The sequence below is a fragment of the Brassica napus genome, chromosome C9, assembly GCF_020379485.1.
Source record: "Brassica napus cultivar Da-Ae chromosome C9, Da-Ae, whole genome shotgun sequence".
NCBI lineage: Eukaryota > Viridiplantae > Streptophyta > Magnoliopsida > Brassicales > Brassicaceae > Brassica > Brassica napus.
In genome coordinates, this window is record NC_063452.1 from 25,368,822 (window position 1) to 25,440,910 (window position 72,089).

Here is a 72,089-nt window from a genome sequence, read left to right on the forward strand (position 1 = left end):
AGTGAGTGGGCATTTGTTGTGCTTTGCGAGTATCCAGAGCTCCAGATCTCCATCCCAGTATCGGAGTCTTGATCTTTGCAAGCTTCGATATTATTCTTTCCTTCTGCTTATTGCATGTACTCCACTTGATTAGGCGGCCTCAGTTCAGTCCGGTCCTTGTTTGGTGTTGGGTGAACTTGTCTTGGCGTTTGATCCAGTTACATGTATGAATCTTTTGGATCTTGTTCACCCAGATTTACGCTTAAACATCAGTGGAGATTGCGAGCGTAAGGAGATCATCATGAATCATGTTGATGGCATAAGATATACCGGGTGAACGCCACCTTTGAAGTGATTATTGTCAATGACTAAGAACGGGGAATGAAAATCTTAGGATATTGTAACTACCTAGCGGAATGCGCCGATGTAGTGGTGTAGGGATAATACGATAGATTTAGATAAGTGTTTTTGAATCAAGTTTGTAACCAAAGATTGAATTTCCGATTTAAAAAAAAAATTAATAAAAATTAATATTTTTTAGAAAAAAAAGGATTTGGTCCGAAGACAATATTTAAGTTTACGACATTTTGGCCAACTCTCTTCATGTTACCTAGTTAACTCGTATTATGGACTAAGTTTAAGTTCTTCTTCTAGCAACTGCCTCCCTCGTTTTGAGCATTGAACATAAATTTATATTATTAAAAACACAAACCCGACTGAAATATAGCATAAGTCCTTAACTACTTAAGATAACAATAAGATACATCTGTTTTCAATTTTATTTGATAAAAAAAAAAACAATAAGATACATCATAATATCATATCCTCAATAAATCATTTGAAAATTTGTAATTTTTTTATTGAAACCATAAAATAGCTTTTAGTTAACCTTGTATATTTTTTGTCACTTTAAGTTTTTTACTTAACCTTATACATTTGCTAAATGACATAATAATATTGTGTTTTATGCACAAAGCATCATAAAGAGAATCGTGTTTTTAATACATTTATTTAAGTTTTTCTAGTAGTCATAATAATATAATTCAACAGTTCTTCTATTTCTTTTTCTTAACTGGTAAATGATAATGTAATGAAATTTTCGATCTTCGAACCAGTAACGAGAATTAAAATATTTAATTATACATTAAAACAATTTTGCAACAGCGTATCTAATTTGTGGTGATTTACTATAAAATGATAACCAATTAATGATGACTATTTTACTATAGATTAATTTTTCTAAATATTTAAAGTCTCTGAATTATCTACTTAACTTATCCATATAAAAAGTTGGAATATATATATCAAATTGCAGTATTATCTGGTATTTGTTCCTGTTCTCGATGTTAACTGAAGCATTTATCTATGTTACATGTTGTAAAGGTGACCACTAGGAATCATAAACAAATGGTGGAGAATAGCGAGTACGTCGAAGATAAAAATCTAATTTATGCATTTAAGAGATGCATGTACATCAAGTTTCCATCAAGAAGATTAATAGAGATCACAAACAAACATATCATTTTTTTAAACATATCATTTAGCTATCACAGAAGGACAAATTGTATAGGTTGAACAACTAAGATACGAAGTGAAATATGAGTCGGCAAGCAAAGTTAAAAAGTTGTGTGAGACATATCACATGAGTAACTTAACAAACATCATCATCAATCCTCGTGAATAAAGCTATATTTTATAAGATGTCATGAGAAGAATTGAGGAAAACAAATTAGCCATGAAAAATAGTCACATGACCTTTTCTCTAAGTGAGATTTTATTTTTATTAACCTGACAAGAAGAGCATTCAACGAAAAAGCTGAATAATCTTAGGAATTGAGAGCTAAACTGTTCATAAGAGATTCTCTTTTGTTTTTCTTTCCTTCCAAAATTAGTCAGAATAAATTTTGTGCAATTATTATTTCAAGCATCTATGAGCCACATATATAGCTATATGAATTTATCTTGAAATCTATCTTAATTATATTCTACCATATTTATGAAAATCGATTAACAACTTTGATTGGATATAATCGAATAAGTCGACCTCGTTTCAGAAGGGAACCACACACAAAATCTTAGATAACATATATATCTTAATCAAAAACTCATTCCTAAATTTGAAAAGAGTTATTCGACCCGAAGAAGTTTACAAGGGAAAAATAAAGCAGCTTTGGCTAAGGAATCTGCAACGATATTACCCAAACAAGGGATGAACTGAAAGAGATAGGGTCACTCACACTCAGAGGTCGTAGAGTTCATCATGTTCGACATTCAAGTTCTGAGTAAAAAAATAACATGTATTCTTATAAATATATATCATGCTGACAATACGTATATAGATAAAATAGTGACTAATAAAATTCGGAAACACTAAAAACAAACCAAAATTTATAAATGTTTTTGTAATACTTGAAACCCTCAAAATAGTAGAAAACTAAATTAAACATTATTTTTTTATATTAAAAATTACAATATCATCACTTTCATTTTATTGATGAAAGTACTATCTATATCAGTTTTATTTTATTAATGAATCCGTCTTATGCATTTAAACGATCGTGAAATAGCTGTCATACGAAAGAACCTGTCGGCAAGAGAAGCAAAGCAAAAAAAAACATATCTTAGAAGCCTATCATTTTCTTACTTTCATTCATATAAACACACAAATCATATACATTAGTGTTCTCGTCAGAATCTAAACGTGTCAATGCCTGAAAAAACGATAATTTTATTTCTCTCTTTCATTTTGTGAAAAATATGCAGATCATGAAATACTAATAGACATCACTTGGACTTGTGAATATGCTTTATTTAAGGCATATTTTGTAGGTTATATATAGAATCTTTTTCTTATTTCTTTTTTTGAGCATATTGATAAACTTGGAACAAGATCTGATGAAATAAAGCATACATATATGGCAGAAATTTTATTTATCTTAAAATTCAATTAATGGAGGAGGGTGAAAGAGAAAAGTTAGAGCATTTTGGTTGGACAAGATTAACAACCAAAAGTGTCAAGATAGAGGATATAGATATCTTAACTCTCCTTGGAAAAGTACTAGGTTCTAGGTATCAATTTACTTTTCTTAAAAAATAATGTAGAAATAATATTAATACACTGTATAAATGTATTCCCGGATGATGTATGAATAACATAATGTGGTATATATAACTAGTCCCAGTTCCCACTATTTATACACGAAATATTTTTAGAACATAGTATTATTTTATTTTTAAAAAGGAAAGTTTATGAGCGTAGATATAAGTTATGTAAGCTTTTATTTGGCCAAGAATGGCTTAGCACCTGTAAAAATCAAACACAAGGCTGTTCTCTTACAACATTCCAACAAAAGAAGAACCGACAAGGTGGCCCACCACTACAACCAACACCTCATCGTCCACCACCCAGTCACCACCACAATTCATGCCCTAGATTCAGAACCATAATCCTTTTGAGTCAAGATCTACACTCTCCACATTTCACTTATATATACAATTCATGCCCAAAAGGAGTTGTGTTGGTATTAGCATATAGAGTTATATATTAACTCTTGGGTAAGTTTCCTTTAGCTAACCGACAGGTTTAGTGGTTTAATTTCCCTTTGCTTAAACCACTCATGTATATATATTAAACCAATGTACATTTTGAGAAATTAATCAGAAATCTTTTATCATATCATCTTCTTCAATATGGTATCAGAGCTCAAAACGTTCCTCTGATTCTATTACTCGAGATTCTTTTTCGTCATGAGTGTTTCGATTTCGCTGTATCTGTTCGATCTCTGTACTCACTTCGTGATCACTTTCCTCGAGTTTCTTGGATTCGTTTTGCTCGTTCTTTGCTCACTTTCGTTTCGTTTCGTTTCTTTGATTGAGCTGATTCAAGTTCATCGGAGCTCGTTCTGAGCTATTTGGAGTTCGTTTTTGCGTTGATTCTTCCTTCTTTCTTGTTTGATTGGCTCGGCGATTCATTATTCTTTGGATTTGTTCCGGCGATTGCGGCGGTTATGGCGAATGCGACGGATCTTGATGGTAATCACACCTCTCGGGATCATTACGAGAATCCGTACTTTCTCCATTCTTCGGACCATGCTGGATTGGTACTTGTTTATGATCAATTGACTTATGGATCTGAGTTTCATTCTTGGAGACGCTCGATACGTATGGCATTGAATGTTCGTAACAAGCTTGGCTTCATTGACGGCACGATTCCTCAACTTCCATCGAGTGATCGTCATGCTGGTTCTTGGTCAAGGTGTAACGATATGGTGGCGACTTGGCTTATCAATTCTGTTTCCAAGAAGATTGGACAAAGTCTTTTATTCATGCCTACGGCTGCAGCTATTTGGACGAACCTTATGTCTCGCTTTAAGCAAGATGACGCTCCTCGGGTGTATGAGATAGAGCAGCGTCTTAGCTCGATTCAGCAAGGTTCGATGGATGTGAGTACTTACTACACTGAGCTTGTTACACTATGGGAAGAACATAAGAACAATGTGGACTTGCCAGTTTGTACTTGTGGCCATTGTGAATGTGATGCAGCTATGCTTTGGGAGAGATTGCAACAACGAAGCCGTGTTACCAAGTTTCTTATGGGACTGAATGAAGCTTATGAACCAACGCGCCGTCATATCCTTATGTTGAAGCCAATTCCGATGATTGATGATGTGTTCAGCATGGTATCTCAAGATGAAAGGCAGAAGAATCTAAATCCTTCTATCAAGACAGATGCAGTTGTGTTTCAGACTTCGGCTCCTCCTGATGCAGCTCCTATTGGTTTCTATAATGGCCAACTTGACAACGCTGCTTATGCTGCTCAGTATCGTCCTTATAATAAGATGGTTTGCACACACTGTGGTCGCACTGGTCATACTATTCAGAAATGCTACAAATTGAATGGTTATCCTCCAGGACACAAACTGCATAACCGTTCTTTTGGTCAAGCTCCTGCTCGCAGCAATCTTCAGAATGGTCAGCGTAGCTCTCCTTAGACTCAAGGCTCTCAGCAGACAGCTAATGTGCCTAATGCAGTTGCTTTTTCTGGTGCCACTAGCTTGGACTTGAGTAAGTTTAGCTCGGAACAGGTGCAGTCTCTGATTAATCAGCTCCCCTCTCATGTTCCTCCGACACCAACAACGTCTACTTCTTCGAGTTCTGTTTCGCCTCTCCTCACAGCAACTATAACTTCACAGGGCTATATGGATCCTCAATCATCATCTGGTACTGTCTCAATACCTTTCCCCTCTACTAGCCTTCGCTATAATCACAAAGCTTTGACTTTCCAACATAATTGCCTTTCCACACTTTCTTCTCTTCCACTTGATAGTTGGATTATAGATAGCGGGGCCACTACTCATGTTTGCTCTCAATTGACAATGTTTAGTGAGACTTTTCCTGTGCAGGGTGTGACAATATCCTTTCGTGATGGTACTAGTGTTCCTATTACACATACAGGAACCATTCATATCAATGCATCATTAACGTTGCATAATATTCTACATGTTTCATCTTTCCGTTTCAATTTGATTAGTGTGAGTTCACTTTTGCAACATGAAAATTGTTCTGCTCATTTTTATCCTCGTGAATGCTTTATACATGACCATAATCGGGACTTGATGATTGGTAAAGGAAATCTTTTCAACAACTTGTACATCCTTGCACCGATCATCACTTCTCTTGCAACAAATTGATGTGGCTCTTTGATTGATGGAAACATATGACATCAACGTTTAGGGCATCCATCCCTCACGAAGTTGCAAAACATTCCTCATATTACTGTGTCTAAATCGAGTCTAGGTCATTGTTCAGTTTGTCCATTAGCTAAGCAGAAGAACTTGCCTTATGTTTCTCACAATAATATGTCATCTTCACCATTTGATTTGATTCATTTAGATACTTGGGGTCCATTCTCAGTTGAGTCTGCTGACGGTTATAGGTATTTCTTAATGATTGTAGATGATTGTACTCGTGTCACTTGGATCTATATGATGAGAAATAAAAGTGATGTTCATTATATATTTCTTGCTTTTATCAAGTATGTTCAAACTCAATATCAGTCTGTGATTAAAAAGATTCGAAGTGATAATGCCCCTGAACTAGCATTCTCTCAATTAATAACATATCTTGGTATTGTTCATCAATTTTCTTGTGCATATACACCTCAACAATATTCAGTAGTAGAACGCAAACACCTACATCTATTGAATGTGGCTCATGCTTTACTTTTTCAATCTCAAGTTCCTCTTGCTTATTGGAGTGATTGTGTTCTCACGGCTGTTTTTCTGATCAATCGAACACCATCTTTGCTTTTGAACAAACGTTCTCCTTATGAGGTTTTGTGTAAGAAAGTTCCTGATTACGATTTTTTACGCACGTTTGGTTGTTTATGTTATGCTTCGACTTATCCTAAGGATCGAACAAAATTTACACCTCGTGCTAGTTCTTGTGTGTTTCTTGGTTATGCTTCTGGTTACAAGGGTTAAAAGGTTCTAGACTTAGATACTATCAAGTTTTTGTTACCTGTAATGTTACATTTCAAGAAACTATATTCCCTTTTAAAACTCAATCTGCAAGTGCTTGTGATGATTATTTGTTTACAGAATCCATTTTGCCTTTGTCTACTCCTGTTTCTTTGGATTGTAGTGCATCTTTACCTGTTCATCCTGCAGTCATTCCATCAAATATGGTTCCTGATTCTATTGAACCTAGTGCTATCAATGGATCAAGGACGACTGCCATACCTGCTGCAGGATCAGTTTCACTTCCTAACACTCGATCGAGACGACAAGGTAAGGCTCCAAGCTATCTTGCTGACTATCATTGTTTTCTTACTCAAATTTCTTCTTCTACTTCTTCTTCTTTTGATTCACCATCCTCCTCAATCACCCCTTATCCTCTTTCTTCTGTTGTTAACTACTGTTGAGATAAGCTTGAGTTAGCTTAAGATGCAAGTTACCTAATTCTATTGAGTTATAGAATATGAAAATATCTATTTGTGATTCCTAATGAGTTTAGGAAATATTGAGTTATATATAAAGAGATGCAAGGGTGTTTGCATATCTTATGAGTTGAGAGATTTAGGTTTTGAGTGAGTTTCCTAAAGGTTTGAGAGATTAATAAAGAGTGATTTGTGATTTGAGATTTGAGATTTGTGTTTCTTTGATTCAATAATTGGTATCAGAGCATACTATTGAATTGAAGCAAACATGGAAGATATCATTGCACTGACTAGCAACTTGAAGAACGGTGGTTCTTCGTCAATTCAGTGTCCGATGCTCAACGACACTAATTATACCGTATGGACAATGAGAATGCAAGCAGCATTGAAAGTTCACAAGGTCTGGGAGGCCATTGATACAGGAGAGAAGAGTGGGGATAAGAATGATGTCGCAAGAGCTCTACTATTCCAGTCGATACCGGAATCTTTACTTCTTCAAGTAGGGAACCTTGATGCCGCAAAAGAGATTTGGGAGGCAATAAAGACGAGGCATATGGGAGCTGACCGTGTGCATGAAGCCCGCTTACAAACCCTAACAGCAGACTTCAATCGACTAAAGATGAAGGAGACTGATAAGAATGATAGTTTTGTTGGGAAAATCTCTGAATTATCAACAAAATCGGCAGCACTAGGGGAGGTCATTGAGGAGCCAAAGGTTGCTAAGAAATTTCTTCATAGCTTGCCAAGAAAGAAATACACAAACATATCATAGCTGCCTTAAAACAAGTTCTTGACCTTAACAAGACAAGCTTTGAAGATATCGTAGGACGGCTAAAGGCATATGAAGAGAGAATCAATGATGAAGAAGAATAAAAACAAGAAGATCAGGGGCAAAGCAAACTAATGTATGCTAATAACGACTCACAGCAGCAACCTTACCAAGAAAAATATGACTACACGAGAGGTAGAGGCAGAGGTGGTCGTTATGGCTATCGAGGAAGAGGCCGTGGATGATATGGAAATCAAAGGAATGGAGGATACTACTGCCACGAACGAGATGCATCACGGGTGGTATATTATAGATGTGATAAGATAGGGCACTTCGTCCAGAACTGTCCCGATCTCTTACTTAAGCTGCAAGAAACACAAGAAAGTGAAGTGGATACTACACATGAAGCTGATGAATTGATGGTCAATGAGATAGTGTATCTCAATGAGCGGAAGGTCATACCAAACAAACTCGATGCAACTACAGCTAGTGAGAACTTGTGGTACTTGGATAATGGAGCCAGTAACCACATGACTGGAAATCTCGAGTATTTTTCAAGGATTGATCGAAGCTCAATTAACTTGGTCACAAAGAACATGAAAGAAAGACGATCTCTGATGTGTACTATATTCCCAAACTACGAAGCAATATAATAAGCCTTGGACAGGCTATCGAATCCGGCTATGAAGTAACAAAGAAGGGAGACTTGCTATTCTTATATGAGCGTGACAGCAAACTTATTGTAAGGGCAAAACGTGCACCAAATCGTCTATACAAAGTAGAGATGGAGATAGAGAATATAAGGTGATTACAGCTGGTTCATCACAAAGAATCATCGAAGTGGCATTCATGTTTGGGTCATGTTGGTTTAACCAATCTGAAACTAATGATAGACAAGGAGCTAGTAACTGGTATGCCTCGTTTCGCAGTGGAGAAGGAGACATGCGAAGCCTGTCTGCGAGAGAAACAAATACGAACTTCCTTCCCTCAGACAAGCTCGTACCGTGCAGCACAAGTCTTGGAATTAGTACATGGAGATCTTTGTGGTCCGATATCACCACCTACCGCTGGACGAAACAGATATGTCTTTGTCCTAATCGACGACTATTCTAGATATATGTGGACCATTCTCATGAAGGAGAAGAGCGAAGCCTTCACTAAGTTCAAATTTTTTAAAGCTACAGTTGAAGCTGAGATAGGAACGACGATCAAAATACTTAGAACCGACAGAGGAGGAGAATTTACTTCGCTAGAGTTTAGAGAGTTTTGTGAGAGCTCAGGAATTAAGCGACACCTAATAGCTCCATACGCCCCACAGAAAAACGGAGTCGTGGAAAGAAGAAACATAACATTACTAGAGATGACCAGAAGTATCCTAAAACATATGGACGTTCCAAACTACTTGTGGGGAGAAGCAGTCAGACACGCAACCTACCTCATTAACAGGTTGGCAACGAGAACCCTGGTGTTACAGACTCCGTACGAGAGTTTTAAAGGGAACAAACCGAATGTTGGACACATAAGAGTCTTCGGGTGTGTTGGTTATACGAAGATTGACACACCACATCTAAAGAAACTAGACGACATATCAAGATCTTTGGTTCATCTTGGAACCGAACCGGGGAAAAAGGCGTATCGACTGCTTGATCCATCAACACGAAGAATAGTGGTTAGCAGGGATGTAGTATTTGAAGAGGAACAGAAGTGGAAGTGGCTTCAAACCGAGAAAGAAACCAATGATAACTTGAGCATGATCAACTTCGGTTTTAGAGAAGTTGGAGAAGAAGATACTCCACGTGTGGTGGAAGAGGTAAACAACGAAGAAGAAGGACTCGATGACAATGGTAGACAAGAGGAAGCACTTGTGGCTCTTAGACGCTCGTCTCGTACGATCGTCAAACCAGCGTATCTTGATGACTACGAACTGCTATGTGAAGAAGACGAGATGTATGAGACGTTTTGTGAGATAGAATGTGAACATCTTTTGATGCTTGTCAATGAGGAGCCACGGAACTAAAAAGAGGCAAAGGAACTAAAAGTGTGGAGAGATGCATGCGAAGATGAAATAAAATCCATTGTGAAGAACGACACTTGGAGTCTCGTTGATCTCCCATCACATTGCAAAGCAATAGGATTGAAGTGGATATTTAAAGTTAAGAGGAACTCCGATGGGAGTATCAGCAAGTACAAGGCACACCTTGTTGCCAAAGGATACATTCAGAAGCATGGGATAGATTTTGAGGAAGTTTTTGCGCCTGTGGCAAGGATAGAGACGATTCGTCTCATCATTGGAATAGCTGCTTCACGCAGTTGGGAGCTGTATCACTTAGATGTTAAGACCGCCTTCCTTCACGGTTATCTAAAAGAAGAGGTTTATGTATCGCAACCGGAGGGGTTTGTTATCAAAGGGAAGGAGAGCAAGGTCTATAAGCTAAAGAAGGCGCTTTACGGACTGCGACAAGCCCCGAGGGCGTGGAATGAGAAGCTTAATGCAGTACTGCACGAGCTGAAGTTCCATCGCTGCCTTAAAGAACCTTCCCTGTATCAGAAACGGGAGCAAGGACATCTATTGGTGGTTTCAGTTTATGTCGATGATCTACTTATTACAGGGTCTAGCTTGAACATGATAGTAGATTTCAAGAGAGATATGGCAGCAAAGTTTGATATGACAGATCTTGGAATGTTAAGCTATTACCTTGGAATAGAAGTCATACAAAGGAAGGGAAGCAGTGTGTTATTAGCATTCTGAGACGGTATATGCACAGTCCAAAGGAGTCCCATAAAGCCGCGTTGAAACAAGTTCTGAGGTACGTGCAAGGTACTCTATCATACGGATTGGTCTTCGAGGCAAAACCACAAGAAGGCTTAATTGGTTATAGTGATAGTAGCTACAATGTCAATCCCGACGATGGTAAGAGTACAACCGGCCATATATTTTACTTTGGTGGCAATCAAATCACATGGTGTTCACATAAGCAAGAGATAGTCGCTCTATCGTCATGCGAAGCGGAGTTAATGGCTGCAACAGAAACATCTAAGCAAGCAATATGGTTACAAGACCTTATTGGTGAGATATTCAGCGATCCAAGCAAGAAAGTTGTGATACAAATTGATAACAAATCCACAATCGCACTGTGTAAAAATCCAGTGTTCCATGGGCGCAGTAAACATATCCACACAAGGTTCCATTTCATCAGAGAGTGCGTCGAAAAGGGTCTAGTAAGCGTAGAGCATGTCGCTGGGGTGAAACAAAAGGCTGACATACTAACTAAAGCACTTGGAAGAATCAAATTCAAAGAAATTAGAAACCTCATTGGTGTTCAAGATGTGAAGAATGAAGAGATCAAGCTTAAGGGGGAGAATGTTGAGATAAGCTTGACTTAGCTTAAGATGCAAGTTACCTAATTCTATTGAGTTATAGAATAGGAAAATATCTATTTGTGATTCCTAATGAGTTTAGGAAATATTGAGTTATATATAAAGAGATGCAAGGGTGTTTGCATATCTTATGAGTTGAGAGCTTTAGGTTTTGAGTGAGTTTCCTAAAGGTTTGAGAGATTAATAAAGAGTGATTTGAGATTTGTGTTTCTTTGATTCAATAACTACTCCCTCCTAAAACCCACCTATCAGTCTTTTATCCTCTCTTGTACTATTGAGACAGAACCGCATAATAGTCAAGAGGCCTTGGCTGATCCTATCTGGAATAATGCTGTGGGATTGGAGATAACAGCTCTTGAAACGAAGGAGACTTGGACAGTTGTTTCTTTACCTCCGGGGAAACATGTCATTGGTTGTCGATGGGTGTTTACGATTATGTACAATGCTGATGGTACTGTGGATCGTCCAAAGGTGCGTTTGGTGGCCAAAGGATACACTCAGCTTGAAGGTGTTGACTACATTGACACGTTTTCTCCAGTTGTGAAGCTTGCTAGTGTCAAACTTCTGCTTGGATTAGCATCGGCTTTTGGTTGGACTTTGACACAAATGGACGTGTCTAACGCCTTTCATCACGGTGATTTAGATGAGGAAATCTACAAGAGTTTACCTCAGGGTTATACACCTACTGGAGAGCTTCCTCCGAATCTGGTTTGTCGACTTAACAAGTCCTTATACGGTTTAAAACAAGCGTCGAGACAGTGGTATTTGTGTTTCTCTCGTGTGATTCTCTCAGCTGGTTTCACACAGTCCCCTGGAGATAACACTTTGTTCATCAAGCAATCTGGCTCTTCTTTCATTGCCTTACTGGTTTATGTGGATGATATCCTAATTGCATCCAGTGATCTTCAAGCTCTTAAGACCGTTTTGCACAAGGCTTTTGTTATTAAAGACTTGGGGCAACATAAGTTCTTCTTAGGCTTGGAGATTGCTCGGAATGCTTCTGGAATCTCCGTCTATCAGCGCAAGTATGCCTTGGATATTTTGGAAGCAACAGGCATGCTTGCTTGTAAACCAAGCTCCATCCATATGGATCCTACTGTCAAGCTGACTCGAACAACTGGTACGCCCTTGGTGAACATCACTCAGTACAGAGAGCTCATTGGAAGACTTCTATATCTTACCATCACGCGACCAGATATCACCTTTGCGGTGAATAATTTGAGTCAGTTCCTCTCATGTCCTACTGAAGTTCATCTACAAGCGGCTCATAAGGTTTTACGTTACATCAAAGGTAATCCTGGACAAGGCCTTTATTACTCTGCTTTTACAGAGCTATGTCTCAATGCCTTCAGTGATGCTGACTGGGCTACATGTCCTGAGACTCGCCGCTCAATATCAGGTTACTGTGTTTATCTTGGTTCTTCCCTTCTCACTTGGAAGTCTAAGAAACAACAGACCGTGAGTAGGAGTAGTACTGAAGCAAAGTACATGAGCATGGCTTTGGCGACTTGTGAGCTTCTCTAGTTGGCTCAGTTGTTGCGTGATTTTAAAGTGCAGGTTACGGCTCATGCGAAGCTTTTCTGCGACAACAAATCAGCAATGCGCATTGCTTCAAACCCTATCTTTCACGAGCGCACGAAGCACGTTGAGATCGACTGTCATACTGTGCGTGATCAACTCAAGCGTGGCTTCTTGAAGCTGTTTCACGTCCCTTCTTCGAATTAGCATGCTGAAATACTCAACCGCTACATCCGGGAGTGTTTCATTCTATACTCCGACTAATGTCCATTTCAAACTTATTTCAGCCTTGACTTCTTAAATTGGTTTGAGGGGGGGGGGGGGGGGGGGGGGGGTATTAGCATATAGAGTTATATATTAACTCTGTAGCTAACCAACTGGTTTAGTGGTTTAGTTTCCCTTTGCTTAAACCACTCACGTATATATATTGAACCAATTTACATTTTGAGAAATTAATCGGAAATCTTTTATCATATCATCTTTTTCAATAGTTGGTCTATTTGACTATTGGTGAGAGGGAAATAGAAAAGAGAGAATATTAGGATGGGAAGAGGGAAAGTGGAGCTGAAGAGGATAGAGAACAAGATCAACAGGCAAGTTACTTTTGCAAAGAGAAGGAACGGTTTACTTAAGAAGGCTTATGAGCTTTCTGTACTTTGTGATGCTGAGATTGCTCTTCTCATTTTCTCTAACCGTGGCAAGCTCTACGAATTTTGCAGCAGCCCTAGGTAATATTATCTCTGATTCTTATAGCTCTCCTTATAGTTTCTATTTTTATCCTCTCATTTTCAAAATTTAGGGTTTTGGTTCTTTAGGATTCTGGAGGATATATATATGAAAGTTTAGGTATTTCTTGATTATGTTAGAATTAAACTGTTAGTATTTAATTCCATTTTTTTATTTATCGGTTGTATTATGTACAAATCTGGTTTCTAGAGTGAGATTAAGTTAACAAAAAGATGACCATATAATAAGGGTCTTAGATTATCTAGATGATGATTACAGTTAGAGACTTTGAATAGAAAAGTACATAAAGTTTGTTTATAGAAGCTAGATATACTATATTAATAATAGTGAAAGCTTTACAAACGAGATTAGTCTTGAAGGGGTTGATCCAAATTTCCAAAGAGACAAAGGATTGACCTCTGGATATACAAACAATATACACAAAGCTGTAAAGAACACACAAACATACTTCTAATCTCGCAAGTACTTCTAATCTTATTAAAGTTAAAGAGACAACTGTAATTATACTCATCACAAAGATTTTTTGTTACTTTTTTTCTTTCTTTGTGAACAATTAAAAAACTTCTTTTCTTGAAAGCCCATCATGAGACTGATGCCGATCTTGATGTTCTTGGTTTTGTAACATAAACATTTGACAATGCTTTAAAAGGGTTTTTGTATGCCCTTTTGATATATTCTAAAACTTCAAAGTTTGATTGATCCATATATGATGAAATTCAGTTATCATATTGTTGTATACATTAGTGGTATGGCCAAGACGATTGAGAAGTATAGAAAACATAGTTATGCAACAATGGATCCAAATCAATCAGCTGAAGACTTGCAGGTACATCTTCATTTTCTCTCTATGAATTGTCAAAGACTGGCCTCAAAGTTGTGAAGTTGTCCTTAGTTAGATTATATCTTTAATGCAGGAAAAGTACCAAGACTACTTGAACCTCAAATCAAGAGTTGAGATCCTTCAACATTCACAAAGGTACATAGCTTGCCTCATAGCAGATCTTGAAAAAGAAATGCTTACTCCAACTACTTAACTCTTCTGAAATTTTGCTCTCTCTAGGCATTTGCTAGGTGAAGAGATAGCCGGGATGGGAGTGAATGAGCTTGAGCAGCTAGAACGCCAAGTAGATACATCACTAAGACAAATAAGATCCACAAAGGTATATACAATCTCAAGAAATAGACAAGTTTATATTGGATTCTTTGGTCCAAAGAGCATTTAGAGAAGTACTAACTATTGTTCTTTTCATTGCCAGGCTCGGTTTATGCTTGATCAATTATCTGACCTCAAAACAAAGGTACATAATGAGTCACAGTGTTCCAGTAATCTCAATACAACACACCCTCATATTCATAAATTTACAGGAGGAAATGCTATTGGAAACCAATAGAGATCTTAAGAGAAAGGTAGTGCCATCAAAATCTTCTAACACAAGAAGTATAATTCATTTGAGATCTCTGATAACATTTTTCTTTCACTTTCTCTTTCTATTGTCAGTTGGAGGAAGACAATGCTTACTCAATCGCTATGGGGAGCTTCTTCTTCTGCAGAACATTCCCAACAACAACAGCAACAACAAGGCATGAGCTCTTATCAAACAAACCTTCCAACTCAAGAAGCAGGTTCTTCAATCCTTTACAAGGCAATGTAGCATGGCAGATGAGGTATCCATCATAGAAAAAATAGTTAAAACCCATTGACTTGATTTACCTTCTGATCAGCAAGGTTTATCCTACAATTTGTGTTTCTTTATATCAAACAGTCATTACAATCCTGGTGTGACAAATGCAAGCGACTCTGCAACAACATCCCAGAATGTTATTAATGGATTCTTCCCTGGGTGGATGGTCTGAAGCAATAATACATATGTATGTATACATGTGTGTTTTATAGATCAAAAATCATTGCTTGTGTAATTTAATTATTGCAAGGGCCGGAAACATAGTTCTTGATTACAAACTATGTTATAGAATCAAGAGCTGAATGTCAGACTCTCAGATTATTACCTTTTTGAATATATATATAACAATGTTTTTGAGCTTTTTACAAACAAAAATTGTGCGAGGCTTCTTTTTTTTTTTGGAACCATCATAGAAATTATGTCGGATTATGACAAAACTATCTGGATTATAGAATATGATTCTTTTAATGAGTTACGTGCCAAGAGATTTGGATTCTGAAACAAGTAGTGCTCTGCATTTGTATCTAGATTGTGATGTGGAGGATTATTAAAATGACTAAATAATTGTATTTCTTTTTTTTTGTAAAACCTGAGACTTTCATTAAACTTAAACATTGTTTAGAGCCCATAGGACTTGTATTAATAAATCCATAATCTCTATAAATATAAAATTATGAGAACAAGTCCAAAGGGGGTTGTTAATTATTTTCATGGCAAGCACGTTCAAGAAATGGCTCCAACCAAAACCAAACAAGCAACATAGTATATATAAAACAAACCAGGACATATATATAAAACACAACTAAAAACTGAACGAACAGAGCAGAAAACAAAGAGAATAGAGAGAAGGACTTCAAAATGGGAAAGCCAGCTGGGTATTGGGTGAATAAGATTAGGACATCCTTCAAAGGAGGATCATCATCGAGCAAATCATCAGAAGATGGAAGTGCTTCTGGTTCTAGAAAGAGCGATTCGAAACATAGGAAGAATCAGAGAACAGAGGAAGGTAATAAGAATGGTGAAGCGGGAAGAGCTCAATCTGAGAGTGGGAGGAAAGTGATGGTTGTCGTGGACACAACTTCACAATCAAAGAATGCTCTTCAATGGGCATTAACACATTGTGTTCAAGATGAAGACAATATTACTCTCCTTCATGTCACAAAAACACCTGTAGGACAAGGTATATTTACATAACATAGTTTAGATATATACTTAGTTGTATTTACTACTAGAATCTTTAAATTAGAGAACACTTAGAGCCAAATCTGGAAAATATATTTATCCTGTGAGGAATGATTCTCTTGGGTTTTGTTTAAGCTTATTGGGTCTCAGATATTGTTGGGCTTAACTTGGGCCTAATGTATGTTTTTTGTCAATTTATTCCTTGTTTCAGAATAAACAAACACTTGTCTTTTGTCAAGTGTTTTCATGTTTTGTTTAGAAAGAATATTGTTAGTTGACCTATATTGTTAGAATTTTGATGTAGCTCTAGAAATAAATAATTATGGATTTATTAATACATTTAAATTTTTCTTAATAATATTGTATGAAATTTGTCATAACTACGTTAAATTTGTATGTGTATATGGTTTTTTTTTTGGGAACAAATGTGTATATAGAACACTGAACTAGAGGTATTAACAAAAGACAAGAACACAAATCTAAATAATGTATGTCCTGAACATATAGAGAGAAATCAAAACCGTTTAAAATCGGTTTAGGTCTTTCCTGAACAGAAATGATCTTTTGTTTGGTTTAGAGATTTTTTTTCCTCTATAATTTTTGTTCGAAATTTTTTGACTCGATTCAGCTCGAAATCATATTGACCAGGCTGGCAAAGTTGACATCTCGACATTGTTGAGTTTCTCAAATTGACTTTACGTTTTATTATGTTCATAGGTGTAGATAAGACACAAAGGGAGAGAAACTCAAGGGCTCATGAACAAGTACATCCACTGAAGAACCTTTGCCAACTCAAGAAACCTAACGTAAGCTTTAATTTCTGATGACAAATAACAGTATCCAAAAGCACATTTTGAGATTAAGGTTTCTTGTTTACATCTTCAGGTGAAGACGGAGATAGTGGTGGTTGAGACAGCAGAGGAGAAAGGGAAGGCAATAGTAGAGGAATCAAAGAAACAGGGAGCAGGAGTTTTGGTTTTAGGTCAAAGGAAAAGAACTTCGAAGTGGCGTGTGATATGGAAGTGGCGCACGAAAGCAGGAATCGGTGGAGGAGTTGTTGAGTATTGTATTCATAACTCAGATTGTATGGCTATTGCCGTCAGGAAGAAGAGTAACAATGGAGGTTACTTGATCACCACGAAACGTCACAAAGACTTCTGGCTCTTGGCCTAATGATTAAGACATCATTCCTTATATTGATCCCGAAACCTTTTTTTTTTCTAAATCAGAAGAAGTTTTTTTTTTATAAAAAAAATACATGTTTTCTGTATATGATTGACAATGATCTGTATTCGTTATAAGATCTTTTATTTTTCTCATGTACAGACTTCATATTTGTTGATGTTTTTTCTTGTGTGGAAAGCCTCCAAAAATATAAATAGTGAATTGTATAATCAATAAGAAAACAAGAAATATAACCAGAGCATCAAGTCACACTCGCACATATATAAAAACAATATCATATTATTGTTATTCAATATGGAACACAATTTAAAGGAAAGGAGTATTATACAAGATAGACAAATAATAATCCACTAGTTTTGTAAGTTAATTCCAAAAAACCAGCTTACGTGTGCTAATAGGACTTCTCAGCTTCGAAATATACCTTCTAATTACTAGAGTGTTACATATATGATATAACTAGATGCTTTCAACCAAGTGGTGGTAGTCTAGTGGCAATCTCTTGGGGATTGGTCCTTGAGAACTAAATTATCATCAGTTGACCAGTCTGGGCTTGGGCTTCGACCCAAGTGGTTTACATGGTGGATCGTAACAGATGATCGGTTCACCCCCTGACATTAGTCGGAAGGTATTCCAAACTCGGATCAGGTAGTGTGGTAGCCAGTCCAATCTGTAGCACTAAGTGCGTTCCTCCCGAGGCCGACCGCGCTACAAGAAAACACGCCGAATTCCGACGGATGTTGGTTCGTCGGTATATTCCGACGCCCAGAGTTCGTCGGAATATACCGAGGAATCCACTACGTCGGAATTGTCCGAGGAACGTTCACCGTCGGTATATAGTTTTTCCGATGAACTCTGGTCTCGTGTGTCCGCATCGTAATATCGTCGGAAGTTCGTCAGAATGACGTTTCTCGGTATTCGTCAGAAAGTCGTCGGAAATTCTGACGAAATTCCGACGATTTTTTTTTTCCGACGAAACGATACGACGGACAAGTTCGTCAGAAATTCGTCGGAATCGGTCTATTCCGACGAATTTCTGACGATTTCGGCCATCAGAATCCCCATGTTTTCTTGTAGTGCCGGATCAGCCGATAGGATTTATCAAAAAAAAAAAACTAGATGCTTTCCTATACACTATGTGCAGAAATACAAGTTTTAAAATTTAAATTATATTTAAAAATAAATTTTGTTAATATTTAGATTTCATTATTTTCTTACAAACTTTAATCCAATCATATCTAAAATTTAAGATAAAATAAATATTTTTTTAAAAAATATATATTTAATAATATATATGTATATATTTAAAATTATAATTTTGGAAAGATTTAGTCTATTTCTTTTGGTTAAATTGTATTAAATCAAATTCTATAAAATTAAATGAAAAAATTGTTAGGTATATAACTATCAAAACATAAAACAAATAATACTTTTTAAAATTTGTCGATATTAAAAAAAAACTAATCGTATTGAGATTATAAAATTACATTTTTTTCCAAAATTGGATAAATTTTGGAAGAATTTTTTTAGTAATTAAAATTATATAATTACAAAAATATAATTAAATAATATTTTAAAATTGTAAATATAATATTTGTATTTCTACTATTATCTTATAATTGTTATATTAATGATGATTTATGATTTATTATCATATTCTAAAAAACTTAATAAAAATGTAAATCTACATTAAATGTAAATAACCATATCACTATTAGATTCAAGTTATGTCATTATTGTTAGTATGTCATGTCATTAATGACATATCACTCTCAAATAATGTCCATGGAACGCCATTGAAACCCTTAAGCCAGCCTAAGTATTCTTATAAATATACTTACTAGGTAGAGATCCGCGCTTTGCGCGAGGTGAAAGTGTTCAAAAAATAATTTTGTTTATGATACATTATAGACAACATGTACAATATGTAATGTTCAACCCATCAATTTAATTCAATACATAACACATATATTTTACTCCCTCCATACACAAATTATTGATGTTTTAACTTTTTTCCTTGTATACAAAAATTGATGATTTATATTTAAAACTAAAAAATAAATTTAAATTTAAAATTTTGAGTGGTAAACATTATTTGAAAACAAATAAAACTAACCAAACTTAATAAATAAAAGTATGTATTTAATTTTTTTTAATATATGTATAAATCTTAAAACATCAATTTTATTTTTTAAATCCAGAGAAAGTATCGTATATTCTGGTAACACAATTTAAAACTATTAATTGATAAAAAAATCCGTACCAATCATAACTTAAATTGTTGAAGTGCCATTATCAATTACTCAACTATAAATCTTTTTATATAAATGAGATATATATATATATATATAAGTGATACAAATTTTTATGATGGCATCATTATATTTTCAAACATTTAAAATTAATATATTCGAGATGACTAATTTTAACACCTGTTTAGGCAGCACAAAAGCTTCATCAGACGTCCGCTTCCAACTTCGGAACCATAATCAGAATTAGAATTTTGTGGAAGCTCCCCGAATCCCACTTAACTTATTAGTATTTCTATAATTAAAATATTTGTGAATTATTCAAAATAATATATTTGATAATATTTTTTATAAGCTTAATCTTAGCATTTTTATAATTAAAATAAGAAGTCAACTAAATGGAATAAAACTATTAAAAATGAAGAAGTGATTTTTTTTCATTTTGAATCATATATATTTACTCATAATTTTATAAAATCATTTTATGATATATATATATTGTTGGATATATACTTCGAACACGTACCCGCTTTATAATTTTTTTTGAAAAATCTCACTTCTATGTTTCCATACGATTCCACTTCCACGTACCTACTTGTGTTTCTAACATAGGCACCTGTATTCTGAAATATCTTATGCATATATTGATATTATACCATACACGGCTGTTCTTTAATTTGCAGACCAAAAATATACTTTTTCGAGCAAAATTATCGGCTGCAGTAAATATTATCTTTACTTGAGTAAATATCTTTTTTTTTGGGGCAAAACTTGAGTAAATATCTAAAATACCATTCTCAAGCACTAAGTCAGTTGATTCTTTGAGGACGCTCCTATCACATGCACCTGTAGGCATCTTCACTTCATCCCTTGCTCCCTTGTTGATCCAACCGGCTTGGAAATCATAACTGTTTGGTCCAGGACTTATCATGAAATTTAATGGGCTCAGCAGAAATGATGGGCTCTTTTGAGTTGAAGAAACTTGCTCTATATTTAAAAAATTAGTGACCCTACTCCTCTATCTCACTCATTTGTCGGCAAGACTAAACGACAATTGACCATCTCCAATATGTTCGATGTAAACCAGCTCTTTTGAGATTCTTACCCACATGATTCTTCTTTCTCTCTATAGGATCTTTAGTTTCAGTTTGTCTAAATCTGCCTTCTTCTTCCTCTGTAATGCAAAGAGATGACTCGCTCAAGGATCCAACACCCTCCTCGTCCGTGATGATGAGACGACACCGTTCTGGACGTGTTTTCTCCATCTCCTCCTGCTCTCATCATTCTTCTTGTTGTCCATGTCCTTGGAACCCGATACAGCTCCAGATACGAAAGACATCAATCAATTCAACTCGCTTCTCCCTCAAGCCTTGAGACTCCAAGTGTCAAAATATAGGTGCATGTCCCTCTTCCCACTCCTTAATCCATATTTTATAACCAGAAAAGGTAACAAATGTTTGTATTTCAGATTGGAGTAGTTCTGGTTCCTCTCTTGTTGTTTTCTTTCTTAACTATTGTGTACCAATTTTCTTTTAATTTCGTCATCATCCAGGTGGTGGATAGACTTAATTTACAATCGCTGGTGATTTCAAAACATCAGGGTCTGGAACATTGAAGCATAACTGATTGATTTTGGTGAAACGCAACTGGAGAGAAAAATTGATATTGGCATAAGGTGCTTACCATAACATCATAGATGAAACAAATGAAAGTCCTTTGAAGGAGAGCGTAAGCAGCGAGACCCATTTCACTGTTGTGACCCAAGAAAGCTTGAGCTACCACTACGCAGCCAAACGACATCACTCTGAACAAAGACGATGGTAAAGCTATTCTCCACATCTTCCTTATAAAACTCCAGATCTTTTTTCTTAGTTAGATACTGTTTCTCCTCTGTTCTATCTCTGGCCCATTTAGCAGTCTCTCTTCCATTTCTACAATCAAAAAAATATATATTATAATTATTATTTATATGAACACATGCCACAAAGATAAATTAAGCTTCTCTCAATTTCATCCTAGTTCAAGAAGAAAATTAAACCGAAGAGAACAATTTTTTTTTGTTTTGAGAACCCAGGGGAACAAATTATTACCCAGAATACGATTCTTAACATTTTTTCTTTCAACCAGCGGGGTTGGCCTGGTGGTGTTGAGAGAGCTTCGGCCTCGATACGCACCCGGGTTCGAATCGCTGGCCAGGCAATTGGGGTATCTAATTCCCCATAGTACCAAATGGTTCGCCTCGCGCCGAGGGGTTGGCTCCTGGGGATGGAAGTCCCTCCAGGTTAAAAAAAAAAAAAAAAAAAAAAAAAAAAAAACATTTTTTCTTTCAGTTAACTTAATGATAGATCAAAACCTTTTATGTTAAAAACAAACCAGTGAATATAATATTTTCTCTGTTTCAACTTGTCAATTAAGTTAATCTAACAATCGTTATTGTATTTGTTTCATTATAGTTATGAGCAAGAGATTTTACCTGATTGCTTCACACAGTTTTCAACAGGGAGCTTCTCTTAACTATGTGGCCATGCCTCTTTATGTTTCAAATACATGGACGGCACCAGATTGAAAGGTTAGCATCAGAATTTCTAAGTAGTTGTGTAATTGTTTGGGACAGATTCAAGCACCCCTGCTATACTTTATCTTACAAATCACTCATTAGGCTAAAAGTAAACAATTGCGTTCACAAAATAAATCTTACTGAAAGTATGTAAACAAATATCATATAAAAAAATACAACACACAAATTCTATAATGAAACTGCAAAAAAAAATTTGGATAAGAAGCTGAAATGTTTGTTCAAACCTTGGTAACTCACTTCTATATGCGGTGCTTGGAATCTTACATAAAAAATAGATTTATCTTTATAATGTTATAAAATTAATGGAAAAATCTATCTTTATTCATAACATAGAGATTCTTTATATAGCAGATTACACCGTCATAGATAAATGAAAAGATTACAACTCATAATCTCTTGGTTATGAACCATCCACAATCTGGTTCATAACACTCCCCCTTAGATGCCATAACCATTTAGAGCTTGTAATGTGCTTTAATGTTGTCTCATTAAAACCTTACTAGGAAAACCCAATTGGGACAAAACCATGGTGAAGGAAAAAAAGTACAACACACATTACTCCCCATGATTTGGACATCACTGAAGGTCCCTTGGACCTATCCAATTTTCTGCAATCCATGAGTGATGAAGATCTTGGGCAGAATATGCTTCGTCCTCGAACATGATAGTTGGTTCTTCTTTACCATCGGCCATGCCACAATCTGATCGAACATATTGAGTCATCAACCTCAAATAAACACACGAAATCTTGGATGATGTTGCTGTGATATGCGTGTACCACCATGAGTAAAACATAACATGTCTGAAAACAAATCAACAAAACCAAATAACCCATTTTGTGCTGGTTAGTATAAAATAAACCAAAATTAAAGGCTTCTTCATCTTCCTTCTTATGGACCAATCAGATCAATGTCTAAAACAAGACTTCTGCATCGTCCATCTCAGGACTAAATAGACTTCTTTATCGTCCACCTTTGGAGTGAATGGACCAGTGTCCAAAACAAGTGATCTCACGCCCATGTACTAGATAATGGGTGAGACTGGTCCATATTAAATCTCTTGAGTACCCTTTTCTGTATATACTATTTTATGCACAAGGATTTCATTGTTAATGTACTCAAGCTGTAATCCCAAACAAAACTTTGTTTTCCAAGATCTTTCATCTCAAACTCTTTTTTGAGATATTCAACTGTTTGGGAAATTGTATCCAGAGGTTCCTATGATATTCAGATCATATACTTTGATGATTATCAATATTGTTCTCGAGAACTTGCTGTACTTTCACCTCAATACCCTCTAGTACTTTTATTATCCAGTAGACCATATAAATATGCAGTCACTACATCAATTTACTGCAAGTTTAATTTTCTCTCTTATATAGCCAGACTTATGAGAAATCTAGAAGTAGTTGCATCCACAACATGGGAGTATGTCTCCTCATAATCTATTACTGGTCTTTGTGAGAATCCTCGTGCAACATCAGTTTTATATCTCACGATTTCTATTCCTCACAAGACCCATTTATATCCACTGGTTTTAACATCATATGGTGTCTTAATCATATGGCCAAATATGTCTTTCTTCCTTAAACTATTTAACCCCACGTTTCCATTCAATCCAATCTGTTCTACGAGTGGGCGCTCTTATATTGACGTGGGTTCATGATCCTTGCTTATATTCATAAATTCAAGTGCTACCTTGTATGCAAATAAATCATCTTATGTTGACATTTCTTATTGGTTCCATTATGTTCCAGACCTGATATAATCGATTGAGATTCATTATTATCGGGACCTTTAATACTTTGCAGCTTGGCGTCTCAAGCTACATTGTTTGGTACCTGTACCTTAGAGCCGGCCGGCCTTATCCCTATGTCTGGGATGGTTTCCTTAGTAACCTCGGATTTGGATTTTAATTATCAATCTCTGCACCTTTCTTTTGTTTCCGAGGATTCTTATCTTTTGGAACCTATTTGGTCTACCACGTTTCATACGTTGTCTAGACTCTGTAGCAACTTGACTGTGTCTCTTCTTGGACATCAAATCCGTTGGTGCTTTACAAGCTGGTTTATATATGACTTAGTCATTCTTTTTCGGGTCAGCAAATGTATGGCATTTGATTAGCTAGCTTTGTAAATGTATAATTTTTGGACGTCTATTTCACATTCTTTAGTTCGAGGATCTTGCCAAGACATTGATGGTTGATTTCATTCTATGTCTTTTACTATTCTTTTACCAACTTTATTATTTTTTTTCCCTCCTGGCCTCAAAATAATCCGTGTACCTGGCCTCAAATATAATCACCCATAGTTGGTTCAAAGTATTTTATTATTGTGGGAGAATCATATCCAACATATATCCCCATCCTCTTTTTGAGGTCACATCTTAGTTCTCTGTGGTGGAGCAATTAGTACATAGATAACACATTCAAATGTCTTATGATGGGGTATGTCTACCTCTTGATCCGTTAATAATTGTGATAGGGGATATCTATGTTCACTAAATGGCCTCATGCGTATTAACTTAGGTGCATGTAAATTTTGTGTAGCCCAAGCTGTGAATTTGAGTTTTGACCTCATAAGTTATGGTTTATCAATCAGCTATTTGCGTTTTAAAAAATTTCGGCCAAGCCGTTCTTGGTATGGACATGTATCACAGAATTGTCCACACTTACCCCCATGGACATACCATAATCATTTAAACACTTGGGACATGTATTCACCAGTATTATCTAGACATATAGTCTTTATTTATGAAAAATGAGCTCGTAGCCGATTTACTGGTGATGGCCTAATGATTTTCCTTTGTGTATATGCTACACACGTGAGATTCTTTGGGATAATTCTTTTTATCTTTTAATGTGTGCCTTTTGAATATCAATTTTCGCATCATGTTTGGACCAGGATGGCCAATCCGATCGTGCCATAATGTGTATATTTTCGCAGGCTATTAGTCTCTATCATACTGATCTATGCATAGTCTAGGTCAGTAGAGAATGCATGTATAGTCTTTAGGACTTATTATGGCTTGGGACGATTTTATACATATATCTATATATCTGAAGGAACTCTTTGTTTCCTTGGCCCATTGTTTCAATATGGAAACCATTCATTCTTATATCTTTAAAACTCAATAGGCTGCTCTTGCTCTTAGAGCTGAGTGAATATAAGGCATCACTGATTTCTAGATGCATACCCTTAGGCAATAATATATTAGCCTAGCCATAGTCTTCTTTCAGACTGGCGATACCTGCTTTAGTACTTATATTGGCATTTTCAATGTACTCATATAGAAAAATCATTCATTCATTTAATCTAAGCAGACAATGTAATAGAAATAAATTCAAAGAGATAAAAATCAGAGAAAACATACAAGCAAAGCAATCACAAAAGTTTGATGTCCAAATCAGATTATCAACTTGATTCGTTTAGGCAATCATAAGTCTCATATTCCATAAGATCATCTTGATCATGTTCGAAATTATTTTTACCATCTTTATAGACCAAGTGGGTTTCATGATTCTTCCCTTTCAGACTCTCTTTGATAGAGGTCACAAAAATGTTTGGGAGTCTTTCATATCTTAGCCCAATGGTTCCCCATTCCACATCTATGGCACATTGATTTGGTCGAGCTTTGTGGTTTAAAGGATATACCATGGCCACTGTCTTGACCATGGCTCAAATTGGGTTGATACCCACGGCTTCTGTCATAGTGATTCCCACGGCCAAATGTGTTATAGTGGCCATGGCCACGTCTTTCCACCCACCACGGCCATGATCGTGTGGTCTATCATTATGGACGTGGTTACTTTTTTTTTTTTTCTGCAGTCTTATTGGTATCAGGTAATGGGGTTAATCCAGGAGGTCTCAATTCACTGTTTCTCATCAGTAATCCATTATTTTGTCCATCTAGCAATAGACTCATCCATGGACTTATAGTACTAGATTCTGAGATTCCTTTAATCAAATAGGGCCTTTGGTAATCGTTCTTTGGTGATCATATCTCGATTTTTAACTCTGTCCAAAGGTCTAGAGGATTCTCTATAGTCAGATACTGATCTTTGAGACTTTTAATAAGATGATGACTAATAATTAATATTGTCCTGTATCAATCTTTCTCATTGATTTTATTGCCTTCTATGATACATTCACCAAGTCTTTTTGACTTTGTATCCAATACCCACCGTAAATAATTATCTCCAGAGAGATTTAGGGCAGCAAAATCCAGGTTGATTTTCGACATATCAAATCATATATCACTCAATATTTAGGTATAATTTTCATGCGGCCTTACTTTTAAAAACAATCAATTCAGATTTTAATCTTGTGAGGACAATGAGACTATCAATCTTAAATGCATTTAATCATTCAGTCAATTTCTAGCAAGTCTCAGCAATACTATTTCTATGTGTTCATAATATTATGGTTTATCAAGGCTAGCAAAAACGGATTCAATTAATCATGCAATTAGGGTTTAACAATCAATGGATTTTTGCAAGACTAGTAAACATATTTATTAATCATTCAATCAGTTTCAAGGCTGATTTTAGCAATATTAGAATATAGATTTCAAGCATGAATTTCAATGAATCTGTTTCAAGGCTGATTTTAGCAATACTAGAATATAGATTTCAAGCATGAATTTCAATGAATCAGTTTCAATGCTGATTGGTATTTAGCATAAACCATGTGTAAATAATTTATTTAGTATCCGAATTTATCAAACCTCAAAAATATATAATTAGATCAATCAATTTAATCGAACTTAGCATACAATCTTAAACTTCAAGACATTAGATTTTATCATGAATCTATCAACCTAGCATACATATTCTCAATTCTCTAAGACATCCAAATCAGATCAATATAACCTATTATACTGATTATTTAGGGTTTCTATTTAAAACAGATCAGATTACAAAACTAACAATCCTAGCAGATGATATTAAACCTCATGAATCATGCAATCAGATCATTCAGATTTTAAACAAGTAAACCTTAATCAATCTATCAACCTATCGGATTATATAAGCAAAGCAAGCTAGCAACCTATCGGATTCAATCAATGTTTTAACAGGCTGGTCGGTTTAAACAATTTTAAATCAGATGAACAATTAACCAAACATGATGAGAAAATAAATCTATCAATTTAACGGTCAAAAAATTCTAGTAACATAGCATCAGATTCAATCAGATTTAAAACCTCAATGATCAAAACCGAAAACAGTTTTGATTTCATAATATTCGATCAGGGTTTTAATATGTGATTTGATAATTATAGTATAATTAACTTTGATACTTATATTATTTAGGGTTTATAGATATAGGGTTAGGGTTTATCGGATTTTAACTTGTAAAAACCGATTTGGGGTTTTAATCATGTAGGAACATGATTTAGGGTTTGGGGTATCGAACTTTTAGAGCTTCGATTCACTCAATTAGGATTTTTGATCTATTACCCTATGGTTTTGATTCATAAAGATTAGGGTTTTAGGGTTTCATTCTTTATCAATCAATCCATGTTCGATTATGAGTTCTTAGGTTTTGAATTACCTTTTAACCTTAGATGATTGTTGAATCGGACCACGAAAGGAGTTGAGCCACGAGCTGGACACGAACGAGCTGGAATGGATCGAGTCTCTTCTATCGGGTCGCGGACGTCCTTTGTTGCTTGATCGGGAACGCCTTGATCGTCGGACGCGAGCTGTCTGATACTGTCGCGAACGAGGAAGAGGTCGCGTGCTGGAGCTGCTCTCGGGTCGCGAACGTCTGAGTTAGGATAATGAACGCCTTGGGCTGAAGCTGATCGGGGACGTGAGCTGGAACAGATGCGCGAACAAGAGACGTGATCGGGGTTTAGGGTTCGTCGGATCGCCGGCTAGGGTTAGGTTTTAGGATTTTACGATTTGGGTATTATCTTAGAGATTTAGAGTTTCGTGCTGATACGTGTTATAAAAGTAATGGAAAAGTCTATCTTTATTCATAACATAGAGGTTCCTTATATAGGAGATTACACCGTCATAGATAAATGGAAAGATTACAAATCATAATCTCTTGGTTATGAGCCATCCACGATCTGGTTCATAACATATAAGGTTTTGTATTATAAGAAGACATATATAGTGACGCACTTATAGAATTAATACGTATATATATATATAGTCAATGTGATAAAAATTAGAATATTGAATAATCAAAGCACGACATTAAAATCACCGGCTTTTAGCAAGAGATTTAATTTAGATTGATGCGGTCAATCATATCTTACCTAAATTGTAAGTTATCAGTTTTTATATTTTGATTGTCCGTGCATACAAAGTTTCACATTAACAAAATTTTATATTTGCTTTCTTAACACATATTCGAAAATAATGGCATAATTAACTGAGGAGAGATTCACTCTGCACATAAAATATAACTCAAGGTCACGTGAAGGATAAACATACAGATAAGATATGGAACGATAACCGAATCATAGAATGTAATATAACAAATCATAATTTCAAATATATGTTGTTTGAGTTGAACGGCTTCTCTATTGTATGAGTTACTTTTGATTTTTGTTTCAAAAATTTTAAACAATAACATGAGATGTGCACAAGTGTGGAAATTCAATGGTAGAGTTCGTGAGTATTGTTCGTCATAACATGCTTGTATAATGGAGTAAGTGTCTTTGGTACGTGTAAATTCATTAGTTTATCTTGATGAATAAGACTTGGAAATGTTAATGTCAAAATGTCTCCAAGTACAATGGAATAAGACTTGGAGACATCTTGGATCCAATTCCTTAGGAGAACCGGTGCCAATAGGTGTGATAGGAAGCTTAAGTTTAGTTGTGAAGAATATGTTTGTATAGAGCAATATGACATATCGTTTTGAACAGAAGGTGTGGTAATAAGCTTGAGTTTAATTATTGAGACTATGCTTGTATAGAGCAATATGACATTATTTTGAACCGAAGGACATATTGTCATGAACAAACGTAATTACAATATAATAATGTCATTCTGCTTAATTGGGAAACGTTTTGTTTATATCGTTGGTGAGAATGAATAAGTCAAGTTCTTCTGCTGGAGTGGGTTCCATTGTAAAACATTGTTCTTTCCTTATTTATCTTTCGCATTCATTCTAACGTTAATTACATGACGAACGGTTCTTATTTACCTTTTTCCTTCCTATTGTTATTAATGTGCCTACATTAGAAAAAGTTATATATGGTTAGAATAACATTTAGACAACAAAGGATTAAATGCTATTATACGAGTTGATGTACTGAATTTCATAATATTTGTGTGCTACTACACTGTACACCCTTACAAAGAGAAGAGTTACCTTGGAAACTCATCGCCGTTAATTTAACCCAACGCAATATACAACAAGATTCAGTTATAGTATAATTCTATTTCAAATACAAAGTTTTAAACCAGCTGTGAACTCCGCACATTGGGCTCACAATGCTTTCCTAAATCTATCAAGTTTTCCAATCAGAAAAAAGTCTATCCTTGTTAGCAAGCCTATTCAGTTTTGAACAGTACGATTTTATTTGCCTCAATAAAATGTCTATAACATCATATCTCATTATCCACAACATAATTTTTTCAGTTGTCCATGTGGAAAACATTTGGTGGACACGCCTCAAATGAATTGTTCGTGTGGACGCTATTCGGTGGATTCATCTCACCTCCTAATTAAATGTAATTTTGTGATAAAATGTGATTTTACAAATTTGCGAAAATGTAATTTTATTGTTTTGAAAGATTAAAATACGATTCTGCTATTTTATGATAGTAATCATCAGTATTGAAGCTACTGACTATCATTTGACATTTTAATAGTGGTGAAAATAAGAAAACACAAACATAATCCATTTTACTCGTATTAGAAGAACAACAACAACTCAAACTTCTCTTATAAAAAAGAAAACAACAACAACAGCACAGTCACAAGAAAAAAAAAGAAAACAACAGCAACAAAGTCACATGAATGAAGAAATATCATTAAAGTAAAATCAGAAACAATAACAAGTCTCAAAGATTGATTCAACAAAAAAAATTGAGACCAGAACCTCCAAACTTCTCTTCAGTGGTTCTATCTATTACATCTGCCAAGGACTCACTCAAAGTATCTCTCCATCCTCCAATCTCTCCCTTTCTAAAGAAAGCATTAGTCTCTATTCCATTTGGTAGTTTCCCTTGTCTATTAACTTCCAATTTACTCAAACTCTCAAAACTACACAGCTTCACAATCGTACTCACTTCTTCCTCTTCAGTAAAACCACATCCCAAGAACTCTGCCATTCTCTTGACCATATCTCCGGTATGCTTCTTGAGCCCCTCATATGTAACAAAAAAGACCTTGTTTGGATACTCGAGGCTCGCATACCAATACTCCAACACATGATCCCAAAAAGGTCCACCAATAAACTTCCCATTACAAAACGCTTCAACCGCTTTTTCAATCGGATAATCTGTGGTTTCTTCAGGGGCAAGTTTCTTTCCAAAATGCCACAAGGAAACAAACACGTCCTTAGGGTTTCTACAACAATATACAATCTTACAAGACGAGCTCTTAATGGAAACCGGCAGAGAATGATGCGATAAGTGCGTTTGCATGAGTCTTGGAGAAGGCAACTTGAAGAAATTAACGTCTGGAGAAACGCAGTAATCTCCTTCCAAGTAGGGCACAAGGGGGTGCGGATTGGTAGCTAGAAGAGGATGGTTACCACAAACAGGAAACTTGTTTCGGTGAATGAGAGCGAAGAGAAGAGCTTTTAACCAAGTCGTACCTGATTTAGGAATAGTGGCGAGGATGATGTCGGAATCATTGGCTTCAAAGTGTTTCTGGCAGTTCACGATTCCTTGTAACATAGCTTTTGTGTGCCAACTTCCTTCGTATTGATACATTTGACTGACCAACCAACCTTTCTCGCTTGGAAGAGAAGAAAGTAGATCTCTTGTTTCTTGTGTCAGAATTTCATCTCCCAAGTAAACAGGAACAGACGATGATGCCATTGTCTAGAGTATATATAAATCTAGAAACTGTTAGAAACTATGAGATGTTTTTCCTTAAGTCTATCTCATTGAAGTTGTGTGTCTTTATATACTTACGATAAATCTTTTGGTCCTAAAAAAATAGCCACAACCTTACTTGAAGAGCTAAGGAGAATCATATCTAAGGAAAAAGATGAGATTATTAACTTGTGGAGCAGAAGCAAGTACTGGATATGTTTGGATGTTGCAATGGAAAAGATGGATCTAAAAATTTACTCCCTCAGTTCCAAAATATACGATGTTATAGAAAGTTTTTGATGTTTCAAAATAGATGATGTTTTATATTTTTTTTTCAAGGATTGACTGAATTAATTTCTGTTTATATTTTTAATGTTACTTTTTATGAACGAGTGTGTATACCTTAATTTTTGTGCATACATCCAAAACATCAAGTATTTTGTCTAAAATGGGTTTTTCAACTCCTTTCTGTTATAAACCAAGTGGTGATCGACCCATATCAGGTCCAAACCGTCCGGCCCATCAGATATCCATCCGGCCCATTCGCTAATGACTTAGGCGAATGAGAGTTTACATTTATCTATACTTGATGTTTATCCTTTTCCATATGTATTTAGGATAAGCACTATTTTCTATTCCTATTAGGAATATGATTTCATTTTCTCTTATGACGGTCTAAATAAGACGGTCTAATACTTGTATAAATATAGACCTCTGGTCATGAGTAATAATAAGCTTACACAGCATCTCTTTTATAACAAGTTATCAACACGATAGCCTCTTACCCTAAGCCCCCACGAAATTCCTTAAACTCAGCTGAATATCACAAAACCCTAATTCTGGCGGAACTTCAAAGAGATCGTTCTCCCAAACCGTGAGGACCCAAACGACGAGCAATATATCAAATTGAAGCTCTCGCCGAGACGAATCAGACGCTACAAACCGCTTGTCGATCCGATCACTGACGCGCCGTCACGCTCTGCTACAGTATGCATCGCCGATTTGCTTTGGAACCCTAATCGTTTTCCTAACCCAAATCCGAGCTCTCTCTCTCTTGAAGTTAGCTCTTTCTAGACGTGATCAAGTGAACCAGACGTTCTCCTTCTTCCCTGTTCGTGATCCAACCAACCAAGCAGCCCGTCCGCGACCCGACTCGAAGAACGATCAGCTCGCGGCCTCCTTCTCTCTTTGGTGGTCCAAATCTACACTCCATAAGTTTCTAAAGGTAAAACTCGAAACTTAAAAGAACCTACACTGAATTTGGTTGATTGATAAAGATCTGAACCATTAAAATTTGAAGAACCCTAATCTAGGATAATAGAAACCCTAACATATGGAACTAAGTTTTGGTTAGATTGTTTTCATGTTAAGTTGATAGATCAATGGCTGTTAGGGTTGCTAGAACATTGATTGATCAGTAAGGGCATTGAAACCCTAAATCTAAATTATATGATCCGTTTCCTTTATGATGTTTTGAAAATCTGAAATATCAAAAACCTAAATTGATCCGACTGTTTTGATTGATTGATTTTGATGTATCTGAGGTTTAGGCTGCTAGATTAAAACCTTGAATTATCTTTGATGATTGTTTGAGTAAATAAAACTGTTTAGAATCGAATTTGATCTTAAAATTGTTAAATTGCTGAAAACCCTAATTTTTCTTTTTGCATAAATCGATTGATAAACAAGTTTCCATATTGTGATTAATTGTTTGAATATCGAATGAACTGATTAGGAAAATTGCTAGTTTTGATTAAAACCATAATATGTCCAGAATTGTGAATTTCCTTTTTGCTAAAAGTAGAAAATTTCATTTTTCCTGAAATTTTCTTTTCTACTTGCTGGAAAATTTCCTTTTACTGTTAGGATTGCTAGAAAATTGCTAAAATTGATTGATTGATCTGATTTAATTCTTTTGTAAAGCTTGATATTGATAAAATCAAACCGAAAAATGGGCCTTGAAACCCTAATATGATCTGATGATACTTGCATTATTATTCTGATTGCTTGATCATACTAAATGTTTTAAGAAAAGTAAAACATAAGAATTATTGACCTGGTCTCACATTGATTATAAATCGGCCTGAATATGATTGTTGTTATGATTGATGCTTTGATTGCATTCAGATATAAAATCCGACCTCTAGGGTTGTTGCATCACAATTTTATAAGGCCGTGTGGCCTAAAGCATCATATAGACCTCGCATACTTGTTTTTCTCGCACCATGGTCGAGTAGTTAATTGTTTGGTCGAGAGACTTGTGAAACCGTATGTATTGATTTTATTGACTCAGTTGCATCTTGAACTGATTAATAATATGTTTCAGATGTCAAAATTTGAGCCTTCGGATTATGCTGCCCTAAATCTCTCTGGAGATAATTATCTAGAATGGGTAATGAACACTTCAATTGCCCTGAAGTCTAGAGGACTCGGGAAAGGTATCATTGATGGCAATAATGCAATTGAAAGTGAAAAGCATAGAGCCATAACAATTATGCGCTATCATCTCACTGAGGATCTGAGAGATCAATACTTAAATATTGAGGATCCTTGTGACCTTTGGACAAAACTAAATTCCAGATACTCAATGGCATTATGGCGAAAAGCCATGAATGAATGGAAGATTCTCAGGTTTCAGTTTTTTGAATCCGTGGACGAATATAATTCTGCTCTGATGAAAATCGCCTATAGTCTTGAACTATGTGGTGAAGTGGTAACAAATGAGGATTTATTATATAAAACCTATTCCACATTCCATCCAAAGGATCTGTTGTTATCACATAAGGCTAAGGGTTTCACCACCTATTATGACCTATTGTCATGCCTATTGGCAACTAAGCAAAGAGAGCAGAAAGTTATAGATACCATTAGCAGATTTGAAAAACTTCAGAAAAGATACATTGAGCAACGAAATAGTGAGATGAGACCTCCTGAAGCCAATGAGGCTAAAAATGATAAGGAGGAATCCAAGGAAGCCGTGTGGAAATATATGGATTGTGAGGCCGGCTTATACATTGACTAAAGAAACGAGATTTCGACATTCTGATTTTATGTTTTATGTTTTGCTTTGATTTGCTTGGCATTTACAATTTTATAGCAATAATAAGAGTTGTTTTTAGTTATCATGTTTGATTTGCTTGATGATTTCTTGATTGATAAATGACAATGAAAACTTAATAAAAAGATAGTCAGTCTATTATAGACCACGACATTAAAGGGGCACACATTTATTCACCCAATAAAAGACCCATTGAGTTATATAGACTTGAGCATGAATGGTTTCCACATTGAACCAATGGGCAAAGGAAACAAAATTTTCTTTCAGATTATAAGAAAATCGCCTAAGGTCTTATAAGAAAGTGGTCAAGACTATACCTAAATACTCTACTGATCTAGACTATGCCAAGGATCAGTATGATAAAGGCAAAAGCCATGGTAACCTGTATACCCACGGAATTTTATACACTTTATGGCATGACTGGATTAGCCATCTAGGTCTTTAAAAATTGATGCACATATTGCAAAAGACACAAAGAGTTATCCCATAAAATCTCACGTTGTGTAACATGTACACAAGGGAAACTCATTAGGCTCTATTGTCTCAAGTACCACGTGATTATAATATGTCCATGAGGGGGAGTGAGGACAAACTGTGATCCATGAACATACTACAAATCCGTGTGACATGGTCTATGACCATAGTAAGACTTGGCCGAATTCTTTATACTACAAAGGCCATTACCTAATGCTTGGGGACACAAGGATTTACATGTGTAAGGTTAATATGCATCAGACCATATAAGTGAGCATAGATAATCTCATCTCAGAATGAATACGGGTCATAAACCAGACATATACCATCCTAAGAGATTTTGAATAAACCACCACATACATATGTGCCGTCTAGGATGGAACCTCAGAAGAGGATGAGAAAAAGATTGAGAATATATGTTGGATAGGAACATGTCTTTCTCCCACGTTTTTAAGAGACCTTGTGCCAAATATGGGTGATCAAATTATGGCCAGGTACACGGATCGCATGACTGATGAATCCGACTATCCAACATCAGGAGGAGAAAGAAATAAGCTGGTAAAAGAGAATAAGAGAAATATAATGGTACTTACCATCATTGTCTTGGCAAGATCCTCGGACTAGAAAATATGATTTAAGACGTCCAAAGAATGTGATCAAATGATACAAAAGCTAGCAGAACTAGATGCCAGACACATTGACCCGAAAAGAAAAGAATGACTAAGTCATACCGGCTTAGCACCACGAATTTGATGTCCTAAGAGACACAATCAAGTTGCTACAATGTCTACACAAGATAGACCAATAAGTTCCAGAAGATAAGAAACCTCGGAAAGAAATGAAAGGTGCATAGAATGATACAAATTCGAGTTCAAAGGAAACCAGTCCAGATAGAGAGATAAGGCTGGCCAGCTAAACATCTAAGGTACCAAACCATGTAGTTTGGGACGCCAAACTGCAAGGTAGTAAAGGTCCTTGATAATAAGATCTCAAATCTATTAGATCATGTCTGGAACACTATGGAACTACATAAGAGTGTTAACACCAATGATGTATTTACATATAAGAGAGCTCATAAAAGAAAGTAGCCCTTGAGTTTAAAGATATAAAGCGAGGATCATGAACCCACGTAAGAGTACTCATAAAGAATAAAAATCAGATTAAAAGAAACGTGAGGTTTAAAGAGTTTAAAGAAGAGATGGGCGTATTGGCCAAATATATAGAAATGCCATCTGGTGATATAGACCAGTGGATAAATGGGTCTTGTGAGGGAAAGAAAATCGTGAGATGTGGAACGTGACCAAGTAGTCAAGAGGTCGTTCACATTACTACTTACAGCATTCAAAGAATGGCTTGTTACACAAGGATACTCATAGAGACCAAAGAAACATATTATAAGGAAATATGCTCCTATGTGGTGGATGCTACTACACAAACTCGAAATTGATGAAGTCTGGAAACAAAAGAAATAATGATGTAGTAAGCAGTATATTGATCACTGGATAAAGAAAATAAAGGTACCAGAAAGATGAGAAAAGAAGTTCTCAAAGAACAGCATTGTTCCTAAGTTGTTCATGGACTGAAGCAAAAGCAGCTGCATTGAATATGATAAGACTAAGTAAAACTTAGTGAAGGAGTTCGATAAAGAACAATCCAAATCAGTCCATATATTCTTATAAAAAAAATCCCTTGTGTTTATAATAAATCAGCACTGCAAGTAGGTCATGAGATGCCATCAAAGAAAGTGTGGACTGCGATGTTTTTCAAGTAATAAGATTATAGTATGGAACTGCAATGTAAGCACAAGCCATTATGTTTATATCAGTGGATAAAAGGAAACCATAATGGTCCAAGGGAGTGACCAGAAGTATGTCTGGTCGAGGTCAAATGGATATGGCATTGCTGAAGGCAAGAAAGATCGATAACCATGTATAAAGGTCCTTGAGTGTATTTGACTGCAGATCCATAGTTTGATGAGATTATAAAACTCATTGCAGCAATGATTATTAATGATATGGCCTTAGACACTCATAGGGTATGGACGAGTATAGACGAGGTCTATAACTCAACATGGATCGACCAATGAAGAAAGATCGGCTATAATGGATAAGCCATTAGCACATACAGGTGATGTATGTCCGAATGGACGAAGGCATGTCCGTGAGAAGCCAAGTGATTCGTATGTGTTTGGGTCGATGAGTCAATATATATTAAAGTGTCCACGGTATGGCAAAGCCATGTGACTAAAGGATCCATGGGACATGAGAGGACTTGCGAGTAAATTTTGATCGCAAATTAGAGGTCCATCCGAGTACTGGTCGAGTGCCATCCGTCCGACCAGGACATAGAGTGGTCAGCTGCAAAGATGCACGTCTTGACCATGTCTTAATGAAGTTCCAGAAGATATGAGAGTTACAATATAACTCAAGTTACAATTCGGCAAGAGCTATCCCTACATCAACGTTCAAGAAGCTCAAAGGACTACAAGTTTAGTCATATGATATGTCAGCCGACTTCTTCACCATGTCCATACTAACCACACGTCCATGAAATTTATCTATCAGTTTGGGACGTGCCAATTAAAGGACCAGTTCAAGACTTGGCGCCAATGAAGCTAAACTATCAAATTGTCCATGCGCCAACTTGAAGAACATACACGGGGATACAAGTCAGGGGGAGTTCATGTGTTGTACTCTTTTTCCTTATCCATGGTTTTGTCCCACTGGGTTTTCCTGGAAAGGTTTTAATGAGGCAACACTAAGCATGTTACAAGCCCTGAACCGGATGTGTCGATCAAGAGGGAGTGTTATAAACCAAGTGGTGATCGACCCATATCAGGCCCAAACCGTCCGGCCCATCAGGTATCCATCCGGCCCATTCGCTAATGACTTAGGCGAATGACTTAAGTTGGAGAAAAAGTAAGATGATGATGTTAGATGATATGTGACTTTGGGGTTTAGGGATTTCATTCTCGGGGTTTAGGGTTAAGCTTAGTAAAGTCCTTGTAAAAATAACACGGGGCTGGTAACTTCGTCGTAAATGAAAAAAGACGGGCTTGGTAACTTCGTTGTAAATGGTTAAATCGATTCCTCGTAATTTCGTCGTAAATGAAAAAAGACGGGCCTGGTAACTTCGTCGTAAATGATAAAAGACGGGCCTGGAAACTTCGTCGTAACATTACGTGGAGTTTACGACGAATGTCTTTCTCTATATATTGAGACGCCGCAGAACGAGGCAAGCCTCGTTCATTCCTCCCAAACTCCTTTGCTCTCTCCCTCTAAGGTACCCCTCTCTCTCTTTTTTTTTTTAGTTAGTTAGTTTAGTTAGTTAGTTAGGTAATTAGTTTAGGTGATTAGTTAGGTGACGGAATAATAGTTTAGGTGATTAGTTAGGTGACAGAATAATATTTTAATTATGTCGTAATTGATTAAATTTATTTTAATTTTATGGCTCCTAGGAGGAAACCAGCAACACCTACTTATTTTTAGATGGCTCCTAGGAGGAAACCGTGTTAGCCAGAACGTTTCGGAGACGATGAAGGGTTACTACGACGGGGCATATCCGAACTAGAGCATGGTACCAGATCACGTTAAGACCACTTGGTTTAAATGTTTTGCGGTAATATTTTTAAATTTAATTAAATTTTCACTTTAAATATTACTTTTTATTTTTAAATATTTATTATTAATTGTAATTTCTTCAAAATGTTTGTGTTTCAGCAAAAGTGGCATTGGTCTTTGGGAATCACCGAGAGGGTGAAGAGGGAATTCGTTGTAAAGGCAAAGACCCGCCTTTGCAACACTGTCTCCGATTGGAAGGACAAGTGGGAGATCTACGGGTATGAGGGAAAGCCCACTGAGCTCACGACGGATGTGTGAGATGGCCTCATCGCCTATTGGAAGCTACCATCTTCGATCAAAAATGCCAATTCGTGCTCTGCTTCTCGAAGAACGAAAGATAAAGATGGTCATTTGCCCATGGTTCACAGAACCGGACAAAAACCTCATGCAGGAATCCGTCTAGAAGCTGTAAGCTTTGTTTTTAATATTTATTTTTTAAATTTTCAATTAATTTAAATTTTAATATTTAATTTTTTTTGTGTAGTTAGAGAAGACGGGAGTCTTACCATCTATGTCTGAGCTATTCAAGATGACTCATGCCACATCCGACGGAGTTTTTGTGGATCCTGCATCTGAGAAACTCTTCCATGAAGAACGGGAGACGCAACTAACCCAGCAGTCTCCCGATGGATTACCCGTCACATTGACCACCGAAGAGGTCGACAGAATCTTCGAAGAGGTACAACTTAAAATTTTTGTTTACATTAATTTTAATATTTTAACATAATTAACTATATTAATATATGTTTTAATTTTATAGGTGGCTCCTAAAAAGATGGGACGGACAGTCGGCATTGGCTCTGTTAACGAAGTTGCAAGGACAACTTCGTCATACACTTCGAGACGGGATGAAGAGAATTCTCAGAGGAAAGCTCGATTGGATAGCCAGCATGTTCGTTTAGACTCTCTTGAGGATCTGCTAGACGTGATGGCGGTGGGAAACCCGACTATGCAGAGAATGTTGAGTGAGAGACGAGCCGCTCTTGGGTTCCAGTACGGGATCCCGAAGAGTCCGATCCAAACCGTCAACAGCCGAGCAACCCCACTGACTACTTCGAGAATATGTAGTTTTTTTATATTTCGATTTGTATTATGAATTTAAATATTATTGTATGACTTTTAAATACTTTTTTAAAATATGTTTTTCATTTTCATATTTCGTTTTAAAATTTAAAATATTCTAAATTTCGAATATTAAATATTAATTAAAATTTATTATATATAATATAATAAGAATCGATGTAAACTCCTCGTAAACATTACATGGAGTTTACATCAAAAGTTTACGAGTGATTAACATCGAAACTTTTACGAGAGTTTTACATCGAAACGTTTACGTGCGCTTTACAACGAATTCGTTTACGTGTGCTTTACATCGAATGCATTACGTGGGCTTTACCACGAAGCGTTACGTGTCTTTTACGATGAAACTTTTCCTTTCGCTTTACGAGGAATTTGTTTCGTCGTAAACGTAACGAGTCTTTTACGACAAAACCTCTGTTACGACGGACGTTTAACAACGAAACGTCTTTCGAGGTTAATTCATCGTAACACTCCGTTTATGACGAATTAACCTCGAATAGTGCCCTAATAAAAAATATGTTTTTTTCAGTGGTTGGTAATATCTGTGAGTTAGTTATCTATAAGTTAGACTCATAACCCAACTAAAATCAATGAACCTACCAATCACCCTCATCGTTTTATATGACTTGGCCTCTTTGTTATTCATTATTTTGCACTAAAACATTTGCGATTTCTCTATTTTTTCGGAAAATCGGGAATGATTTTTGTGTTGTTTCTCTGGAAAGCTCGACAGACAAAGGAGTTATGATTACACGTCATGGGTCCATTTTAAACCACACAATTTGTTTCTGTTTGTTATGTTGCTTTGGACAGATCGATCAGACAAGTGGGTTATGGGCATGGACAAATTGTGTTTAGAGCATTTCAAATTCTATTTCATATTTTATTTTAAAATAGAGTAATAAACAAATTTTTTTTATTCTATTTATGGAATAATAATTTTAATTTTTTTATTGATTATATTATTTTTCGTTCTGTTTTAAAATATGGAATGAATTGGTAATGTCTTTAGAACATGTACACTGACGGTTAACTATACCAAAAAAGAAGACACACATCATGACAACATTATTTTAAAATTGAATAGACAGAAACGAATAAGAGGCAGCAGTCTATTTTTTTCATATATTAAAACAATTATAATATTATATAAGAGATCAGTTGAGAAGAGTATAATGTTAATGTTGAAACTAAAACAAGTTACTCACTTAGACAACAAAAAATGGCTGATAAACAAATTACAGATAATATAAAATTGTATAATTTTGGCTTTTTCATTTTAATATGACGTTTCTATTTCGTATATTGAAAGAGTATACCACGAAACATGGTATTAGGCTAGTGAGTTAAATGCATGCATTGGTATTATTGCGTTCCTAATTTGAAACTATGAAGAATGTTTGACGTCGTCTCATCTAATCTATTAAAACAGAATCTTAATTTTTATATATTTAAAAATGTTGTGATTAACTTTTGAATCTATTCATTTCTCACTAAAGATAAATGTAACATCCTTTAACTTTTAGATCTATTTTTATTTTCAATATTTTTGTTAGTAACTACCCTATATCTGCTGAAGTTTATTAGTATACTAATTAAATATAGTAACTACAATTGATATATGTATAAAAGATATTTATATTCACAAAACTGCACTTGTGTATCTAGGAATATGCAAGATCGAGAGCTATTTTCTAAACTTTATTGATATACTATATATACTAATGATCTTATATTTACTGATAATGATTAATATGTTTAAAAATATTTATATACACTAAACTGTATTTATATCATAAAAGAATATAACATCACGAAACATCTTTACAATTTATTTATCTATATTATGTTAGTAAGATACTTTCACTTTTTTTCAAGATATAAAAGTGTCGATATTGAAAGTTTAAAAAAATAAATATTTACATAATCAAAACAATACTATAAGTTCTATTTATTTTAGAATCTAATCTATCAATTTAGGGTTCTATTTTTTTTATCTATTTACAAATGTTGGACAATTACATTTAACTAGTTTTACAATTATTTTTACTTATATCTAATTTAATTATTATTAAATATATGTATACCCAAACCTAAAATTAAGGAGCGAAATAACTAATCTATTGTTTTTAAATAACGAACTCAATTTATATTAACACTACTTTTAAGTAAACTAGATTCTTTGTCCGCGCTACGCGCAGATTATGTCTTTTAATTTATTTTCTATATATTTAAATTGCTTAGCAAAGATTGAAAGACAGAAGTTAAGTTTTAGATTTTATATAGAAGTAGAGATTTAAAAAAAACAATGATAAAATTGTTTAAAATGTAAATAAATCTAGGTATCAACTTGTGTGGGAAAGAGAATAATAATCCGAATGATGCATGAATTAAAGTCACTCTGTGCTGCATGCTTTTGCATGATCTCTTATTCGCCCTGTGAAATATTTTATGTAATCAATTGATTTGTTGAAGTAGAAACTTGTTGCTGGTTATGAACTGAGTAGTAGTTTGCCTGGAAAATATTGGATATTATTGTTCTGTTGATAAAAAAAATTAAGATCTGTATTATTTTTTGATGTGTTTAATAAAATTATTTACCTTAGAAAAGTTTAGGAATTATGCTTGTGATGATGACAACTTTAAATTTCCTATTCTTCTTGCTTTGTAGGATGCTAAAATATGTTGCTTACTTGTCGCACAATATGAGTTTAACCATTGTCGACCTGAGATAGAGGTGTATGTATGAAGAGAATTATGATTTCGTTTTTACCTATTGTGTTAGACTTACCTGTTCAGCCGTAGACCAATCGTGGCATCAGTATTGAGTTCTGGGTGGTACGGATTTCTTTTTTGTATTATGAGTATCTGCCCGACGACATCTGCACATTGATTTTGAGTTAGAATAAACATCCATGTTTGTTTAATTGATATTGGGCTGACTTACTTACCTGGTAAGTAGGTGGGTGTAGTGGCTAAGCGTAATAGATTTTTGTAATTCTGAAGAGAGAAATTGTGAACTGGAAATATTGGACCGATGTCTGTAACTTTCAATGTTAGTGTCTTTTGGTCGATCTGAATGTAATACGACAGTTGGGTGAGTTTTCGATGTCGTGAATTATGTATGACAGAAAATCCTGAAAATTCATATATATCTCCCTCAGTTAAAATTTTTGGGTCATTTGGCTGAATGTTTCCGGTGAGCCGACCTTCTAATAGTTGTCCCTGAATGTGAACAAATTTTGTTGTGCCGAACCAATTAAGTAAATAGTGAGTAGTTTAAATCAAATATGGTGGATTGGAAAATACATATATATATGTATATGTTAAAGCTCATTCAAAAAAAAAATATATGTAAAAGTTAATAAAAAGCTTACATGGTGGTCATTTCGGATAGTGAGTAGTTTAAATCAAATATGGTGGATTGTTCCAATTCAGGTTATATTAGTTCGGTTCGGATATATCCGAAGTTAATTCCAAATTTTTAAAGCAAAACATAAGAAATAAACTTATATAGAATTGGATATTTATGGTACTTATTGAAAATTTAAATACTTATTTTTTGATATAATTTCATAATAAATATAGAACTGAATATTTGAAGTATATCTTTATGTTTCAAGTAAATACTTATTTTTTGGATTTTTTATGGTTTTTTTTGTTTTTTCGGGTTGCCCGTTCGGGTTCGGCTAATAACACTTCGGGTTCAGATATATGATGTACCATCCCATAAGACCAATTCTGGGATTTCTTACATTTCATATTGGGTATGGATCGGGTTTTTTGGTTTAAGTTCGGTACGGACTTTGGGTTACAGATATTATGCTTAGACCTATTTTCGATAAAGAAAAATATGATTATATAAACTTTTTACCAAAATATTATCCCGCGATTTAGCGCGGGTCAAAATCTAGTTTTTATTAACAAAGACTGGTTCCATGCCTAGAGAAAAATTAGGATCCAAAAACCAATTCCAAAAGAAATAAGGGAAATTGCCACAGATACCTCGTAGTACCATTTTTCATATTTACACTAACCACTAGAGTTAACTAATATAGACTTAGGGTTTATAGTCGAGGGGTGGGGTAAAGTTCTTAAAATATGAAATTTATGATTTTAATAAATCATTTATATACCAAAGCGCAAGTAGCCTAGCAAATAAGATAATCCCATATGGAAAAGTTTTTAAAAAAATTTAGGAAAAAATAATTTAAACAAAATAAAGGTTACAAGAGAAAAAACAAGAACCGTATAATAGTTTTTTTTTAAACATGTCACACGACCAATAACCCTTCTTCTTTGTCCATGATCTTTTTTTCATTACTTTAAAATCTCTCTGATTCTGTATACAAACAGCAGAGAAATTCCAAACTTATCGAAAACAGAGAATATTAAACGCCTATGATCCTTCTTTTATTTCAATATCCTAATTCATAATTGGGGCCATATGGAATTTCTGGATCCAACGCAGAGTACGATTCATATCATATAGTGTGAACGCAGAGTATGATTCATATCAACGAAGAGTACGATTCATTTCAATCTTTCTTTCATCTCATATTTAAATTAAATTTACTTTCCTCTCTAAATTGTATCTCTCACAGAAGTAACGTGTCTTCAAAGGTGATCAGACTCTAATTTTGACAGATGGCTACTAAGTTAGTGTTCTCTGATCTCTAATAGATATAGGCATTACGAATATTTTATCTTCTTCTCAAAATCACATTGTCTTTCTTTTGTCAAAATAATAATAATCATATTCTCTTTTTGTGTAATTCAGCTCGAAGTTGTTTTAAGGGATTATTCATAAGAAGACAAAGGGACAACAAAGGTGCACAAATAGATTTTAAAAATCAGACCATGGAAATACTAAATATTTTATTATTATTTTTTTCAGTTACCCATGGAAAGTTTTGGATGTTATTGAGTTTTTTTTCTGGTGATTTCTTTTGTTGATCATGGACATGGGCTAAAAAAAAAGACTAGCACTACTAAGGAACGTCAAGAACGAAGATATCATATGAATTAAGCTATACTCTCTCTCTCTCTAGAAAGGCGATACAAAAGGCGATTCTTCATCTCATACCTTTTCACCTTTCTGATGATTCTTCCCTCGCCGGAGAGTATATGTCGTCGAGTTCCGACGGTTATTCCAGACATGAATAACCGTTCAACGGTTATGAAAACCTTTATAACCGTCAAAACGTGTCTATATAATGTCTGTCTCATGTCTCTGTTTATGCTTTGTAACCAGAGTTTCAAAGGAAAATTCCCAATCTTCCTATTGATCATGACAGACAAAAGTCACAAGAAAATGCAAGAGATTTCTTTGGGCGTTAATGATGGTATCGTTCACCTCCCTTTGGATCTCATCGAAGAAGCGTCTGCTGAAAATCAATTCTCTTTGGTTGCAAAACCAGTTAATCCCCGTCGTCAGAATCTTCGTGCTCTTATGACTGCATTCCCAAGACTTTGGGGTGTTAGTGATGAAGTCGTGGGGCGCTTAATTGAACACCACAGGGTTCAATTCATATTCCAAACTGAAGATTTGATGCTCTCTGTCCTAAGGCGAGGTTCATGGTCTTTTAATGAATGGATGTGTGTTATCCAACGCTGGAGTCCAGAACACATAGAGGATGATCTCCAAGACATTGCATTTTGGGTTCAAGTTCGTGGTATCCCATGTCAATATATTTCTGGGAGAATGGTCTCTCACATTGGTCGTGTTATGTTTCGATTCATTGAAACTGATTTCAATAATGAGGGCTCATCTAACCTTGATTATGTGCGGATCAGGATACTCGCTTCTACTGCAACTCCTCTGTGTTTTCAACGTCAATTTCAGTTTGGTAGTCAAACTGTTACTCTCCGGTTTCGATATGAAAAGCTACGAGGTCTCTGTAACCAGTGTGGACTAATGACCCACAGCGCTTCAGAGTGTCCAACAGAGGAAGATAACAACCCACATCACGGTCCTGAAGATGATGATGACGATGCAGATGATGATGATCCTCCTCCAGGGTTCCCCGAGAAGGATCACGACGAACCGACGTTTCCACATGCGCAAGAGACGCAACACAATCATGACACCGGTTCAGCATCTGCATCAAAAAAAAGGAAAACAGAGGAACCTTCCTCTGCTACTGCAACGTGAGTTTCATGTAACACTGCTCGCCAGGCTTTCTACGTTGAAGATTATGAAGAACACACAGCTAGGAGGAAGCGGATACAAGCAGATTACAGAGAAGTGGAGCTGGGTCTCGCAACCCGATATGTTTGCAGCAAGCTCTTCAAACCCGGACCCTTTATCCGGTCACCAACATCGAGAAGGCACGGTGGGCCAGAATCCACCGGAGAAAGAATGAATACAGCGTTTTGGAACTGCCGTGGGCTGAAGGGGTCCCTGGTAGTTCGACGCCTAAAAGGGATTAAGAAATCTTATTCCCCGGACATACTCTTTCTCGTTGAAACGAAAAATCCTGATGATGTAATCCGAGATGTTGGTGCTCAGTTAGGCTTTGATTATGTAAAGTGTGTATCACCTGTTGGTATTGGGGGGGGGGGTATAGCTTTATTCTGGAACAAAAATATTGATGTTACGTTCTACACATTAGATGGAAGATTGATTGATTGTAAGATAAATAATAAAACAACCTCTTTCTATTTGTCTTGTGTTTATGGCAATCCAATTCGCAGTCTCAGACACATTCTCTGGGAAAAGATTGAAAGAATAGCCACGAGTCGAGTTGGCCCATGGTTAATGTTAGGTGATTTCAATGAAATCAGATCACCAGATGAGAAAATTGGTGGAGTTCTGAGACAACCATGGAGTTTTGTAGATTTTAATAACATGTTATCGCACTGTCATATGAGAGATCTCCCTTTCATCGGTAATAACATGACTTGGAGCAATAAAAGGAAAGACAATCTTATACAATGTTGGTTGGATCGTGGTTTTGCTAATGATGAATGGCATGCTCTGTTTCCAGAATCTAAGATCACTTATTTGGAGATGATTGAATCTGATCACAGACCTGCTGTGATACAAATACGTAAACATTCAGATCATGGTCGTAAATGCTTCACCTTTGATCAGAGACTACTTGAGAATAAGGAATTAAGACCTATCATTACAGAAAGTTGGCTCGGCTATGGAGATGATCTCAATACATCTTTTACCAATCGTATTCGACGTTGTAGACAGTATATCTCTGACTGGAAGAGACTAAATTCAACAAATGCAGCCAAGCGTATCCGCGAGCTTACAGAGGAAATAGACGTGGGCCATCTTGATCCTAATGTATCTTCAGATCATCTAAAAAGTTTACAACTAGATTTGGTGGACGCTTATAGGCAAGAGGAGGAGTTTTGGTACCAGAAAAGCAGATTGCAATGGAATACAAAAGGAGATCGTAATACACGCTTTTATCATGCTACCACCAAGAATCGACGATCTCGAAACAACATAACTACAATTAAAAATCAACAAGGAGAAGACTTAGATGGTAATTTGGAAATCTCTCAAGAAGCCATTACTTACTTTACTGATATGTTCTCTACCTCTGGACCATTACGAATGGGAAATACATTACATTCTATACATTCAGTCATTACGCCTGAGATGAATGACAATTTGATCAAGGATATCACAGCTGAGGAAGTCAAGGAAAGTCTCTCCGCCATTGGAGGTACCCGTGCTCCTGGTCCAGACAGTTTCACTGCTAGTTTTTATCAAGAATATTGGGAGATTGTAGGCTCTTCTATAGTGCGAGTAGTGCAACATTTTTTCGATTCAGGAGAGTTTCCGGACGGTTTTAACCACACTAACTTGTGTCTTATACCTAAAGTGAACCCTCCTTCAACTATGAAAGATTTCCGACCAATTGCATTGTGTAATGTGATTTATAAGGTTATTTCAAAAATTCTGGTTAGGAGGCTCAAATCCATACTTCCAAGCATAGTAACAGAGAATCAAGCAGCGTATATACCGGATCGTCATATCTCCGACAACATACTCCTCGCTAACGAAGCCTTTCACTCATTGAAGAGCCGGGATCGTTGCGCAAAGAACTACATAGCTGTTAAAACGGACATCAGTAAAGCATATGATCGTATTGAATGGGGCTTCCTAGAGGAAGTTCTTAGGAAGAAAGGTTTCTCAGAAAAATGGATCACATTGGTTATGACTTCCGTAACAACGGTCTCTTTCTCTGTTAAGGTTAATGGTAGCCCGTATGGAACAATATACCCTACTCGCGGAATTCGACAAGGCGATCCATTGTCCCCGTACCTATTTATTATCTGCGCAGATGTCCTCTCTCAGATGATTACCTTATCTGTCCAGAACCGAGAGATCACACCGTTACGATTAAGTATTGGAGGACCACCTATGTCTCATCTCCTTTTTGCTGATGATTCACTATTTTTCATCAAAGCTGATATCCAGAGTACTCAACACCTCTATAAAGTCTTCAAGGAGTATGAAGATGCCTCCGGTCAACTAGTCAACCTAGACAAATCTACTATTACCTTTGGAAACAAGGTTTTTCCTCATACGCGCGAAGCTATTACGAATATTTTGAAAATTAATACCATTGGCGGAGGTGGCAAGTATTTAGGACTACCAGAAAGATTGAGCCGTAACACACGTAAAGAGTTACAATACATACGTGATAATGTTCTCAAAAAGGTCACAGGTTGGGAGACACGTTTTCTAAACCAAGCTGGGAAGGAGATTCTAATCAAAACCGTCGCTCAATCCATGCCTGTGTTTTCTATGAACGTTTTCCAATTACCAGCTAGCCTTTGTGCTGAAATTGATAGTATCTTATCTGGTTTTTGGTGGGGTACCAAAAATGGAAAACGCAAAATGTCCTACATTTCTTGGAAAAAGATGGCAATTTCAAAATCTAATGGAGGGTTAGGATTTCGTGATCTACGATTATTTAACCAGGCTCTCTTGGCAAATCAACTCTGGAAGATCTCAAGACGTCCACAAAGTCTTATTTATAGATTTTTTAAGCACCGGTATTTTCCTAGATCATCTATTTGGAATGCTAAGCTGGGATATCAGCCTTCGTATGGATGGAAATAACTAATGTATGGAAGAGAATTACTGAACCAAGGTATGCAAACTAATATTGGGAATGAACTGACTACATTACTTTCTGACAACTGGCTACCTACGAAGCCTCCCCGAGCTCCGGTACTACTTCCATATACAAACCCCACCTTGACAGTCAATACCTTGATCAATCCAGAAACAAATCAGTGGGACAATGAAATTATTTCTGACCTGATTGAACAACAAGACCATTACTTGATTCAACAACAATTCCTTTCAGGACTTCAACCGGAGGACACAAAAATATGGAGCCACACGAAGGATGGTAACTATTCAGTCAAGTCAGGATATTATTCTACTATTGGAACATCAGAAAATTTACCAGAAGTTTCTCCCCCGCTAGCTTCTCACCCAGACATAGCGAAACAAATATGGAAGACTGAAACACAGCCAAAGCTAAAACTTTTTCTGTGGCGTCTTTTTTCTGGCGCCTTGGCTATCAAATCTACACTTCGGCGGCGGCATATCAATGTTGATCCTTCATGTGTTCGGTGTTGTAATATTGATGAAACACCAGAACATTTATTTTTTCACTGCCCATTTGCTCAATCTGTTTGGCGTCTCTCTGGTTTTCCTTGTACAAAGATTCTGGATCTATCCATTTCCATGAAAGATAAGTTCAGGGACCTTCTTTGTATTACCCAGAATAGACAACTTGATCCTCTGTTGCGTTCAAGACCGATATGGAACTTATGGCGACTATGGAAATGTAGGAATGAACTAATCTTCAATTCTAAAGTATGGTCCCCAGGTGGCCTTCACTCAAAGGTAACTGATGATCTAGTAGATTGGCATCGATTTAATCAGATTCCTACAACACCAACAGGATGTACCAGCATTACTACTACTGATCAGGCTCTTAAGTCTTGGCAACTGCCACCGGCAGACTGGGTTAAATGCAATTATGATGTTTCTCACCATCATGGTCGTCAAGAATCAGGAATGGGCTGGATTATTCGAAATAAATTTGGTAGAGTTCTTGACTGTGGAATGGGTAGATTTGAAGGTCGAAGTACAGTAGAAGAAGGCGAATGTACTGCATTAATTTGGGCTATTCAAGCAGCTTACTCATTGGGATACAAGAAAGTGATCTTCGAAGGAGATAACATACAAGTCACGAGATGTTTACAAACTGCAAGCATTAACCTGCGATTGGAGAATTATCTAAAGACTATCTCGGCTTTGAAATCTCATTTCAATAACATCAGGTTTATGTATCGTAGTAGATCTGCAAATTCATGTGCTGATTTATTAGCCAAAAAATCTTTAACGTCTGATAATGCATGGAGTGTGTTCCATATGTGTCCCCTATTTTTGTATAACAATGTCATGACTGATCTTTTAATATAAACGGAACTTAGTCGGAAAAAAAAAAAAAACGAAGATATCATATGGGTAATGATTGTGTGGATCAGAGTAAAGCAATACTGTAAACAAAGGTATTTTCAATTATTGTTGCTGTAAACTGCTATAGTTCTCAGATATGTTATACATAATTTATGACTAAGAAAAAAAAATATATATTAATATTCTTTATCATCTCTTGACACCTAGGAATTTAGGAGATGATATTTGTGGTGTTAGTACATTTTTGACCCATAAAAGTACATTTGATACAAGATAAACATAAAACTACCTCTAGGTTCACCAACCAATAGTGTTTGAATATTTGATATTTGATATCTTTTAAAAAAGGAAATAAAATTGAATATCCAAATTAGATTATATTTTTAAAATAAAATAATAAAAATACATAAAAATAGTTACAAAAAATAAATAAATTAATATTGTTAAATCTTCAGCGAAATACTAAACCCTATACCCTAAATCCTAAACCCTAAACCCTAAACGTTAAACCTTAAACTTTGGATAAACTCTAAACCGTTGGAAAATCTTAAACCCTAAATCATACATTAAAAACTAAATTTTACTAACACTAAACCCTAAATCCTAATCACTAAACCCTAAACCCTTGGGTAAACCCTAAACCCTTGGGTAAACTCTGAACCCTTGGATAAATCATAAACTCTACGGTTTAATTTTAAATATTTTTGATTTAGAGTTTATGATTTATCCAAGGGTTCAGGGTTTATCCAAGGGTTTAGGGTTTAGTGATTAGGGTTTAGGGTTTAGTGATTAGGGTTTAGTGTTATTGAGATTTAGTTTTTAATGTATAATTTAGGGTTTAAAATTTTCCAATGGTTTACGGTTTATCCAAGATTTATGGTTTATAATTTAGGGTTTGGAGTTTAGGATTTAGGGTATAAGATTTAGTATTTTGCTAAAAGTTTATCAATATTTATTTATTTATTTTTTGTAACTATTTTTATTTATTTTTATTGTTTTATTTTAAAAATATAATCTTATTTGGAAATTCAATTTTGTTTCATTTTTTAAAAGATATCAAATATCAAATACTCAAACACTATTGGTCGGTGAATGTAGTGGTTGAACCCAAGAATTTCTCTTTATATAAAGGTTAATTTTTTGAGATAATTGGATCGTATATACCCAAACCGATCATTAATTAGATTTGTGCCATACTTAAATCCGACGATGAATGCAGACGTTTTAACCCCTACGTTATCAAACTAATGAGATCCTTAAGTCTGTATTATAGACTTGTGATCATGTCGGATTTCAGTTACCGAGAGAAGCTACTCCTACTGATAAGAGGCGCGTGAGGCTGATTAAGGACATAATGGTAGGAGAATAGTTCAAAGCACGCGACGGTTGCTTTTCTATAATGGCACACTTTCGTAATTTTTATACCGTTTGCTATTTTTCATTTTTTTGAAATACATCCCACAAGACTTCACAAATCTCCATCACCTAAAGCACGATTATTCAATCGGAACTGAAGAACAAACCTTCAGTATGTCGACTCCGGAACTTCCACCGAGGATTTTCGCCGCCGGTGAAGAACCATCGGGCTATAGAGTTAACTCGTATCACAAAGTGAAGATCACTCAGACGATTCTCAGAGCCCTCACGGAAGATGAAGTCGAATTTTTCAGAAATTCATCATTTTCCAAGGTAATTTCCCATGATGATAATCCTCCACTCTCTGGCGCATTCTGTTACTTTCTCCTGGCTAGGAGGTTCAAGACCAATAAAAAATATGAGTTTTGGGTTTTGTTCGCCGGTACTCTGATTCGAATTTCTCTTAGAGAGTTCGCAATTGTCATTGGGCTTAACTGTGGGAGATTGCCTAATTCGAGAGGCCGCAAGAGGAAAAAACCCCTTAATGAGAAACGAGCTATTTGGGTCGCTCAAGTCGGTCTCAGTGGGGATGATTGTGGACATGCTCAAGAACAAAAAGGTGAAGGACAGGGATACACGCATCAAGTTTGCATGCCTCGCTATTGTTACCTCGGTTCTGTTACCATCTTCTCACACGCCGAAGGTCAACCCTGACCATGTAGAGTTGATTTGTGATGTAGACGAATTCATGGCATATCCTTGGGGGCGTGTGTCTTTCCAGGCGCTAATGTCGTCTCTTCTTAAGAAAGATGAACTTGCTCTAGCGCAGGACTCATTTGCGCTGTAGAAGCTATCAAATTAGTGATGATTGCATCGGTGCCTGAACTGAAGGAAGAAGTGACACCTAATGCTCCAGTTGTAGTACAGGAATCAGATAGTGAAGATAAGGAGAACGAGGCAGAGGCATCAGACCAAACTACATGTGAAAAATCATCAAACAATGCCAAGTATGTACTAATTCCGGCTCATGCGAAGACCATGGACCTCGAATGCAAGATATCGGTAATTTTATTTTTACTTGTTAATTGCTAGGTGCGTGGTCGGTCTATTCTTGATGCACCACATGAGGAGTGGGATCTTGAGGCTGACCTGGGCTGCCCTGATGAACTTGTAGATCCACTGGTTGATACTTTGATGGAACTTGTCGCGTCTTGTTTCCGTTTCTAGAAGAAGATGTTTGAGGGAGGTTTGACCGTTTCAGACTTAACACGTATGAGGAGCCAAAAGCGGAAGGTTAAAGCGTCGAAGGAGAAGAACGAGAAGGAAGATTCCGCTGAATTCACAGAGGGTGACACTCCTGACCTAGACGCCAGCAATCTAATTGCCAATATGGTGTCCACGCAATTGAAAGAAGAGATCAGCGGCATTGTGGAAAGGGTGACTACTAGGGTTGATTTGCAGGTGAAGAATGCGATCATGGGACTGAACCCGGAAGAGAGGATCAATCGGTTGGAGACATTTATTAACCCGATCCTCGGCTTGGAGACCAGGATTGCTGGCATTGTTGCTGACAAGATAGCTGCAATGCAGGATGCAGTGATTAACTCAGTTTGCTCTCGTCTTCGAAACGATGTACCGGTTAAACCACACGATACCAACCAAAATGTGACTCAGATAGGAAAAAATCAGCCGGACAGGAACGTTGAAAGCAGATCTCTACTATCTGGTCATATTCCTATACAGGGTACCACACAAAACGTTGAACCTGCCGATGCCATTAATAAGGTTATAATTATATTCAGCAGTCCCATGTAACTTCTGAGGTAACCGGTAATTTTTTGTTTAGCGTTGCTTACTGAAGTTGTTCTCTAATAATGTATTCAAATTGCAGGCGTTGGAAAATATCACCCCCGCTACGCTCCCGCTCCCAGATTTGGATATTACAGAAGGCCCAGCCGTTTCTGCAAACCCCATACAGGACAGGAGGACGGGTGTCTTAGATCCTGTTTCGACTGAAGATGCTCAGGTAACCCATCCAAGCGAGGTAATAATGGCGTTTATATTTTCTCTATTGCCTTTGTATGGCAGTGTAGTTTAGTGAATGCTTGGAAGTTGTGCTTAGTAACTCTAAGCTCTTTATCGGTTGGTCTGGATTAGGTCAATGAACCATCATTCTCCCTTGGCGTTGGAGTTTCTCAGGCAGCACCTAATACAATTGTTGTTAATGCAAAACCTCTGGAGTATGTTCTACCGGCTTCCAGGCCAGCTGAGCCACCCATAGCGCCCCGCAAAAGCACGATATCTCGTGTTACTCCCGCTGGGCTGGATGATTTTAAATGCGACCCCACTGTTGTGGGTGGGCTGATCTTTATGAGAGATCTGGAACAGCACTACTTGGGGGTTCTTGAGCAGGTTACAGGGATGCAGTAAGTAACCATTTATTCGATATAGCTGTTGGTAGCTGATAATACTATTTTTAACAACATCAAATTATATTATCTCTTTTCAAATCCGCAGGTCCACCAATATAGGGAGGGACCACTCGGTCCCCATGTTTGATTTCCTTGATATCGCCCTTAGATCAACCCAAATGGCCCCCAAGGTATTTTCGAAGGATTCCATTACATTATCATCTTTTGTGAATGACATTTTGTCCTCTCTTGCCAGGTTATGGACTCTTTAATGGCGTTCATTAACATCCAAACATCCCTGAATGACACCACGGTAATTGTATCAGAAACCAACCTTTCCGCCACCCTTATGTCACACCATTCTAGGTTTGTGAAGACGTCTGTGAAAGATCGACTGAAGTTCAAGTTCAGCGGAGACGCGCTCTGCTGCATCACCCCTCGTTTCAAAGGAAGGCTGTATTTCCCGTTTAACATCGACCAGCAGCACTGGGTTGGTTCTTGCGTGGATTTTAAGGCTGGTGTGCTTCATGTGCTAGACTGCAACACAGCTCTAATGAGCGATAGTCTTATGAGGAAGGAGCTGACTCCGGTCGCAAACATGTTGCCGTTCATCGCTTATGGAGGCAGCAAGGGCGAGTCAAGCGCGCTCGTGAAGGCTTTCACCGTTTCTAGGTGTAAAGGAATCCCACAAGTTGCATCCGCTACCGACGCTGCCGTGATGACTGTGCTTCTCATTGACGCTCACAAAGAAGGTGGCGTTGATGCCTGCAAAACCATAACACCCAGAGTGCTGCCAGGTACTGCGAAGCAGCTTCTCGTCAAGTTTTTCAGACCCATAACGAAAAGCGCTACCAATGAGTGAGGCTCAGTCTAGTCTTCAATATTTTACCGGGGAAAAACTATTGTTCGGATTAATTCTTGTCTTATTTGGTAAACTTTATTCTACAATTTATCTCAACGCAGAGACTCTGCACTAATGTATGACTCTTTTTATTTGCTAAGGAATATGTTTATTGCAAAAAATTTAGTCACTTCTTTTTTCGTTTTACGATATCACATTATATGTTAATTTTCATGGATTTTAGTTGTGAGCATGTTCTGTATATCTCAGTCTCGTTTAGGTAGTCAAAGTTTCGGTCACTGGGACAAGTCCTATGATCAAATGTTTTGTCTGTTAAAGTTTCATGTAATTGAAATTTTCCCCAAGTTATCCAGTTATTCATCCGATTGACACCCATTCATTTGACTGTTGAAGAACTTGTCCCAAATATATTTTTCATCCAACTTTGTTTACATCTGTATTCCCAAAAATTATCTGAATACACAATATACTAACAGCTAACGACAAAACCATTTATACTTTTTACCCTCCTATGTTTTCATTCCTCACCTATTGGCTCTCTTCAATACTCAAATGCATTTGTTTGGTAAACTATTTTGTATTCGTTACCAACGTTTTTAACATGCAAAGTTGTATGTTATAGCTGCCTTTTTTTCCATCACTCGCTTGATTTGTTACTAATTTGTTTATCAGACAACTTGTTTCCACCAACGAGTTTTATTATCTGTCAAATATTATATACCCTTATGCCATTACCTTAAGGTTTACTATATATAATTATAATAATTTCACATATAAATATATATAACAACCAACATTTAATGGAAGTGCTATTTTTTTCATTAGCACATCATAATTTTAGGTTCAAGTCTTACAGTGGAGTGCAACATTATTCCACTCTCTTGTCGTACTTACATATTTGTCAACTAGAGAACAGATTAGGGGAACAAGTTTAGCATATAACATATAAAGACAAGGTCGCCCCCGATCTGACCTTCAAAAGACCATCCTACCATCCGTTGCCACTCCTAATACTTATAGATAAGTGATCAGATAGGCATTCTACAGGTCGCGCGGTTGTGATCACTACCGCCGCACCTGCTACAAGCCCTGCTCCTCTTGAAAACTCCTGTGTTCTGTAACAATAATTGAATTATCAGGTAAATAATTTTGTACCAACTATATATATATATAACTCCTGCTAAAAAAAGTGATATACCCTTATTTCACCCGCTGATGGGATTCATGCCTTCCTGGGTCTTCCTGCTGGCCTACGGGTGTTTTGTGGGAGAAGCTTCATCTCAGGCTGCTCGTTGGTAGATGTGGATGGGTTCACCGGGTTTATGCTCTCTGCGTAAGCCAAGCCCCAGTACGCAGTTGTGTACTCCCTAGCCGTCATGCTTCCCGTTTACTGCTCCTGCAACAGCATGCGTGCAAGGAATTGCTATCATCTCGAATTCCCTGCATGAACAGGTTTTTCTATCGAGATCCACTCTGTAGAAGACACCCCCATCATCACGCACCTCATACTTCGCGTTTATGATTGTGTCGGATTGCATATCCGATAGACACTGTGAAGTTCCTTGACACGATGGCAGCAACCTTTGGAGTTAACGCGCTACCATTTGTGTTAGCAGCAGTGCGCCTACTAGAGAACCAACCCATAAGCATTGTTCTGATGTACTCGATCAGACCAATGATAGGGTACTCTCTTGCTGTGGAGAGGGCATTGTTAAGTGTTAGACCCCTCGAAGTGAGATCTCGCCCATGAGGTGGTCGGCACAGGAAATGTCAATCACCTTAATCTCATTGAAATGAGTATAGAAGTCTTCCACACGGAATGCTCTGGCTGCTCTGGCTATAAGGTACATAAGGTGTTTCTTCTTGAAAATGGTTTGGACATTTCGCTGGAGATGCATTAGGCAAGCGCAGTGCTGCGACTGTGGATAAACCTAGAAATATATTTTTGTTATATCACCATCAGCCACGGATATTATCATATAACTCAATGAATAGCATATAAATAGTATCTTGTAATAATCTTTGTAACAGACAATTAACAAGGTTACGAAATATTGCATTTGTAACAGTCACATATCTCGTTAAACGTTAACATTTGCGAATTATAAAGAATCTAGACGTAGAACTTTTACCCTGCGTATCCCCGAGTAGATGGATGTGTGGCGGTCAGATACGAAAACCAGATCGTAGGAGTCTGGAACCATGGTTTGAAGCTTACTGAAGAACCACGTCCAAGACTAATCGTTCTCAGAGTCTACAATCCCAAACCCAATTGGGAAAATTTGAAAGTTCCCGTCTTGAGCACTTGCTATGAGCAGACGGCCATCGATAATCACCACCTTCCTCATGTAAGGAAATCCTTGTATGCTTGCGCCCAAGGCGAGAAAGAGATACTTGAACCGTTGTTCTCCATCAGGGGCTGGAACCGTTTCCAACGCAACTGTTGAACCTGGGTTCTCAGATGCAATTTTCTCCAAGTAGGATGGCAGACATTGATAAGCAGCCTCTGAGCTTCCAGAACCTTGCCCTATTGCTGACTCTCTGGACTTCCATGCCTTCCAGTAAGTAATGGGGATCCTATGATCAGTACGCATTAGCTCTCTTACTTCCCCCGGGCGTGGACCAGTCCCACTCCCACCACCGTAGCGCTCTCTCATCATGCCTCCGATCACTGAAGCCCCATCGGTCGGCGACTGAACAGGTGTGAAGTGGGTCAAGTGTCCTTATCTCGAACCTAGGGAAACCTCCCATTTTGGTTGCATAGACTCGCCACCCGCATATTGCTCTAACACATTCAAGTAGAATTTTACCCGACTCTGATCTTTTTATCAGGTACCTGAACTTGTTAGCGATTGCGTAAAGTGTCATATGGAGCTTGAAAGCCTCTTTATTCTCGAATACTTGCCCAACCCTAAGATGGTCCTTCGCTTGCAAGTCAGACCCTTCTGCCATATTGAAGAAATTTAATTTAATATATTTCATATCAGCCACAAGTCACTATATTTGTTAAAAGACTGATTGTAAACTAATCATTATAGTAAATGCTAATTGTTCTTATATCTGTAATTATTCGGCCTACCAATTATCTGGCAGTCATCAGAGTCTCCTTCAAATGGAACTCCTCTTACAACCGGTGGGACTTTAATCTGCGTTGGTTCCCTGGCGAGATTTCTGATGACGCTTAGATCACAATCTGCTTCTGTATCCCTGCCGCTGCATTGGTCACTGTTATTAACATCGGTACCTGCGAATTATGAACTATGGCTGTTAATTTTTAACTTATATAATTTCATTCATATGACAATATATACTCTTACTACTCTTCCTACTCTTAATACTCACCCAGCATTAAGGCCAGTGTACCCGAGTTTGGTCCTAGTCCGCCACCTAAAGAGTTTCCTTCTCCTTGTCCCACTATATTCCGCACGCTAGAAATACTGTCTTGTGTCATGATTGCCTTCCCCTTGTCTACCATTGAACAGTCTCCTTTGTTAAGAGTATCGGTCACTTCTCTAAGTATTATCACGCCACCTGTAGCTGGAGGATCATCGTCAGTGTCAGGCGGTCGAGATGAGTCTGTTGAAGAACCTGAATCACTTCCAATAATGAACCCATCATCCTCTTCCAGCTCTCGTGTTAGAGCCTTTTGAATGTCTTTTTGGCTTCAGAAGCTCCTCTGTAGTGCATATCTCCATCAACACGTCCTCGCTAGCTAATAAATAGCCTCTCTCCACTGCACCTGCAAAAACGTAACATTTGTTTTTTCGTTTAACTGTTAACATTTAACTTAGACTCACCAGAAAGCTGTACCAGATACTGAATCGAATTACTGACACGATTATTCTTATACACATACCTCTCCAGCGTGTTAATGGTTGCTGAGCGGGCCTAGGGTTCGCAATGAGAATCAGACCCTCTTCCATAGCCGTTAAACGACGGTAACGGCTAACGTCTGCATCGCCGTAGTATACATAAAGCTCTAGCCACACACAGTCTACACGGACAGCCATGAAAACTTCCACGTCTCTGTCGTCCTTGATCTCCAAAGGTGGTGATGTATACTCATCCGTTTCTTTCATCCAGTCGGGTAACTCGTAAGTGAGAAGAACATGCTCGGTGGGTAAGAGAAATTGTTCAAGCCTGCACTTTTCTTTTACCGTAGCTACCAGCGAACCGTAGCTCTCGTTCTCTTTCAGCTGGACATCGTATTTGGACTCAATGTGGTTTCTGTTGAACCTCCACCTTCCCTGAGCTCAGTCGCACGAGCTGAACCATTTGCTCCAAGTTTTCCCTGAATTGAAATCATATATATTAGTATTTGTATTGTTTATACCTACATACATGTCTTCATATTTCTGTATCATAAGGCCGCAAAGCTAAGATGTTGCAGAGGACAGAGCTCAAGCTAACCTTTGATTAGAGAGAAAACGATCTCTGTCAAACGAACTATGATCTTCGGATCTTCAAGTCACAGCTCTCGTTCTCTCTCTTTTTTCTGCAAAAGGAACCCAAACCGATAATATCTGATTTCCTCTCTACCTATATATTTAAGAGATATCTGAGAAGTTGTGTTTTCCTTTTACCTTTCCGAGGCAACCTCTTCCATATCATCCACTTTGTTGCACAATCCCCCGTGTAAACATGTGGTTAAAATTCAAATAGCTGCAGACCTACTCTCATGAACATGAGTCTAAGAAATCACAGAGCATATCTTCGGTTGTCAGAAAGGACTGCATGACGCCGTTTATCTTACAAAATAGGCTGAGGGCTTTTGGATCTAATTGAAGCCAAAATGGTGGGTATTGGGCTCCTTCTGTCAATCAATGATCACATCTCTAATTTGGGCTTCAAATGGGTCTTATCCTCTAATTCACCCTAATTTTTTTTAGTGTTCAAAGAAAAAATTAAAAATATTTGTTTTTTTTTGACGGCACTCAGTGAGGTACCGAACACTAGTATATAAATAAATACTTAAAAAATATAATTTAAAAAAAAAAAAAAAAGTTTAAAACATAATTTTCGATTTTAAAAAAAAGTTTTGAAAAAAAATCAAAATTGTTTTTATAAAAAAGTTCAAATTTGAAAAAGTATAATTAGAAAACATTGGTTGATTCTACTTTATTTATTTTTTAACATTGGTTGATTCTGATAGTATAATTTGCCGTGCTTAATAGTTTAATCTTTGGTATGAATAAATTTATCATGTTTATGTTTTCTTTTGTTTTCAAAAATGTGAACCAATATTCTACTTTATTTCCAGGAAAAATTTTATGTTTACCACTTTCTTGGTACCACTTTTCATTTTTACCACTAAAGAGACATTTTCAAAAATACATTCTTCATTAAGTGGCAAAAGACTCTTATACCCTTGTTCTATATATATATATATAATAAATCATTATTTAAATAAATAAAAAATAAAAATATTTTTTTTTATGTTTTCGAATTATAATTTTTCAAATTCGAACTTTTTCTAAAAATATTTTTTGAATTTTATTTTTCGAATTTTATTTTTATTTTTTACAAAGTTTTCTTTTTGAAAATCGAAAGTTATGTTCGAAACTATTTTTTAAAATTTTTAAAAATTTTTAAAGTATTTATTTGTATATTTATTATAATCCTAAATTTCACTTTCCAAAAATCGTACCCATCCTCAACTCTAAACCCTAAGTATACATTAGTTAACCCTAGGGGTATAAGTGTCTTTTACCTTTCATTAAAAGTGATTAGTGTTGTTGACATGAAAAATAGTAATATGAGTGTGGTATTTGTGGCAATTTCCCTTTATTTTTAGTTGTTATGTAGATTTAGTTAGCGAAATTTTTATTTTTTTTGTCAATATAACATGTCTAGCATTTGTTGTCCACAAAGACATATCCGCAAATCTTTAGTTTATAATTCATCGTTTATGATTTTTCCATCTTTAGTCTTTCATCCATGAATCGTTTTACACATGTACTATGTATCCACAAATTGCTGGTCCAAAGAGTTTTATTAATTAATTACCAAAATATATTAAAATGGATGTTGAAATATAGTGGAGCAAGCCTCTATATAACGTTGTCCACGATTTCCATGTCTACGTCGTCACTATCCAAACTATCATTGTCCATGTCTCTCTTGTCCACACGCACACTTTGGTTTTTCATATCTAGTGTATTTTGATTGATCTTTTATAACCTTTTTTAATTTACATTTGTAACTCTATTAACTATTCATAGACAAAAAAAAACTCTATTAACTACTCTCGTATGCTTAGGTATATCTTAGTCGCTACCTCTTGTAGTTTACCTTGTATAGATTTCATATAAGGACATCGTCCTCGTGGATCATTTTTGTTTTACGAATTTTTCAATTTACATCCAAAGAACTATTGACAATTATACAACATGTATGCACTCCCCTATCCATACTTTCTTATCCCAAACCAAAAACCCAATCCATATAACCCATGTCCACACATCCCTTATCCACCCTTAACTTCTCTACGCTTTCCCTACACGTTCCGCACTTTTTTTGAGAAGAAAGTATATAATTATTGTTCATCTTCATCATCTACACCGACAGACAAAATATAAGACAACTCTAATAGCACTGTTATAATCAAAATGGAGAGAACCAAAAACATTTGAAAGACACACACATTCGTAAATATTTTTAAGTTCGTTGAAGAAGAAGAAAAGAAAGCTAATAATTATTTTTTAAAAACTCAAATCTTGATGAGTCATTATCAAACAATTGAAGTTTTGTACTGCTATTTTCTCAGGCATTGGATATGATTTATTAGCATCTCATTCAAGGGCTTAAAAAATTTTCATTAATCGATTAACCTACTTCCTGAGACAAATAAGTAACTCTTAACCAAACACCCACTCATACTTGTTTCTCTACCAAAGGAAGGTTATTATCGTCCACAACAACGGCGTCCGTACACAAAAAGTGTGTCAGATACGGAATGAGTTTTCGTAGGTAAACAAAAGACAGAATGTGTCTTTATACGTAACTCTCTCTAGATTAAAGTTAAACATAATTGCGAATATCTATGAGTTATCTATAAGTTAAGTTAGACTCATACCTACTAATCACACTCATCATTTTAGATGATTATAGACATGTGAGTGTAGGGGTACACAGTACACGTCCTGCTCCATTTTAAACCACACAATTAGTTTTGCGTTTGTTTCTTTGGACAGCTCGATCAAACAACTGAGTTATGCGCATGGACAAACCATGCTTTTAGAACAGGGTTGGTGTGTGTAGGCAAGTTTTACCCAAAACAATGCATATGTAATCACAAAGTATCTTAAAATCGAACCCACCAAAGTAAATAAGTGCACAAAATTAACTAAGACTAAAACTAAACTAGTCATTTCTTTGACTAATTTATACGGGATCAAATGTTTATTTCACATAAGAGGACTGCATACGCTTTATCCAAGATCGTCCACTTTTTTTATTGGATATAATTTTTTTTTGTTGGTGGTTCAATTCCGGTTTGGATTCCCACTTCTAGCTTGAGTCATAGAAAAACCTTTTGAAATAAAAAAAAACATTTATAATATTATTTCACAAATTAATTTTATGCATCTCATTTGTTTTAATTTTAAAAAACCTAACAAAAAATATTTTTATTAGATTAATATTTCTAACTAATTTTTATTATTAATATTTAATTTTTGTTTATGTTATTCTAAATGATCTATTTAATAAATAACAGAAAATAAAGTATCTTATTATAGTAGTATATATATATAAATTGGTTCAATGTAATAATCAAATTCTTATTATATTTTAAAAAAATTTATGTAAGACAAAAATTATATATACCTAAAATTTTTTAACATATTTTTAAGGTTTTAAATTTACAATTCAATTAAATCTAAAATTGACATTATACCTCGTTATTTGACAAAAAAAGATTAAAATATATAAAAATATTTTAAATAATATTTAAATTATAATAAATCTATTAAAAGAATTATATAGTTTTCTATATACTTATTCGGAAGAATCTTATATTTGCGTTATAACTCAAACTCAGTTAATTATTTAAAATTTATAGTCGATATATTCAGCCAAAATCTAAAGGACAAATTGCACATCAACAAGAATAAAAAGGCTAACAAGTTTCCCATAAATATTTATAATTTTTAGCTAAATAAATACAGTTTTATTTAAAAAATATATATACTTAATATTAATAAAATCTTTGTTAATAATTGTTAGTTGGTATAGGAGCATGGATTATCGGATGATGATTGTTGCATCCATTTAGAAAAATAACGGTGGAGTATAGCGTACATCGTATTCTAGCACTTTTAATATGTTTATTTATAGAAATTTTCAATACAAACAATTATTAAATTTTAGTGTACTACTTGTGTGTTTAGTGTTTTTAGACAGGTAAAATGAACTTTTTGAAAGAAAAAAACTGAAAACATAATACAATAATTAGGTTGATAAAGAAGAAGGTCAGAGTGTTAGCTTCTCTGGCATTAGGGATGGCCAACATATTCATAAATATTGATTTAATTTGTTATCTGTTTCGATTTGAACGGAAAATTTTAAATATATGTAACATTACAAATCAAAGAAAAAAACTGATATGCAATATATGTAAAAATAAGGCAAATCATAAATACAAATATTTTAAGAATGGATATCCGATCTGATCCGTTATATGCAATATTTATATATATTATAATACTTAAACTTGATTTAAGTTTATTTTTTATTTATTAAATTGGCAATTTTAGTTATTAGTTTTTATACTAAAGAACTTTTTATCTTTGTATTATTTTAGATTTTTTTCTTTTTAAGTTTTATTTGTAAGGATTTAAACGGATATTCGATTAAAATATAAAAAATACGGATATCCGAGCATTGAATATCCGAGTAGATATGAATTGAATCAGAACATATATCTGTTGATTCAAAGTTTCGGACAAAATAGATCGAATCACACATACCTCTAAAATCCTTGATATCCAATTCATGTCCACCTCTATTGGCCATCATAAAACTAAGCATCTTGAACAAGTCTTTTGAATCAATTCAATATTTTAGTTTTAATTATTTAAATAAATAGATATTTTTCATTAATTAACTAACAAATAATAAGTTTTTACTAATTTTATTTTAAGATTTATTTTTATTTTTGTATATTAATTAATATTATAAATAAAACTTTTACTAGTATTTTATTTTACAAAATTAGTAAATTATATATTTCATAATTATTTATGAAATTATTTTATCAAGGAATGTTAATCATATTTATGTTATTTTCATATATATATATATATATAAATATATATGAATATTAATATTGAAGATTCACAATTTTTTTATGGTTTGTTCTTTTAGTTTAAAAATCAAATAATAGTAATGTGGAAAAAATTGTGATTTCATGTTTTGAAATCACCGTGACAATAAGAATTTTTTCATTTTAAAAATATGTGATCTCATCCATAATCATTTTCGTACTTTCACAATTTTATTTAACTATTTTAAACTAAAAAGCTTTATTTGTAAATTAGTCTTTCCACTAAACATTTTATTCTCAATATTAAACCAATATTAGGTTGAGGCTAAAACACTTTAGTCATCAAAAATTAAGGGAGAAATTTCATGTTTACCACTTTCATAGTACAACTTTTCATCTTTACCACTACTAAAGAGACATTTTCAAAAATATTTTTTTCATTAAGTGGCAAAAAACTCTTATATCCTTGTTCTCTCTATATATAATAAATCATTATTTAAATAAAAATAATAATTTTTTTTATGTTTTCGAATTATACTTTTTCAAATTCGAACTTTTTTATAATTTTTTTCTTTTGAATTATTTTTCGAATTTTTATTCTTTTCAAATTTTTTGTTTGAAAATCAAAAATTATGTTTGAAGCTATTTTTTTAATTTTTTTATATTTTTAAGTATTTATTTATATATTTATTAGAATCCTAAATTTCATATTCTAAAAATTCTACCCCACCCCTCAACTCTAAACCCTAAGTCCAGATTAGTTAACCCTACGGATATAAGCCGTGTTCAGAAACTCGCTAGACGCTACGCGTGCGGCACATATGGGCCTAGCAATTTATCGGAAAAGCGGGAAAAACTCAGGGAGTGCGCGGGGAGGATTTTTTTGTACTTTTATATGTATAATACCTAATTTATATGTATAATACAATATATTTATGTATAATACAATATATTAATGAATAATACATGTGTAAGTATAAAATATCCCTGTACTAAAATTATAGATTTGTGAATAAATACCAAATTTGATCACAAGAATATAATGTTATATATTACAGGAATTATCAGTACCAACGTTAAGTTTTGTATGTGGTCTGGTGGTATTAATTTTGTTATTAGTCAATATGTCTCAAGTTCGACAGCTCATTTTGTTATATTTATTTATTTTTCTTTAAGAGAATGGCATTTACGTAATTATCATTATCTTCTTCATATCCTTACGTTTTTATTCCTGCAATTCTCTTATCTTGTCACCATATCTTGCACTTCTACGAATGATTATACTCGATTCAGGATCATTTAGTCTCGATTTGATCTTTATTGGAGTTGACAAATCAAAATCACAACTTGGTTTCAATGGTTTTAGCGATTTATACTACGCGGATTTAGATAATTAATCACCGATTACTATTAAACTACGGTTTCTGCGGTCAAAACTCAGGTTGCCGGATAATGGCACCGATCATGTCCAACTCGCCATGGAAGCTCACCGCACAACGTGTTCTCGGCCACTCTGGGCGAGTTTCAGAACATGGGGTATAAGTGATTAGTGTAGACATGAAAAGTGGTACTATAAATATGATATTTGTGGCAATATCCTAAAATTAAGGACTAAAGTAGTTTTGTTAACAAAATAGGAATTAAAACACTTAGTTAGCACAACTAAAAATGGCTCATAAGAAAATTAAAATTTTTAACGAAAAATGTCTAGTTGTAAGTTTTTCCGTGTTATTATCACATTTTGTGAATGATTAAGAGCTTCAAGGTATATAAAGGCCAGACTCAATCCATGCTTCAAAACTTCGAAAACAAAAGATAACTAGGTATAGACATGTGTTTTTGGGCATGAAGAAAATTGTATAAAATATTTTGTTACATATAGTAAAATCAAGCAGAAATTTGTTGTTACATTATAAAATTAAACTATCAATTGTTGTAAATAATTATTTTGACAAACTGAAGACATACGTTGAGTTAGTGGACCATAGTTTAAGATTTGTAATTAATGGACAAAGTCTTGTGGAAAAACAATGGCTCAGAACTAAATGTTTTTTTTTTTTGTCATTGAAATAAACTTCAAGGTTTCTGTTTGTACGGTATAAAGGGAACATAATGAAAAGAAAAACCACAAGTTGCAACCATTAGGTGCTGAGATAAGACAAACAAAGCTTTTCTAAGCTGTTTCCAAAGATGATAACGGCTTAGTGACTGAGGACGCGTTGCTAGGCACGCCAACACCTACTGGTGCCATCCAATCCTCTTTTTACGCCAAGCAGCTTACGAAGAAATAGAGGCTTCAAGTTGAATACGAGCTTGTAACCATGAAGGCCTGACTGCGCCACATAGGACTGTGTGCGTCTATCTCTTATCACACTCTCAGCTATTTCCATAGTCAAGAGATTACATCCTATTGGCACCCAGTTTAGACCACTAACCTCGAAGAGCAGGAGGAATGACCGAGTTTTCTGGATCCAGTTACCATACTCAGGAGCAGAGGTATGTTGGGTGAAGATTGTTGGGATAAGCTTAGAATAGCTTGGAGATAAAGCTACATATATAAAATAGGAAAGTCTATGATAATTAGGAGTTATCTTGTTATCCTATATTAAATGTGTTTAGGACTTTATATTTTATATATATGGAGATGTCAAGCTTGTGACATAACATATGAGCTTTGGTGATTTGTGATCTTGTGAGTTTGAATTGATTGAATAAGAGAAGGACTTCTTATTAATTTGTGATTCAACACTTGGTATCAGAGCTTTCTACAAGAAACAGATCAGACATTTGAGAGATTACAAGCATCAATCATGAGCGACATAAAGGATGAGGTCGAGACACCTTCTAAAGAGGCCGGACCTTCCTCCATAAAACTTCCAATGTTGAATGCTTCAAACTACACAGTTTGGGCTATGAGAATAAAGATTGCACTCAAGGTTCACAAAGTTTGGGAAACCATTGACCCCGGGAACAAACACGAAGAAAAAAAATAACATGGCAATAGCTTTGTTATTTCAATCAATCCCCGAAGCCTTGGTACTACAGGTTGGTGACCTTGATACGGCAAAGTGTGTTTGGGACGCCATTAAAGCTAGGCATGTGGGAGCTGAGCATGTGAAAGAGGCGAGATTGCAAACTTTGATGGCAGAGTTTGATAGACTCAAGATGAAGGACTCGGATACAATAGATACCTTCTCCGGGAAGCTATCTGAAATCTCCTCGAAATCTGCATCACTAGGAGAAATCATCGAGGAACCGAAGCTAGTGAAGAAGTTTCTGAAGAGTTTGCCAAGAAGAAAATATATTCATATTGTGGCCTTTCTTGAACAAGTACTTGATTTGAACACCACAAGTTTTGAAGATATTGTCGGTAGACTAAAGGCATATGAGGAGAGGATATGTGAGGAAGAAGATGAGCACCACGATGACGATCAAGATAAGCTAATGTATACTAGCTCAAACTCTGAATCTCAGCAAGAGAGCTATGGCAGTAACAGAGGCAGAGGACGTGGAGGACGATCCGGCTGGAGAGGAAGAGGTCGAGGAAGACACGGAAACTTTCATGCTCAACGAGAAGCGTACAAGCAAGGATAGAACCGTGATATATCACACATAACTTGCTTCAAGTGTGATAAACTCGGACATTATGCACAAGACTGTCCCGATAAGTTACTCAAGCTCCAAGAAGCAGTGGAGAAGAAAGATGAAGATACTATTCAAGATGCGGACGAATTAATGATGTATGAAGTGGTTTACCTTAATGAGCAAAAGGTAAAACCTAGTACCTTTGAAGCTGAGCAAGACACAAACAACATATGGTACCTCGACAACGGAGCAAGTAATCATATGAGCGGAAACCGTATGTTCTTCACCTCGCTTGATGAAGGAATTACCGGAAAAGTTCGTTTTGGTGATGACTCTTGAATTGACATTAAAGGAAGAGGTTCAATTCGGTTCATATTTAATGATGGTGAAAAAAAGATACTAAGAGATGTCTATTATATACCGGGACTACGAAGCAATATAATCAGCTTAGGTCAAGCTACGGAGGCTGGTTGCGAAGTGAGAATGAAGAACAAGGAGCTGTATCTTCTTGACCGGATGGGACACTTGATGGTAAAGACTACACGCTCTCCGAACCGACTGTACAAAGTCATTCTTGCCGCCGATACAGTACAAATTCTTCAAATCTCTGAAACTACAGAGTCATACAAATGGCATGCTCGCCTCGGTCACATCAATATGAATACAATGAAGTTGATGATCAGCAAAGAACTCGTGACTGGCATACCTCACCTGGACGTCAAAACAGAAACATGTGTATCTTTCCTGCGCGGGAAGCAAGCTCGAGCACCTTTTCCGAAAACAACTCTGCACCGAGCTACTCATCCTCTAGAACTAGTTCATGGGGACCTCTGCAGGCCAATAACACCTATCACACCAGCACATAAAAGGTATGTGTTTGTACTTATTGATGACTTCTCGCGATATATGTGGATAATACTACTAGAGGAGAAGAGAGAAGCTTTCGACAAATTCAAACACTTTAAGAGTATTACGGAGCTAGAAACTGGAGCCACAACAAAAACATTCAGAACAGACAGAGGTGGTGAATTCCATTCACACGAGTTCAATCTCTATTGCAAAGAGAACGGAATTAGTCGACACTTAACGGCTCCATACTCTCCACAACAGAATGGAGTCGTTGAACGTCGAAACCGAACGTTATTTGAGATGACACAGAGCATACTGAAGCACATGGATGTACCAAGTTGGCTATGGGGCGAAGCCACAAGGCACACAGCTTATTTGATCAATCGGATTGCTACAAGGTCTCTAGCTGGAGAGACACCGTATGAAGTCTTGCGCAACAAGAAACCGAACCTGAGACATTTGAGAGTTTTTGGTTGTATATGCCATGCGAGAACAGAAGCTGAGGGAAGAAAGAAGCTTGATGATCGATCACGGACCCTTGTCCACCTAGGAACAGAGCCCGGGTCAAAGGCTTATCGGTTACTTGATCCAACGAGGAAGAAAATTTTAGTAAGTCGAGACGTTGTGTTTGAAGAAGATAAAAGATGGATATGGAGCTCTAACGTGACAAACAGAGGATCGAATACAGACACCTTCTCCATCAATATACAGAGCTTCGAAAGTAACAATGGATATTCTGAGACACAAGCCATACGTGAGAATGAAGAAACAGTTGAAGTTGATGATGAAGAACAAGAGACAGAAGATGAAGCTATAGTCGATGATGATGGTGAAACTCACCTAAGAATATCATCGAGAGTTAGTTCAAAACCGTCATATCTTGATGACTATGTTATCTTTGCGGAGACAGAAGGGGAGAGACTGTTAATGGTTTTAAACGACGAGCCGTGGGATTACAATGAAGCAAAAGAGCATAAGGTTTGGGTAGATGCGTGCAAAGATGAGTTCTTTTCGATCGAAAAGAACAATACTTGGATACTTGTTGATCTTCCCTTGGGTGTAAAACCAATCGGTTTGAAGTGGGTTTTTAAGATAAAGAGGAACGCAGATGGAAGTATCTCTAAGTTTAAATCACGGCTGGTCGCAAAGGGCTATGTTCAAAGGCACGGAGTCGATTATGACGAAGTCTTTGCTCTGGTCGCTCGCATTGAGACCATTCGGCTTGTTATAGCTATAGCAGCTTCAAATGGATGGGAGATACACCATCTTGACGTCAAGACCGCGTTCCTCCATAGTGAGCTGAATGAAGATGTATACGTCACACAACCTGAAGGGTTTATAATCTCGGGAAAGGAAGAAAAGGTATATAAGCTTAAGAAGGCGTTGTATGGCTTGAGACAAGCGCCTCGAGCTTATGTGAAGCTTAATGGAATACTTCAAGAACTTGGCTTTAGGAGATGCTCTAAAGAGCCATCTCTATATCGTAAAGACAAGAAACAGGATGTTCTTGTCGTGGTTGTGTACGTGGACGACTTACTTGTAACAGGATCTTCGTATCAAGACATTCTAAGCTTCAAGAAGGACATGTCAAAGAGATTTGAGATGAGCGATCTAGGGAAGCTAACCTACTACTTGGGTATTGAAGTTCATCAGCATGAGACAGGGATATCATTACGACAAAATAGATATGCTGCTAAGATCCTCGAGGAAGCCGGGATGGGCTCTTGCAACCCAACGGCTATACCCATGGATATCAATGTGAAACTGTCCAAATCAACGCAAGAGAAAAGCGTTAATGAGCGTGAATACAGGAGAAGCATAGGTTGTCTTCGATACTTGCTGCACACTCGTCCGGATCTTTCATATAGTGTTGGCATACTTAGCCGATACATGCAGGAACCAAAGGAGTCTCAAGGCGCGGCCTTGAAGCAGGTGCTCAGGTACCTACAAGGAACAACTTCTCTTGGTCTTCAGTATTTGAGATCGTTGAAACGTGAGATAACAGGCTATAGCGACAGCTCGCATAATGTTGACGAGGACGATGGCAGAAGCACACATGGTCATGTTTTCTACCTCGACGACAGCCTTATAACTTGGTGCTCACAGAAGCAGGAGATCGTTGCACTTTCGTCGTGTGAAGCGGAGTTCATGGCGGCGACAGAAGCAGCTAAACAGGCCGTGTGGCTTCAAGAGCTACTGAGTGAAGTTGTTGGTCGAAGCATTGTTCAAGTAACCATTCGAGTGGATAATAAATCGGCGATTGCTTTGACTAAAAATCCTGTCTTTCACGGACGTAGCAAACATATACATAGAAGATTCCACTTCATACGAGAGTGTGTTGAGAAAGATCAAATTGAAGTTGAGCATGTTCCGGGCAATGAACAACGAGCTGATATATTGACTAAGTCACTTGGAAGACTTAAGTTCAAGGAGATGAGAAGTTTGATTGGAGTTAAAATTGTTGGAGAAAATGATTCAAAGCTTAAAGGGGAGAATATTGGGATAAGCTTGGAATAGCTTGGAGATAAAGCTACATATATAAAATAGGAAAGTCTATGATGATTTGGAGTTATCTTGTTATCCTATATTGAATGTGTTTAGGACTTTATATTTTATATATATGGAGATGTCAAGCTTGTGACATAACATATGAGCTTTGGTGATTTGTGATCTTGTGAGTTTGAATTGATTGAATAAGAGAAGGACTTCTTATTAATTTGTGATTCAACAAAGATATTATGAAGTAATCGGTTAGAGAATTCCAGGATCACCCGCTGAAATTTAAGGTTCGCCATAGCTTCCACAGCCCACGAGAAGGTTTCCATAACCGCCTGAGCTTCTGATGTTATATTTGAAAACATTCTTCTGCTGTGGCATAATACTTTCCTTGTGGTATCTCTGACCATCCAAGAGCTTCCACATGAGTGTGATGAGGCCGACCAGTAACACCATATGTTGCACTTAACCATGTTGCTAGGTGGCTTGGCCCATGCATGCTGATGAGCTGACAAGCCTGGGGCCGCCGTGTGATCAGTAGACTCCGTATTATGTAACCTGAGCCACACAGATGCTTCCTCAATGGATTTGTCCAGAATTTCCACAGCCGATGATCTAACTTTCTCAAAGGTGAAGAGGTTCCTAGCTTTCCAAATGTGCCAGAGGATCCAAGGGAAAGCCGAACGAGCTTCCAGGTCAATATTCTTATTCAAGCTATACCAGAAGAGGTAGTGCAGGTTCAAGAAGACCGAGGTTTGAAAGAAGCCTGCAGGGGGAGGAGGAATACCAGAGAGGTTCCAGACTTCACGTGCCCTTTGACAATGAAAAAGCATATGACAAATCGTCTATGGACCTGAGTCACACAGGGAGCATGTAGTATCAATATTGATACCCCTCGAGCGTAGTTGTTGCTTAACCGCTGTTGGGGTCAAAAATGGACGCGACGAAGTTAACATCCAAATATCCGTAAAAATCAACATGAACGCTTTTACGAAAAGTAATCTTCGTAAAGAAATCTTTACGAACAACTTTGCGGTAAAATCTTGCAATAATCTCGGCTGATTCATCGAAACTAAACACCCATACGTTCATAAAACGTCAGAACACGGTCCAAACAAGGTCGCCGCGAAGCGACCGGTCTGCGAACGAGCCGGTCGCTATGTAGCGACCGACCAGCAAAAGAGTCGGTCGCTACGTAGCGACCGGCCAAGCCAATCGGTCGGTCATTACGTAGCCACCGACCCGTGAACGAGTCGGTCGCTACGTAGCGACCGACCTGTCTCGGACATCGATCAACGGGTACGACCCAACTCCATGCATTCTCGTCTGTTCCTCAATGCTAGCTCCCATAT

General features: G+C 36.2%; 6 protein-coding genes and 2 long non-coding RNA genes across 13 annotated transcripts; 6 read left to right on the top strand and 2 right to left on the bottom strand.

The window, feature by feature from the left end:
* Positions 1-3,986: 3,986 nt before the first annotated feature.
* Positions 3,987-4,970, top strand: LOC125592558. Its single transcript, XM_048767792.1, has one exon. It carries the CDS (start codon positions 3,987-3,989, stop codon positions 4,968-4,970), a length of 984 nt encoding a protein of 327 aa, XP_048623749.1.
* An 8,062-nt stretch (positions 4,971-13,032) lies between these two features.
* Positions 13,033-15,379, top strand: LOC125592908 (agamous-like MADS-box protein AGL3). Of its 2 annotated transcripts, none has more exons than XM_048768570.1 (8): positions 13,033-13,309; positions 14,049-14,154; positions 14,243-14,304; positions 14,389-14,488; positions 14,585-14,626; positions 14,694-14,735; positions 14,827-14,993; positions 15,092-15,379. In XM_048768570.1, the coding sequence occupies exons 1-8, from the start codon at positions 13,125-13,127 to the stop codon at positions 15,180-15,182; spliced, it is 795 nt and encodes a 264-aa protein (XP_048624527.1). In that variant the 5' UTR covers positions 13,033-13,124; the 3' UTR covers positions 15,183-15,379. The 2 variants fall into 2 exon arrangements, with proteins under 2 accessions (XP_048624527.1, XP_048624528.1); XM_048768571.1 differs by having other exon boundaries at positions 13,037-13,309; positions 14,073-14,154.
* Positions 15,380-15,498: 119 nt separating this feature from the next.
* Positions 15,499-17,716, top strand: LOC125592909 (universal stress protein PHOS32-like). The gene is made up of 3 exons (XM_048768572.1): positions 15,499-16,190; positions 16,910-16,998; positions 17,078-17,716. The coding sequence occupies exons 1-3, from the start codon at positions 15,869-15,871 to the stop codon at positions 17,363-17,365; spliced, it is 699 nt and encodes a 232-aa protein (XP_048624529.1). The 5' UTR covers positions 15,499-15,868; the 3' UTR covers positions 17,366-17,716.
* Positions 17,717-20,600: 2,884 nt separating this feature from the next.
* On the top strand, positions 20,601-22,339 carry LOC125592911. 2 transcript variants are annotated; one of them, XR_007328648.1, is made up of 3 exons: positions 20,601-21,069; positions 21,176-21,443; positions 22,077-22,339. It is a non-coding gene; the product is annotated as an uncharacterized LOC125592911 (long non-coding RNA). The 2 variants fall into 2 exon arrangements; XR_007328647.1 differs by having other exon boundaries at positions 20,632-21,019.
* A 7,745-nt stretch (positions 22,340-30,084) lies between these two features.
* LOC106375618 (cytosolic sulfotransferase 12) lies at positions 30,085-31,444 on the bottom strand. Its single transcript, XM_048768575.1, has one exon. The coding sequence runs from the start codon at positions 31,208-31,210 to the stop codon at positions 30,239-30,241; it is 972 nt and encodes a 323-aa protein (XP_048624532.1). The 5' UTR covers positions 31,211-31,444; the 3' UTR covers positions 30,085-30,238.
* Positions 31,445-38,964: 7,520 nt separating this feature from the next.
* On the top strand, positions 38,965-45,663 carry LOC125592910. Its single transcript, XM_048768574.1, has 2 exons — positions 38,965-44,100; positions 44,223-45,663. Exon 2 carries the CDS (start codon positions 44,544-44,546, stop codon positions 45,594-45,596), a length of 1,053 nt encoding a protein of 350 aa, XP_048624531.1. The 5' UTR covers positions 38,965-44,100; positions 44,223-44,543; the 3' UTR covers positions 45,597-45,663.
* Positions 45,664-51,074: 5,411 nt separating this feature from the next.
* LOC111209337 lies at positions 51,075-54,728 on the top strand. 4 transcript variants are annotated; one of them, XM_022709137.2, is made up of 6 exons: positions 51,088-52,331; positions 52,362-53,054; positions 53,161-53,313; positions 53,427-53,695; positions 53,787-53,871; positions 53,937-54,728. In XM_022709137.2, exons 2-6 carry the CDS (start codon positions 52,503-52,505, stop codon positions 54,540-54,542), a joined length of 1,665 nt encoding a protein of 554 aa, XP_022564858.2. In that variant the 5' UTR covers positions 51,088-52,331; positions 52,362-52,502; the 3' UTR covers positions 54,543-54,728. The 4 variants fall into 4 exon arrangements, with proteins under 4 accessions (XP_048624530.1, XP_022564858.2, XP_022564859.2 ...); XM_022709138.2 differs by having other exon boundaries at positions 52,444-53,054; XM_022709139.2 differs by having other exon boundaries at positions 51,088-52,276.
* Positions 54,729-55,322: 594 nt separating this feature from the next.
* On the bottom strand, positions 55,323-59,283 carry LOC111209355. Its single transcript, XR_007328649.1, has 8 exons — positions 59,126-59,283; positions 58,953-59,037; positions 58,399-58,833; positions 57,885-58,281; positions 57,622-57,786; positions 56,675-57,487; positions 55,741-56,473; positions 55,323-55,657 (listed from the first exon to the last, which is right to left on the bottom strand). It is a non-coding gene; the product is annotated as an uncharacterized LOC111209355 (long non-coding RNA).
* Positions 59,284-72,089: the final 12,806 nt, after the last annotated feature.

Excerpts from the sequence above, each read along its gene's own strand:
- LOC111209337 (XM_022709137.2), top strand. The coding sequence starts at position 52,503 with ATGTTTGAGGGAGGTTTGACCGTTTCAGACTTAACACGTATGAGGAGC. Across the intron at positions 53,314-53,426 it reads AGGTAACCCATCCAAGCGAG|GTCAATGAACCATCATTCTC; the intron begins GTAATAATGGCG and ends GGTCTGGATTAG. Across the intron at positions 53,696-53,786 it reads GAGCAGGTTACAGGGATGCA|GTCCACCAATATAGGGAGGG; the intron begins GTAAGTAACCAT and ends TCAAATCCGCAG.
- LOC125592908 (XM_048768570.1), top strand. The coding sequence starts at position 13,125 with ATGGGAAGAGGGAAAGTGGAGCTGAAGAGGATAGAGAACAAGATCAAC. Across the intron at positions 13,310-14,048 it reads GAATTTTGCAGCAGCCCTAG|TTATCATATTGTTGTATACA; the intron begins GTAATATTATCT and ends GATGAAATTCAG. Across the intron at positions 14,994-15,091 it reads AATGTAGCATGGCAGATGAG|TCATTACAATCCTGGTGTGA; the intron begins GTATCCATCATA and ends TATATCAAACAG.
- LOC125592558 (XM_048767792.1), top strand. The coding sequence starts at position 3,987 with ATGGCGAATGCGACGGATCTTGATGGTAATCACACCTCTCGGGATCAT.
- LOC125592909 (XM_048768572.1), top strand. The coding sequence starts at position 15,869 with ATGGGAAAGCCAGCTGGGTATTGGGTGAATAAGATTAGGACATCCTTC. Across the intron at positions 16,191-16,909 it reads AAAAACACCTGTAGGACAAG|GTGTAGATAAGACACAAAGG; the intron begins GTATATTTACAT and ends TTATGTTCATAG. Across the intron at positions 16,999-17,077 it reads GCCAACTCAAGAAACCTAAC|GTGAAGACGGAGATAGTGGT; the intron begins GTAAGCTTTAAT and ends TTACATCTTCAG.
- LOC125592910 (XM_048768574.1), top strand. The coding sequence starts at position 44,544 with ATGATTCTTCCCTCGCCGGAGAGTATATGTCGTCGAGTTCCGACGGTT.
- LOC106375618 (XM_048768575.1), bottom strand. The coding sequence starts at position 31,210 with ATGGCATCATCGTCTGTTCCTGTTTACTTGGGAGATGAAATTCTGACA.